The 72089-nt window shown below is 34.3% G+C and overlaps 4 protein-coding genes across 4 annotated transcripts in view; 3 read left to right on the top strand and 1 right to left on the bottom strand.

Moving 5' to 3' along the window:
* Window positions 1-33047: 33047 nt before the first annotated feature.
* On the top strand, window positions 33048-34431 carry K441DRAFT_726122 (uncharacterized protein; the record flags this gene model as incomplete). Its single annotated transcript, XM_067654138.1, has 3 exons — window positions 33048-33517; window positions 33956-34124; window positions 34178-34431. Exons 1-3 carry the CDS (start codon window positions 33203-33205, stop codon window positions 34429-34431), a joined length of 738 nt encoding a protein of 245 aa, XP_067502359.1. The 5' UTR covers window positions 33048-33202.
* A 72-nt stretch (window positions 34432-34503) lies between these two features.
* K441DRAFT_726114 (uncharacterized protein) lies at window positions 34504-35451 on the top strand (the record flags this gene model as incomplete). Its single annotated transcript, XM_067654137.1, has 1 exon — window positions 34504-35451. A coding segment is annotated over one exon (948 nt), but the record flags the coding sequence as incomplete, so codon positions are not given.
* A 342-nt stretch (window positions 35452-35793) lies between these two features.
* On the top strand, window positions 35794-36063 carry K441DRAFT_568507 (uncharacterized protein; the record flags this gene model as incomplete). Its single annotated transcript, XM_067643833.1, has 1 exon — window positions 35794-36063. A coding segment is annotated over one exon (270 nt), but the record flags the coding sequence as incomplete, so codon positions are not given.
* Window positions 36064-71995: 35932 nt separating this feature from the next.
* Window positions 71996-72089, bottom strand: part of K441DRAFT_688138 (Metallo-dependent phosphatase) — a gene marked incomplete at both ends in the record, with an annotated part of 1518 nt that continues 1424 nt past the window's right edge. Inside the window, one exon of the mRNA XM_067652155.1 lies at window positions 71996-72089. This exon is cut by the window's right edge and continues 703 nt beyond it. Within this exon, the coding sequence (XP_067502356.1) occupies window positions 71996-72089 (94 nt within the window).

The raw sequence follows: 72089 nt of genomic DNA, 5'->3' as shown, positions 1-72089 counted from the left end.
ATACAGCTTTAGTCCCTATAAACCTCTCTACCCTTATAATAATCTCTTTAATATATAATAGTACCTCTTTAGTTTAGAGGGTCTTAAGAGGAATAACTTAGGTATAGTGTGTGGCGTTATCTAGGGCTAGTAAGTAGTAGTTATAGCCTTTAATTAATGTCACAGTGCTATAATAAAGTAGACTAAATAACTACGTTGTGGTATAAAGAGGGGAAGAAGGTGGAAAGGGGGTATTGTATATAAATAGTAGGGCTGGCTGCCAAGTCACTAGTGGTGGGCTAGCTAATAGTAGGAAACAGTATAAGACAGTATGAAATAGTATATGTTAGGTCAGTGCCGTAATAGTACTCCTTTCCCCTAGATGGTTTGGTCCCTAAACTAAATAGATAACTTAAAAATAGGCAGTATACGGGGTTGTCTATTTTTTACCACAAAGATATTAGTTCTGCTTACCGCCCTTAACTAAGCCAATGGCGATTTTCTATACCGGGCATGGAAAATCCTAATTAGTTAGTTCAGTAAGTAAGGTCGATAGAACTCTATACCGCCACCCAAATTAATCCGCGTAGCGTTTCTTGGCAAGAATTTAGCTAATTAAATAACTTTAACCGCTGGTTAAAGTTTTATAATATCTTAACTACTATAAATTTTAATATAGTGGTCGGCCGCGACCTTGGCGTAACTTTTCCTTATCTTATACCTAGTCTAGAGGTCCTAGCTTCTTAGGGTGTTGCTTATAAAAGCGCTATATAGCTTATTTATAACCCTTTAGGTCTTCCTTTAGCTGCTAGGTTATATCCTTATAATATTTCTATTTAATCTTATAAGTTAGGCCCTAGGGGTCTTTGTTATATATATTAAGGATTTTTTTTAAACTCCTATTTATCTTTTATGTTACTATTATTATCTCTCTTTACTACTCGTCCTTGTATATTACGGCGCTTTATAGTATTAATATTTGCTTAGCTAGAGATCTCTTTAGTAGCCTAGAGGCGGACCTTAGATATATAAAAGGATTTATTTACTCAGATATGGTCTAGGAGGTCTACTACAACTATTACGGCACTGGCAGAACTTGGCAGAACTTAACTAGCAGAACTTGGCAGAACTTTAAGGTCACGTGACTAGAGGACCGCATAAAAGAACCCTACTTCGACCAGCGCTGCTCTTCTTCTCCTTTCCTTTCTCTAGCTTTAGATCCTCGTTTATAGACTACCAATTATACAGGCTTACGCGTCTCTCTTGTCGTGCTCGTGCCTTGATTAACTAAGTCGCTAATATTATCTAAAGCTCATCTTACCCTTTCTTCCTAAGAAGGAACTCAAATATATCTATAAGGCCACGAAAAGGACAAGGACATAGAACAGGACCCTAAGGATATTACCAGGACCACAAGGACAGGACAGAACCCCTAGAACACGAAAGGAACATAAAAAGAACCCCAAAAACCAAACGCGCACAGACCAAAACCCCTAAAGAAATTACCCAGAATTACCTAACACCTATACCACCATGCCAAGAAACACAGCAGCCAGTAAAGCAGCTATAGGACCCTTAAATACCTCAGATAAAGAAACAATAACTATCTTAACCCCCCAGGCGGAGCTTGCGGCAGCTAATGCCGAAATTAAACGGCTATAAGAACTGCTAGAAACTAGGGACACCCCTACCTCTAACGATAACCTATCGGATAGACTTGCTACGGTTCTTAAGGCCCTAGCCTAAAGCACCGCATTATCACGATCTGCGAAGGTTGCGGACCCCCTATTACTTACAGACGGAACCGACCCTACATTTAACAATTAGAAGCTTTAACTGCAAGATAAGCTCGAAGTTAATGCGGACCACTTCCCCACTACTTAAGCTAAAATGGCCTATATCTTTAGCCATACCGGCAGGGACGCACAGACGCATCTACGTCCGCGATACGCCGCAGACTCTATAGACCCCTTTGTCTCTAAAGAAGAAATAATTAACCACTTGTCTTCTGTTTATAAGGACCCCTTTAAGATATAGAACGCCCGCCTTAATTATAAAAGCCTAAACATAAAAACAATGGAGACCTTTTTAACCTTCTAAACCCGCTTTCTGCACCTAGCTAGCCAAGCCTAAATTCCCTATAAAGACCTACTGCCAGACCTCTTTAACAAACTTACCCTAGACCTACAGCGCGCCGTACTACCAGTTTTTACTACTATATAGACGCTAAAGGTACTTACGGACCACTATCTGGCCATTAACTAAGGCCTCCGTTAAATTAAGGCACGTGCTAAGCGGTATAAAGCCAGGAACTCTTTAAACCAGACTACAAGCACTACAAGAACAGCTAATAGTACCCCTATACGGACCGCAACTCCCGCGGCACTAACCGTTCAGCCTACCGTTAACCCAGCAGCTAGTCGTGCAGCTAGTCCTGCCGCGGGCCCGGTATATACTCGGCCTACTTACAGTAACCCCCATAGACAAGCCCTTAGTAATTAAGGAGCTTACTTTTTATACGGCTAAAAAGACCACTTTGTAAGGAACTACCTAACAGCGGCGAAGACAAATAAGGTCCTGTTAATTCAGGAAGATAGTACAGAGTCAGAAAAAAAGGAACCCTAAAGGAAGACTCCTCTCTAGGGTTAAAAGGAATTAATATGTCACATATTAATCTGGGTTGGCTAGTTAGTAAAAGAAGCTGCACTATCCCTTATACTTTATTCCGCAATAGATATTAAGTTTTAACCTCTACTTTAGCTAACTCTAGAGTAAATGCCTTTGCCTTAATAGATACCTAGTATACTATAAAGCTAGCTAAATTTCTAAATGCACCCCTTAAAGAACTACCCAAACCCATTCCTATTCGCGGGTATAACGGACGGATAGGGCCACCTATTATAACTATCTTACGGATCCACCTCCGCGTTAACGGACGAAGGTAGTATAACATCCCCTTCCTAATTACGGACCTTAGAAGCCATAATATAATCTTAAGAAGAAAATGGCTAGCCTATTTAGGCTTACAGCTTAACATACGGAATAGATAGCTTCTCTAGCCCGAAACTATGCCCCCAACGCCTTCCTTTATAAGAGAAATTAGTATCACAATAAAAAACCTTATACGGCCGTAAATAAACCCCGTTTACCAGGCCGATACAATACATAGGGACTAAGCTTTTAAAAAGGATATACAGCTTAATCCGCAAAGGATCCGTATACTACGCCGCCCCTAGGTTACCTATACTACGCCACCCGCATAAGAGACCTAGGAAGTCAGTAGTGATCTACCTAAGTTCCCTAGGGAGAACTTAGGCCCTATAAAGCCACAAAGGATAGCTAGGAACATTAGACGATATACTAAACTAATAGATTAAAAGGACAACTTATGGAAAATAGAACGTAAGCTAAGGAAGATTATAAACTCTATACCGCAAAATACAGCCTAATAAAAGTCCGTAAAAAAACCTATGGACCTTCCCCCGGTTAATATCTGCTACATTAGCGCCGTAGGATTCTACTAAAACTTAGTCCAACCTAATACCGTTACCTTTACTACTAGCTTATATAAAATTGATTAAATAATTAAGGAAAAGGAAAGTAAGCTTAGCGGATAGGAAAGCGAGCTTATAGATAAGGAGCTGGTTGAACAGAAACTGCCTTATTAACACTAGAAATTCAAGGATGTATTCTCCAAGGCAGTATCCAATATACTTCCGCCTCACCGACTATATAACTATAAGATTAAGATTAAGCCAGACAAGGAGGACACCCTTAGCTATAGCCCCCTCCGTTAGCAGTCTACTACCAAATTATAGGCTATAAAGCAGTACCTCATCGATAACCTAGATAAGGGCTTTATTAAGCCTAGCTAAGCCCCTTTTAACTCACCTATTCTCTTTGCCAAGAAGCTAAATAAAGGACTTTGTTTCTATATTAACTACCGCAAACTCAATAATATAACCCGCAAGGACCGCTATCTACTGCCCTTACTTAACAAGACTCTAGCCCAAATAAGTAGAGCTAAAATCTTTACAAAGCTTAATATCTATTAGGCTTTTTACCGGATTAGAATAGACCCTAGATTAGAGAATCTTACTATATTTCGGACCCGTTACGGAACATATAAATATAAAATACTTCCTTTTAGGCTAACTAACGGACTGGCTACATATCAGCGGTATATAAATGACATACTATTTAACTACCTTAACGACTTCTGCACAGCCTACCTAGATAATATTATAATCTACTCTAAGAATAAATTGGAGCATTAGGAGCATGTCCATAAAGTCCTACAACGGCTCCAGAAAGCTGGCCTCTAGGCCGACATTAAAAAGTTAGAATTTAGTGTCAAGCATATAAAGTACAGGCAAAACTCCTTAGTACGATACCGGGTATATAACGATACCATTGGTATTACGATCTACACGCCCTGATCAAGCCTTTTTTGGTGTAATTAACGATAATCTAACTTTTGACGATATCGTTAGGTGCCTCTACCAAAATCGGTATAACCAGTTTTAATTCGTCGGATTTGGCCTCACCTTACCGCGAGTTCAGCCATCAGCTTTCATCACACAACGATTAAAATCTATCAAATTGAACCTTAGATCTTACTCTCCATACTTAATTCTACCTTATTAATTATGGGTAGGTCTCAAAATTCTGAGAGGCTACGCCGTTATAGATTCTCTGACTTTAAACGCCAAAAAATACGCGCCTACCACCAAAAACACCCCAGTCTACTACAATTGGAGGTTACTCGCTGGGTAAGCAACTTCCTCCGTCAAAAAATTAACCAATCCTTAATATTAGAAATACTAAGCGATAAATTTAAGCAGCTTAATCTAGCCAAATTGCCTCGCGGGTAAGGCCTCAAGAGCGGAAGAGGCCTGGTAGTTATTGTAACTCTATTAAGGCACAATCATCAAATTTAAGACCAACGGCTTCAAAACAGCAGGCAAGTGGCAATCACCTCTTTTTTTGGTAGAGCCAGTCGCCCAATTACGGCTTCGCGCATGTAGATACACAATACATACTATAATTTTGATTTTTGGTGTATCTTACATACAAAACCTGAATACAACGATACCATTGGTATTACGATACGCTCGGCTGCAGAAGCCATATCGTACTAAGGAGTTTTGCCTGTACCTAGGTTTTATTATCAGTACGGACGGAATTAAGGCCAACCCAGAAAAAACGGCCGCAATTAACTAGTGGACACCCCCACGGACCGTAAAAGGGGTATAATCATTTTTAGGTTTCTGTAACTTCTACCGACGCTTTATTAAGAATTACAGTAGGATTGCCTAGCCTCTTAACCGCCTTACTAGAAAAGACCAGCCCTTCTACTTTAACGCTATATATATGCAGGCCTTTACTAAGCTTAAAAAACGACTGGTATCGGCTCCCCTACTTGCCCATTTTAACCCAGAACGGCCCTTAATATTAGAAACTAATGCCTTAGACGGCGCAATAGCCGGTATTTTTTCCCAGAAGCAACCAGACGGAGAATGGCACCCTATTATATACTATTTAAAGACTATAATAGATACTGAACTAAACTACCACATCCATAATAAAGAAATACTGGCTATTATCTCTAGCTTCTAGCACTGGCGTGCACAGCTAGAAGGGACCCCTAAGTCTATTAAGGTAGTTTCGGATCACAAGGCCCTAGAATACTTTATAACAACTAAGGCCCTTACGGCCCAGCAGGCATACTAGGCAAATATCCTATCTTAGTTTTACTTCTTAATTATATATAAACCAGGCGCTATAAACCGTGCGGATGCTCTTATAAGGCGCGAACAAGACCTAGGTAACCAGACGGCTGTAAAGATCTCATTACGGACCTAGATACTACTACAACCAGAGCACCTTAACCCCCAGATATAGGCAGAACTAGGTATAGACTCCTTAGGCGCCAAGATGTATCCTATTGACCCTTTAGGACTTAACTTAATCGACGAATTACTACAGATAAACCGTACGGCCCCTTCTCTACAGGAGTACCGTAAAAAGGCAAAGAACGTTACTAGCCTATGGTCCCTTAAAAACGGATTACTTAAGCATTAGGAACGGCTAGTAGTAGCAGAGGAACAGAACTTACGGACTCGGCTTATTACCAAAGCACATGCCTAGGTTTTTACGGCCCACCCTAGAAAGAATAAGACCCGCAAAATTATTGGTAACCGATATTACTAGCCCGGAATGGTTACGGACATTAACCACTATATACAGAACTGCAACGACTGCCGTAGGTCTATAATTCCGCGAGATAAGACCCCAGGACTATTAAAGCCACTCCCAATACCAGAACGCCCCTAACAGTATATCTCTATAGACTTTCATAAGCTGCCTATAGACCGCGACGGATATAATATGGTTATAATCCTAGTTAACCGCTTTAGCAAGCGCCCGTTCTCAATCCCCTATTATAAAAATATCGACGCCAAAGAGGCGGCCCGACTATATATCTATTACGTCTACCAAATTTACGGACTACTAGATACTATTATATCGGACCGCAGACCGTAGTTTATATCGGCTTTCTAGAACAAGTTTACCCAAATCCTAGGAATTAGGCTAAAGCTTTCTACGGCGTACCACCCCCAGACAGATGGTTAGACAGAGATTATAAATTAATACTTAAACCAGAGACTCCGGCCCTTCGTTAACTACTTCTAAGATAACTGGGGCGAACTACTACCTTTAATAGACTACGCCTAGGCGACCCTACCCCATAACTCTACGGGATTTGCACCTATCCAACTAAAAATAAGGTATCTACCCTAAACAAGCTTTAACTAGAATAGGCCAGAAGGACCACAGACCGTACGTAAGAAACTATCTTATAAGGAAGCCCAGCAGTACACCAAGCGCTTAGAGGAAGCCTAGATGGTAGCCTATACAAACCTAGAAAAGGCCCAAAAATTAATAAAATAGCAGGCAAACAAGCATAGGCGCGAGCCCGACTTTACTATAGGTAATATAGTTTAGGTTACAACAAAGAACTAGAAGATGGAACGACCTAGCCATAAGCTTAATTATTAGATAGCAGGACCGTATAAGGTCCTTAAGAAAATAGGCAATTTATACAAAGTAGAGCTCCCAGATTTAATTAAGGTTTACCCTATCTTCTTACCGGATAAGCTACAGAAGGCTATAAATAACCTATTACCTAGACAAAAGAACGAACCCCCCCTACCGATTTAAGTCAGTGGCGATAATAAATAGGAAATTAAAGAAATACTGGCCTATAAGCTAGTAAGGAAAACGCTAAAGTACCGCGTTAGTTGGAAAGGCTATAACCCAGATCCTACCTAGTACCCTATATAGAACTTTGTTAGTAGCCCCCATAAGCTTTAAGAATTCTATAGCCGTTACCCTAATAAACCGGGACCGCCAAAGTACCTAGACGAATGGATGGAATACTGGCATAATAAAGATAATAAGCTACCGGAAAAGTATAAAGATAGAAACGCCCTATAGGCATAATACAGACATACAAAGCCTAAGGGCAGGCTTTTGCGGAGGGGGGGGTAATATTACGGCACTAGCAGAACTTAGCAGAACTTGACTAGCAGAACTTAGTAGAACTTTAAGGTCACGTGACTAGAGGACCGTATAAAAGAACCCTACTTCGACCGGCGCTGCTCTTCTTCTCCTTTCCTTTCTCTAGCTTTAGATCCTCGTTTATAGACTACCAATTATACAGGCTTACGCATCTCTCTTATCGTGCTCGTGCCTCGATTGACTAAGTCGCTAACAACAACTACTTTTTAGTATACTGCGAGTATAGGGTACGGGCCGTCCTATTTATTGTCCCATTTCTTCTTAGGTCTATTTATCTTTATATTTTCTAAGCTAACTATAACTATATTGCCTTTGTAGAATAATACGCTCTCGTCTCTATAGGTATTAGTATTATTTTTATAGCATTACTATAAAATCTAAGCTAGGGCCTTAAGCTATATTAATATCCGCTTAAAGTAGTTAGCTATAGAGTCTGCGTAAAAGAACTCCTTTTTTGCTTATACTAATAGTGTTAGTAAATAGGGGCTAGTAGGCTTAATTCCAAGGTAAGGGTTAAAGCTATAGTTTATAAAAAACGGGGAGATGCCTGTGTTCTTATTAACTTAGTTATTTATAGCAAACTTAATAAGCGGTAAGTAGTTAACCTAGTTATTCTATATAAAGCTAACAAAAGCACAGAGGTATTTATTTATAGTAGTGTTAATAATTTTAGTTTAGCCGTCTGTTTTTAGGTGCTAGGCTAAGCTTAGTTATAAGGTTGTCTTAAGGCGTTTACTTAATTATTGCCAGAAGTCGCTAATAAATTGTATACCGCGATTAGAGATAATTATGCTTAGTGCACTGTAGAGCTTATATATATTATTAATAAAGCTATTAACTAGCTCCTTTATTAAAAGTCCTGTTACTAGAATAAGGTGTTATATTTTAATTAGGTAGTCTATAATAATAAGGATATATTTATATACCTTACCGTGGCGTTAGTATACTAGTAGCGTTATAATATAGTTAATTAAGATATTGGTTTATAGGCAGGTAGGTAATTTTAGTAGCTTTAAGAAACCAGGCGGGGTAAAATAGAGGGTCTTAGTGCGAAAGTATAGGGTATAGTTTTTAACAAAGGTAGCCATAAACTGGGAGATTCCTAGCTATTAGTATATTTAGTTTAAGAGGTTAAAAGTCTTAACCTAGCTAGGGTAACTAGCAGGGCCGCTACTATAAGAGTAATGAGTAACTTCTAGGTGGAGGTCTAGGGCGTTAGGGACGAAGAGATATTGGCGGAAGTAGATCTGTTTATTAACGATACTGTATTCTAACTTATTATAACAAAGTAATTTCCTAATCTTCTTTAGCTAATAGCGAGCTTTCTAATTATATAGGGCCGCTACTATATCTCTTACGAATTTGTTTTTCTAGTATTTTAGCCAGATTAACTTATCTAGTAACTTATTAGCTATTTTAGGGTCTAGAGCGGCTATAAACTCCATATTATTAGAATTACGGGACTTATATAGTAATTCTTCTAAGATTATAGGGTTAACTTTCTGGGGCAGTATAACGACTTGGGCTTAGTAGTGGAGGCGTTTATTATTAGTGTCCTTAGGCCTTATTCCTAGTAGCCGGCTTAGGGCGTTAGGGAGCATGGCTTTACTACTAGGTCTATATATAATTATAAAGTTAAACTATAAGAGGAACTCTGCCTACCGGACTTAGCGCTAATTTAGCTGCTTAGTAGTTATAAACGTTTATAGGTTTTTATAGTTGGTAATGATTTTAAACAGCTCCTTAGTCCCTTATAGCTTAGGACGCTATTTCTTTAAAGCCTTAATAATAGTTAAGAGTTCTTTATTATAGATCTTATAGTTATACTTTAGTACAGAGTGCTTTGCGGAGAAGAATGCGACTAGTCTTAATTTTCTGTTATTATTATATTAGGAAAGGACTCCGCTAAAAGCCTAATTTAATACGTCTGTCTCTACTACTGTTTTCTTTATATAGTTATAGTATGCTAGTACTAGTGCTAAAGTAAAGGCTCCCTTAAGGGCCTTAAACGATTTGGCTTGTTTTAGTCCCTATAGCTATCCAATATCCTTCTTTAAGAGTTTTGTTATAGGTGTAGCGATGGCAGAGTAGCCTTAGATAAATTATTAGTAGAAGTTCGCGAAGCTAAGAAATTGTTATAGTTCTTTAATTAATATTGGGTCTTTCTATTCCTGTAAGGCCTGTACCTTTTTAGGGTTTATAGTTATACTATTAGTTAAGATAATTAAGCTAAGGTATTTTATTTTAGTGGAGTAGAACTTAGACTTATTAATATTAATTTAAAGTCTAGCATTACCGAGTTTTTAGATAACTTTATTTATATGCTTAGTATGCTTAGTATATGTTTTAGAAAAGATAAGGATATTATTAAGGTAGGTAATGTAGTAGTTATTTAGGGTGTTATATAGAATATAGTTAATATAGTTCTGGAATGTAGCGGGTACATTATAGAGGCTAAATAGTATAACTAGTATCTTATAGAGTCTAAACCGGGTAATAAATGCTATAAGCTATTTATAGCCCTTTATAATCCGGATCTAGTTAAACGTAGTAATTATATTAAGTTTAGTAAAGTACTTAGTACTATAAAGTGCGTTAAGTGTCTTGCGGATTAATAGTAGTAGGTACCAATTCTTAATAGTAACTATGTTTAGGCCTTAGTAGTTATAGTAGATTTATACACCACTACTAGGCTTAGTAGTAAGGAGGAGTAGTGTAGTAGCTAGTAAGGTTAATTTGCGAATAAAACCCTTATCTAGTATCTTATTAATTTACTTTTTTATACACCTAAGTTTAGCAGGTAAGAGTGGTTTATTTTTATAATATAGGGCCTGGTTTCTAGAGATAATCTTAATTTTATAGTCCTATGGTTAGTAAGGGGGCAGCTTATCTATATTTTTAGAAAGAAAGTGCTTAATATATTTATGAAACTCCTTTAATAGGCGTTATAAAATATCTTTGCGGGTTAATCCTAGTTTGCTTTTTAGGAATTTTTTAATATTAGTATTAACTATCTTCCAACGTAGAAGCTTGGGTTTAGTTTTTAGATTTGTTTTAAAGAAGTTGTAGAAATAGGGGGGGAGTACTTTATAAGCTTCCTTTATTATATAGTCGCCTTCTACTAGCTAGTAAAAAGACTTTTTTAATAGGTTTAGTACTTCTATTAGGCCTATAGGCAGCTCTTTAAGCAGCTATTAGTGTTTATCTTGTTTAACTAGTTCTACTAGCTCCGCTATATAGATTCTTATTACCTTTATATCTTTTTGTTTATAGAACTAGGTGAAATTAATAGTATAAGTGTATTTAATATTATCTAGGTTGGGGCGTATCTAGTTCTTTAGTGCTATAGCTAGGCTAGTATAGCTTAGTTAGCCTAGGGGGGCGGAAATAAGGTAGTGGCCCTATATAGTACGCGCGGAAGATAGGTATAAGGTTAGGCGTTACGGTGGCGCGGTTTTTATTATCCAGGTCTTAGTAGTTTTATAGCTAACCTTACTATAACGCAAGCTATAGTATGCGTATATGGTATATGGCTTAGTTTTAGGTGTTAGGCTAGGTAGCTAGGGTTTAGATAGTGCCTAGATTAGGGTTAGATTTTTAGTAGTAGCGGCGCAAAGCGGACCTTCTTCCTAGGTCTTAGTAGGGCTAGCTGGCCCGTTATTTTGGTCTTAAGTACTAGGGTAGTCTAGTCTTTTACTGTCTTATTTCTTTATAGCTATATAGGCTCCCCTTTATTAGGAACGTCTTCTACTATTAGGGCTTTATATATAGCCCTAGGCACTAGGCTTAGTAGTGCTAAGTATCTATATAGGGCGTCCTTACTACCGTCGGTTATCCCCTATAGGAGGTAGTGCCTAGAGTAGTAGTCTAAGTTAAAGCGGATTTTAAGTTTCCTAAAGCTAGGATGGGGCTTATACTTTTAAAGCTAAGGCATGCCTAGGATAATTAGGGTAGTAGGTAAGAGTTTAGTAATAAAAAAGAGTATAGCTTTAGTATGGAGGCTAATTAATATTTAGGCGGTAAAGTAGTCTATAACAAGCGAAGTTAGGATACTATCTATAAGGCGTAGTAGCCTAGGTGCTAGCAGCTTCTTAGTTATAACGTTATACTTTCTTATAATAGACTCTATATTAGTAAATATTATTATAGTACTACCGGAGTCTATTAGGCTTACTATATTAATATAAACTTAGGGGTATAGGTTACGTAATAAGGAGAGTTGGGTTTAAATAAGGATTAATTTCTTATTACTATTTGCTAATCTAAGATTAAGTGGCAGCTTACTAATAGAAAGGACTAATTAATCTAGTAATAGTGACCTAATTTTCTCGTCTTCCTCCTTATATGGTTTAGATCTTTAAACGCGACTTAGTTTAAGGGTTTGCCTTTTAATAACTAGGGTATAAAGCTATCTTAGTAGGGCGGTCTAGTGTTTGTTTAGCTGGCGGTATTAGTCTTAGTCTTAGTTGGGGTATAGGAAGATAATACCTTACTAATAACGTACCCGTGTTTATATTCGCTAGCGCGGAGTTATTAATACTAGGCGTTATTAACGGGTTAGGCTCCTATATAGGGTATAGTTTAGAGTAACTAAGCCGTAGGGTTAAAGGGGGGGAGTCGTCTGCCGCGGCTATAGTAGGCTCTGTGGTCGCTGCGTCTATAATAGACTCTATAATCGCCGCGTCCGCGGTTATTAGTTCGTATTATTTAATAGGGTGGTATTAGGACTAGGTTTACTATCTTAGCGGGGTTATAGGCGTCTTTTTAGTGGCTAGGTAGGCTATAGGCAAGGTATAGTCTATTATTAATATAGCGCTTACGCTCCGTGTTTAAGATTTTATTAAGGTTTATAGGTTCTCTAGTTATTATTAGGGTTAGGGTTAATATAGGGGCAGAGGCTTAGGTAGGTAGGCGGTAGTTAGCGTTCTTCTTAAGGTTAGCTTAGTGTGTATAGTTCGCGAGGTTCTTAGCGAATATATCTATTTACTTACTCTATCCTATATAGTTGCTATTATTAATTTTGTAGGTAAGTCTAAGTACTAGCTCTTCTATCTTTAGAGAGATAAACTTTTAGAGTAGGTCTACGTTCTGTTTATCTGTCTTCTTAGTGCAAACTATTAGCTTATTAAGCTCTCCCTTTTAAGACTAGTAATTACGCTCGCCCTAGGGGAAATGGTTAAGCTTGTTCTTTATAACCTAGGTTATATTAAGGACCTTATAGTAGGCAGTAAGGTCTTTAAGTATATCTTCCTTAGTGGGCCATTTCTATATAGATGTGTTGTTTGGGTTCTTATGTATAAGCTCTAGACCCTACTTAATAAACTTATAGGCCTTATCCTTTAGTATATCCGAGATATAGAGGATCTAAAACTAAACTGTATTAAAGTAGTTCTAGTTTTAGTTAAAGACTCCCTTAATCTTAATATGCTAGGTCTTAAAATTAGCTTATTATTCTAGCAGGGTGCCTTTTCCGCTAAATATTGGCGGGTCTTTAGATCTCCGTTTTTTTTGCTAGGTTACTACCGTTATTATAGGGGTTAATTATTTTAGAACGGCGATAGTCTCTGCCTAGGAGTTAATAGTTCCTATCTAGGAAGCGATAAGGGCACTAAGGTTTTTGTTGGCTTTCTTATTAGCGGTGTTTATATTATATATACACTGTAGTCCTACTTTAATATTATTAAGGAACTTATTAGTATAGTTAATAAGGGTAAGGTAAGCTTTACTAGGCTTAAAGGTTTTAGGGTATAGTGGGGAGCGGTAGATTATCTACGTGATATTGGGGTATATCTCTGTAAAGAGGTCTATAAAAACGTTACGGGGGTTCTAGGTTTTGGCTATTTTGGCGTTATTAATGTCGCCTATTTAGATACTAGGTAAAAACTAAGGATTGTTTTAGAACTGTGCTGGGGACGTGTTAGTTTTAGTAGAGGTGTGTATAGGTCGCGATTGCTCTAGGGCGGAGGTTAATTGGCTAGGGTATAAGGAATTAGTACTCGCGATGGGGCGTAAATTGAAGATACTATAAACTGTTATAGTGCTATAATAAAGTAGACTAAATAACTACGTTATAGTATAAAGAGGGGAAGAAGGTGGAAAGGGGGTATTGTATATAAATAGTAGGGCTAGCCGCTAAGTTACTAGTGGTGGACTAGCTAATAGTAGGAAATAGTACGAGATAGTATGAAACAGTATACGTTAGGTTAGTGCCGTGACAATTAATGTACTAATTTGTCCTATAGTATTAAAATATAGCCCTTAACTAGGTGTCTTATTACGCTTAGTTGTCTTCTTATTTAGTATTTTTTATATCTTCCTAGCTAGATAAGCTTCGTATATACTTTTACTAACTAGTACTACCCTTTTCTTAAGCTTTATGCCTAGTAAGGAGTGCTATAGCTTAAATAGGTCGCTGTAATTTGTGTATTTAGTTTAATAATGCTATAGTTTAGTATCTATTTTATTAAGGCTTGGTTATAAATTATATACTTTTACTGTTATATTAAGTGCTTTATAATGCTCTTATAGTACGTAGAGGTTATTCCTTATAGTGGCCTTAAATATTATACCTAATTTATACTTACTAGTAGCTTAATTGTCTAAGTTAAATGTAATTAAGTAGCCTTCCTAAGTAAGAGTCCTTACTAAGATTAGCTTAATTGTCTTTAATAAAGGTATAAGCCAGACGTCTTTTAGCCTTAGGCTACCGATTTAAACTTAGCTATAGCCTATAGCAGGGATAATAATTTTATTTATAGTACAAACCTATTAAGGTATATTTTATCTCTTTAAGTATACTAGGTCTAATTAGTTACTAATAAAGTACTTAGTTGCTCTTAAGTTGAGAGCCTAAGCTAGTAATATTGTTATAAGTATAGTACGTTTAGGGTTAGGGTTAAGGTAGATTAAATTACTATTGAATTTTTCCTTAGCTATTACTATATTCCCTACTTCCTCTACCTTAGAGGCACCTTAATCTCTCTTCTTAGCGTTATTAAATTGGAATAATCTAAGTAGGGGAGAGTTTTTCTAGTAATAACCTTTTTAATAGTATACTTAATACTTATCTCTTTCTGGTCGTCTTAGCTCTTTACTAACTTAAGATAATAAGCTATAACGTAAGGAATGATTAAATCTACTAGTATAACCTCTGCCCCTTATTCGACCTTAGTTTCCCTTTTCCCCCTAGGTTTGTCTTTCCTCTTATATATAAGTGTAGCAGTTTATAATTATATAGGGAGAGCAGTCTATTACTCCTAAAGAAGGGTAATATAACTCTTAAGGTCTTATTAATCTTATAGGCACTAGGTCTTTGCATTCTACTATATAATATTACTTAGAAGAGCTAAGAGAAGCTGCTCTTTAATATCGTCGTTAGTAAGTGCTTAAGATATTAAGGCTAGATTAATTTTAAATTGATTTAGTATATGGATAAACTTAATAATTTGCATTTTTATAGGGTTAAATATAGTGCTGTAGAACTTCCTGTAAAGTCTAGAGATATAGACCTTATTATTAGCCTTATTAAACTTCTTTATTCCTTCCTATATTCCCTAAATATTATACTCCTTTATTATCGTACGTATTTCTTCCTAATAGTCGTCTTTTATGGAGTTAAAGATAATTTCATTTGCTTTCCCCCTTCTTCTTCTCCTATTAGCTAAATTGACTTAAGCTAGGTCCTCTATACTAGTAATAAAATCCTATCCTTTTGCCATAATTAGGGCTACCTTGTAGGTGCGCTCCTAATCTGCGAAGTTGTCTCTATTAAAGATGACGATTTTACCGGCCTTGTGATTGTATATAGGCGCCGTTAAGGTTAAGGTAGATAAGGTTATTTTAGGGGTCGATTTTCGAGTTAGGAGAGGCGTTGCTACCTAGGCTTATAACCTGTTGCAATTATAAGGTTATAAGGTCACAGCGGAGCTGTCTTAAGGGGTTAATTGATGATAGAGATGACGCAGACGATGAATATTAATTGATTTGTAATGCAGTAGATGCGGCTGATGTCTATATAGATTGCATGCGGACTTCGTCCTCGCAATGTGTTCAGAGCTTAGTCAGCACCTCTCGTTTAATTCTGACAGGCGTATGCGTAAATTCCCGCAATCCTTGGCATGATTCTCCCCGTTTTCCCTTACCAGAAATACGGAGATTTTAACACCTACAATTAATTAACTTTATTGTTAGCAATTACTTAATTTACACGTAGGGCTTAAGTCTATATACAAAATAGAGCTTATATACTAACTTTTAGTATTTTTATAGTTATAGATATCGTTTCTACGCGTCCTCGCCTACGTTAAGGCCTTCCTTTTTTAAAATAGGTATAGATTATTAGATACCTCTAGCTTAGGTAGCGGCCTAATATAATTAATAAGGAGCTTAGTATTAGGCTGCGAACTGTATATAATATAGATAATAATACTATAAGATATAGAAGTGCTATATATAATAAAGCCTTAGAGGAAATATTATAGTAGGCTTATTAATAAGCTGGGTATATAGGTAGAAACATTATAATAAGATCTAACTACGAAGTAGGTGCCTAATAGATTAACTCTAATTATATTCTAAGATTTACTATAAAGAGAGAGACCTATCTAAGGTAGGGACTGTGGTCCTTTAAATACATAATACTGCGGCTAAGAAATGTACTAAGTACGTCAGTGCGTTAATACGTCGGTATGTCCTATATATTTCCACGTTCCCACGATCTTATATACTAAGTTACGTCCCGTAATTTAGATTGTCTATTAATGAAGATTTAGAGCTAGAGAAAGGAAAAGAAAGATAATAGCAACGCAGCTTAGAGTAAGGTTTTAATACTATTCTCTAGTTATGTAACTATAGCTATCCGCTATTTTCTACTAGTACTATAATATATATAATTGTAAAACGGAAACGGAATAGGTATTTAGATAAGCGAGCTTATTAATAGCTTAGCTGCTTTATATTTATAAAGTACTATAGATTCTTATAGTTACTAAGAACCTTAATTAGGAAGTCGGCTCTTTTTAGTTTAGGCCGCTATTATTTAAAGTAGTATATAATCGCTAGCAGTTCTTTATTATATATCTTATAATTATATTTAGCGGGAACTATTTGTTTTAAAAAGTAAGTTACTAAGTATAGCTCTCCTTACTTATTATATTAAGATATAATACTAGCCGTTATGTAGTTAGAAGAGTTTGCTTTTATTACTATATAGAATTCTAGGTTAAAGTAATAAAGAATCAGTGCCGTTATAAAGGCTTACTTAAGGCGGGCGAATGCTATTAAGATAGGCGTTAAGTACGTCAGGAAAACGGGAGAGTAGTTAGGGCTACCTAGGGGCTAGCCCGGGGTCATTTTAGCTAGATCCGCTAATCTGCTTATATATACTTCTTTACGCTAGCCCGGGGCCACTTTAGCAACCTTATATCTTAATATTATAATATTTCCTATAACTGTAATAGTTGTAATATTTCCCACGACTGCAATAGTTATAATATTTCCCACGACTGCAATAGTTGTAATATTTCCCACGACTACAATATTTATAATATTTCCCGCGACTGCAATGGTCGCAATATTTCCTACGACTGTAATAGTTATAATATTTCCTATAATATTTATAATATTTCCCGCGACTATAAAGGTTGCAATAGTTATAATATTTCCCACGACTATAATAAGTGTAATATTTCCTATAACTATAATAGTTATAATATTTACCGCAACTATAATAGTTGTAATATTTTCTATAACTGCAATAATCGCAATATTTTTTATAACTGTAATAACTATAATATTTTAGAAAGTAAAATATTATCTATATACCTTAAAGGAAGTAACTACGCATCTAAGTTATTATCTTTAGGCAATCCTAGCCTTATTTTAATATTACTATTTCCCTTTTACTATATAGACTCTAAAAATTACGTTAAATCTACTAATATCTAGTAGCTTTTCCCTTATTCTAAGAGTATACTAAAGAAAATCTTCTTCTTTAATACCTAGTAAGTTTCGCAGTTTATCTAGTGTTATTATATACAATATATTAAGTATATACGGTTTATTATCTAAGTTATAGTACTAAGTAACCCTAAAGCGAGAAGCCTTATAGTTTTAGATAGGCGGGCTATCTGTTACGGACGCTTTAAGTATAATATTACGACTACTTAGGGAAGAGTCGGAAGAAGCTAGTTAGTTAATTTAAGTACGGTCTAGGATAAAGCCGATAGAGCTATATGATGAGGAATAGTAACCGAGGTTATATAATATAATCTATATAATCTATAGGATCTATATAATCCGTAACAGAGTAGATAAAGTATACGTATATCGCGTACAAGGAGGATTTTATAGGAGTACGGTTGTGTATTTAAGGACCCTTAGTCCCTACCTAGATAGTTCCTTCCTTATAGTAATTCTTAGAATATAATTAGAGTTAATCTATTAGGCAACCACTCCACCAGTTATTATTACGTTATTAACTTTAACTTACTTTACCTACACACCTAGCCTAATAACGAGCCTATTGTAGTTCCTGCTACAAGGTTCCGTTATACAATTACTACCTAGTTACGGTAATAAGTACAGAAAGTTAAATAATATACCACCAAAAGCAGCCACTATAACGCCATTAACGGCGGCAACTACTTTAAGGTTAGGAGGTAATACCAGTATAGCAGATACTAACTTATAATAACCTATAACGGTCGGACAGCTATAAGAGATAGTTAACTAGTTAACAACAAATAATACGGCGCTAAAAGAAAGGGTTAATAGGATAGGAGCAGTAAAGATCAAATTACTATTAATTAAGAGGTACTTAGGAGAAAGATTAAAGCTTAAGGGATTTCTTACGTAAATGCACTTTAAAGTTACATAAGAAGGGGTAAAGCTACCCATACCTATAGATCGAATAGCCTATATAGGACTATTCCTATTAGGAAAAGCACTTAAGTAGTTTAAACCTTATCTTACGGAGATATAGGCGAATAGAATAATAACCACTAACTAAGAAGTGCGGTTTATGTTCTTAAGTTAGGAAGGTTTTGCAGAGCGACTTATATAGATATTTAGAGACCTAGAAGAAACAACTATAGTGAAAAGGAAACTCTAAAGTATTACGTAATAAACCTTAGCAATTAAGTATACAATATAGTTCCAGATATTAGCTATGTAAGTTAAGTGGAATAATAGGGCGCTTATGGCATAGTATAAGCAAGGACTTAAGGCTAAAGTCTAGGACGCGATTATCCTAATAGAAGATGCGGACACTTTAAGAGAGTTAATAGATTAAGCGATTAAGATTAATAATTAGATCTACCAGAGGGAACAGGCTAAAAGAGGTTAAGATAGAGTTCTATAGTTATATAAGGTATAAAGTACGCAACAACCAAAGCTAAGTTAGAAATTATAGTATGGCGTAGAGCTAATAGACCTAAGTAGTACTAAAGAAACCTATAAGAGATGGAGTAAGAAACTATAAAAACCTAAAGGTTAAGGATCTAGTAATTATAGGACTAAGGAGTAGAGGCTAAACTAGGGATCTTAGTAGCAGAAGACATTTAGGCGGACTCTATAGCAAAGTTAATAGTTTAAAGATGGAGTTTATATAAATTGTAGAAAATAGGATTATTTTGCGAGGGATTATAAAGATAGTTAGAGTTATTATGTAATAAAGGGAACTTAACTAGCAGAAGATATATATATATAGAGGGATAATAGTGTACTACGAGGAACAAAAGAATGTTTAATTAGAAGTTTTGCGTTTTGTTACAATAACGTATACTAAATTTATAAAGACGCTAAGTATAGTGTAAGCTATTGGCTATAGGAGCTAAAACCTATAGAGTATAGAGGAACTAATAAACTAGTTTGCAGATCGGATATTAAGGACAATAAATTTAATAAAGGTGAAATATTTTATAATAATAAGGCAATGAAAGCAGCTTACTAGAAGCATGCGGACCTTAGAGATGTTATAATAGAGGTAAAGGATAATTCCACTACAGAATAGGGAACATTAGTAGGGATTAAGACCCCACTAGATATAATGTTTATTGCTTTATAAGATGTAAGAGAAATAGGATAGTAAACCACTTCGGCACTTAATAAAGGTAAGAAGCCAAAGGCTTAAGATTCTTATAGTAAGATAAGAGATAACTAAGATTCTTAAGATAAGATAAGGCAAGCTTAAGGACCTATAATGGATAGTAACTAATAGAGCAGGGTAGTAGCTTAGTTTAAAAATATACAAATAAGCTCGGGATAGAGTTTCCTATAGGTATAAGATTCTCAAGACAAGATAAGTAAGATTTAAGACTCTTAAGATGAGATAAGAACACTAAGTAAGCCTAGTTAGACTAAGGCAGGAGCAAAGCTTAAGTTAGAAGCGAGTTTAGGATTAAGAATCCTATGGAACTAAGACTTTAAAATATAAATAAGGACTATTAATAAGATTAGAGAATCTGTAGCATAAATAGTAACTAGACTGGGAAACAGATATATAGACTTAGAAGACTTACTAGGGGAATATAGTGTTTAGCCTAAAGATTAAAAAGTTAATACCAAGATTAAGAAGTAAGAAGACTTTAAGGATCTACTTGTAAGACACGAAAGGAAAGAAACCATAGAGGAATTTAGAACAAAAATTACCTTATAGCAAGAGTAGAAACTAAATAAGAGATTTAGTATATTAGGACGTATAAAGGATAGAGTACTAGTATAAAGAATTACTAATAGGCCTAGGGTAGGCACACTAAGAGCTAAGTGGCTTATTAAACTGAAAAATAAAGAGGATCTAGGGATTCTAATTAGGTTTAAAGAATAACATATAAAGGGCTGTCATAATATAGTAATAAGAAGATACTTCCTTATAAATAAACCGTATTTACTCTAGTAGCTATACTAAAGGTAGTATAGGCAAAGGCATAATAATAAGTAGGAAGATTTCTATATGTAGTTAGATAAGAAAGTTATCTAAGACTACCCGATTACGGAAAAAGCGATAAGTTACATTAAGGGAGCCTTAATTATAATATTAAAAGATCTAAAGGAGCGTTTAGAGGACTGGAGAAGTAAGAGACATATCTTAGTACCTATAAATAAAGTTGTAATGTTTAGGTTAATATAACAGAGGTTTAAACTTAAGGACGAAAATAAGCCAAGAGTTAACCTAAAGCACTAAGCATATTACATATTGGTATAGATTGCATGCGTGGATAATATATATAATATATACAGAGCACTAAAGGATAAGCATTAAAAATACCCTATAAGAATATATTGGTTGGCAGAAGAATAAAAGTATTAAAATACTAAGTATATACATAGCTGGCATCTAGTAGAAGTTTAGAAGTTAGGAGACTTAATACTTTAGCCAGGAAGATTCCTTATGGAAGAATGCCTAGATGGATAATAGTGGTAGGAATACCTAGAGAATATGTGTTTATAGTATATTAAAGAAAAAAAGCGAACTAAGTATTAGCTAAAGGTAGACTAAGTATAAATAGGATTAAGTAGCTAATAGTTAGGAAAAGTAGAGGCCTATAGGACTAAAGGGAGCTAGTGGTAGAGCCTTAGACCCTTAAAGGAATTTAAGGATAGCACCTAAATTTACGAGTTAAATAGCAAGATTAGCTGTTTAAAGCATTAATAGATAGTGGAGCAATAAGGAACTATATCTTACTAGTAGTAGTTAAAAGAATAGGATTACTATATAGGAAAAAGGAGCATCCTTACCTATTAGTGATAATTTTAGGAGATCCGATAACCTATAGAGGAGGGATTATTAATCTTAAAACAGGACCTATTTAGTTAACTACTAAAGGGAAATAAATTAAGATGTCTTTTAATATATTACTATTAGGAAATAATAAGGTAGTATTAGGAATGCCTTAGTTACAGAAATATAATTTAAAAATTAATTGGGTTATAGGTTAGGTCAATATTAGGGATACTTAACGCCACAAGATGTAATAGTAAGCTAAGTTAGTATAGTACTAAGTAGGAGCGACCTATAAAGAAATAGAGAGAGGACTAAGTTATATACTAAAGAGATACTATAAATATGGCAAGAAACTATAATTACCAAAAAGTAAAAAGCTGTTAGAGTATATAGCATGGGACTATAAGATAGAGTTAGAACTAGGAATAAGTCTAAGGTTCTTTCTAATCTATAAGCTTACTAAAGAAGAAGGTAGAGTATTAAAAGAGTTTATCTAAGAAAACTTATAAAAGGAATATATTAGACCATCGCAGTTATTAGCGGGTTATCCAGTACTATTTATACCAAAGAAAAATGGCAAACTAAGACTGTATATTAGCTATAGATAGTTAAACAGCATTACTAGAAAGGATAGGTATCTTTTACCCTTAATTAGTAAAATCTAAGATAGGATAGGCAACGCGTAAATCTTTATAAAGATAGATCTAAGGTAGGCGTACTATTAGATTAGAATTAAGAAAGGCGATAAATAGAAGGCAGCCTTTAGGTTAAAGGAAGGACTATATAAACTATTAGTTATATAATTTAGGCTTATAAACGCACTAGCAATGTTCTAGAAGCGTATTAATAATATATTAGGAGAATACTTAGATAAATTTATTATAGTATANCTTAATAATANTATTATCTACTTAATAANTAAGGAANANNACNGNGAANACGTTAAATNNGTNTTAAAGAGACTATAAGAAGAATAGATGCTAGTAGCAATTAAGAAATGCGAGTTCTTTACCAAGAAGACCAATTTTGTTAGATTTATTATTAAACTAGGCCAACTTAGCATAGATCCAAAAAAGATTAAGGCCATAGTAAATTGGTAGAAACTAGAGAATGTTATATAGTTAAGATTGTTTTTAGGGTTTTATAATTACTATAGAAGGTTTATAGCATAATGGTTAAAGGATATTAAACCATTTATATAACTTATAAAGAAAGAAGAACTATAGGTATAGGGAAAGGAACAGCGAGAACTCTTTAAGAAAGTCAAAAAATTGTTTACCTAGGAGCCAGTTCTTAAGATCTATTAACTAGGACTAGAGACGGTTGTAGAAATAAATGCATTAGACTATATACTAGGGGTATACTTTATATAGAGATATTAAGATAGATAGCATCTAGTAGCGTACTATAGTCGGAAGATAATACTACTAGAGTTAAACTATAACATCTATAATAAGGAGTTATTAGGTATAGTTACAGTACTTAAGAAATAGAGAGCATTCTTATAAGGCATAGAGAAACTATTTGTGGTTAAGATGGATTATAAGAACCTTAGAGGATTCCTAATAATAAAGGAACTTAATTAAAGACAGGTTAGATAGGCAGAAATGCTTATAAAATACCATTTTGAGATTTAGTATACTAAGGGTATAGATAATATATAAGCAGACGCTCTAAGCTAGAAAGTTAAACTATAGAACAATAAAAAGCCATTAGGGGCTTTACTGCGAAAAGACATAGATAGATTAATTAGGTACAATTATCCAAAAATCGCAGCAACTTAAGAAAATGATAAACTAGAAAGAGTCTATAAGACACTAGAAAGCTTTTAGGTATAAAGAATTCTAGAAGTATAGCTAGAAGATCTACAGACGGATATATACAAAAATTAAGAAGCTAAGTATATCCTAAAAAGTATAGTAAAGCAATTTATAGAAGATTTTTATAAAGGAATAACCTAAGGATATAATGGAGCCATAGGCTTAGTATTAAGACTCTAAGAGGAGTATATTATTAATGGAATCTAGGGCTTAGCACGAAAAATTATAAAGGAATATTTAGATTGCTAAAGGAATAAATTAACGAGGCATAAGCTATACGGAGGGCTATAACCTATTAAAATACCAGAGAGACTATAGGAGGTTATATTATAGGACTTTATTATTAAGTTACTAAAGTTAAGAGATCCTATTACCGGATAAGATTATAACGCGATCTTAGTNATAGTAGANAAGCTTATAAAGTNGGGATACTTNATAGCATNCANAGAAGNNATATNAGCNNAAGATNTCGCTAGAATCTATATTAAAGAAGTATTTATAAGATATAGAGTACTAAGTAAAATTATATTAGACAGAGACCTAAGATTTATAGCAGCATTTTAGGAGGTATTCTTAGCGAAGTAAGGAGTTAGAGCAGTAACTTCTACTAGATATTATCCGCAGATAGACGGTTAAACAGAAAGATTTAATTAAACACTAGAGTAGTATCTAAGACACTATATTAATTACGCGCAGAATAATTAGGTATTGTTATAACTAGTTATATAGTTTATATATAATGCAATACCTTAAGAGGGAATAGGTATATTACTATTTAAGGCGAATTATGGATATAAGCTAAGAATATTATTATTACCATAGTAAGTAAAGAAGATAAGTAGCATAGCTAAAGAAAGAATAAAGATATTAATAAATCTTTATATAGACCTTTTAGAATTAGTAAAAACAGTATAAAAGAGAATAAAAAGGTACTATAATGCTAAGAGATCTAAGGGACTAGATCTTAAGGAGGTGTTACGGCACTGGCAGAACTTGGCAGAACTTGGTTGGCAGAACTTGGCAGAACTTAGTTGGCAGAACTTGGCAGAACTTCGCGGTTATGTGACTAGAAGACCGTATAAAAAGAACCCTACTTTAACTAGCGCTGCTCTTCTTCTCCTTTCCTTTCTCTAGCTTTAGATCCTCGTTTATAGACTACCAATCGTACAGGCTTGCGCGTCCCTCTTGCCGTGCTCGTGCCTTAATTGACTAAGTTGCTAACATTATCTAAAGCTTAACTACCCTTTCTTTCTGAGAAGGAACTTAAATATATTTATGGACCACGAACCAGAATAAAATACAGAATTAGACCTAAAGAATATTACCAGAACCAGAAGAACAGAAAAGAATAATAAGACCTATAGAATACGTACAGACTAGAACCTCTGCAGAATCCTACTGGAGGTTACCCTAATAACCGTACTATGATGCTAAGAAATATAGTAGCCGGCAAAGCAGCCGCAGGACCCTTAAATACCTCCGATGGTAAAATAGCAACTGACTTGAACTTCTAAGTGGAGCTCGCAGCAGCTAATGCCGAAATTGAATGACTTTGAGAGCTGCTTGAAGCCAGAGAACCCCCTACGCCTAGTGAGGAATTATTAGACACCTAGAGACTTGCTATGGTCCTTAAGGCCCTAGCCTAATGTACAGCATTAGCATCGTCGCGGTCCGCAAAGGTCGCGGACCCCTTGTTGCTTATAGACGGAACCGACCCTATATTTGACAATTGGAAGCTTTAATTATAGGATAAGCTTAAAGTTAATGCGGACCACTTCCCTACCACTTGGGCTAAAATGGCCTACGTCTTCGGCCGTACCGGTGGGGACGTATAGACGCACCTACGTCCGCGGTACGCATAGGACTTGGCAGAGCCCTTCCTCTCTAAAGAAGAGATGATCGTCCACCTGTCTTCTATTTATAAGGACCCCTTTAAAGTATAGAACGCCTGACTTGATTATAAAAGCCTAAATATAAAAACGACAGAGACCTTCTCGGCCTTTTAGACCCGCTTTCTGCACCTAGCCGGCTAGGCTCGAATTCCCTAGGAAGATCTAATGCTAGACCTATTTGACAAGCTTACCCTAGACCTGCAGTGAGCCGTACTGCTAGTTTTTACTACCGTATAGACGCTAAAGGAACTTACGGACTAGTGCTTGGCTATCGACTAAGGCCTCCGCCGAATTAAGGCACGCGCCGAACGGTATAAAGCTAGAAACCCTTTAAATTAGACTATAAGCAATATAAGAACGGCCCGCAATGCCCCGGCACGATTGGCAACCCCCGTAGCACCACCTGTACAGCCCACCGCCAATTTAGCAGCTAGCCGTGCGGCTAGCCCTGCCATGGGTCCGGCGAATACTCGGCCTATGTACAGCAACCCCCGTATATAGGCCCTTAGTGATTAAGGAGCTTGCTTCTCTTACGGACAGAAAGGTTACCGTGTAAAGGATTGCCTAATAAACGTGAAAGCGGACGAGGTTCTATTAATCCAGGAGGATAGCGCGGAGTTGGAAAAAGAGGAACCCTAGAGGAAGACTTCTCTCTAGGGTTAAAAGGGATTAATATGTTAGATGTTGATCTGGGTTGGCTAGTTAGTGGAAGAAGCTACACTATCCCTTGTACTTTATTCCGTAATAGATACCAAGTTTTAACCTCTACTTTAGCTAACTCTAGAGTAAATGCCTTCGCCTTAATAGATATTTAGTGTGCCGTAAAGCTGGCTGACTTTCTAAATGTACCTATTAAAGAACTACCCAAACTAATTCCTATCCGCGGGTATAATGGGCGGATAGGACTACCCATTATGACTATCTTGCGGATTTACCTCCGTGTTGACGGACGAAGGCAGTATAACGCCCCCTTCCTTATTACGGACCTAGGTAGCCACGATATAATCTTAGGGCGAAAATGGCTAGCCTATTTAGGCTTATAGCTCGACGTACGGAGTAGACGGCTTACCTGGCCTGAAACCCTACCCTCGACCCCTTCCTTTATAAAAGAAATTAGTATTATAATGGAAAACCTTGTACGGCCCTAGATTAATACTATTTACCAGGCCGATGCTGTGTGTAGGGACTAGGCCTTTGAGAAAGATATACAGCTTAATTTGCAACGGATCTGTATACTACGTTGCCCCCAGACTACCTATATCACGCCACCCGCATTAAAGACCTAGGAAGTTAGTAGTGACCTAGAAAAGCTCCCTATGGAGAGCTTAGGCCCTATATAGCCACGAAGAATAGTAAGGGACGTCGGACGTTATACTAAACTAATAGATTGGAGGGATAACCTGCGGAAGATGGAATAGGAGCTAAGAAAGATTACAAACCCTAAACCGCAAAATACGGTCCGGAAAACGGCTGTAAGGAAACCAGCGGACCTCCCACTAGTTGATGTCTGCTGTATTAGTGCCGTAGGATTCTACCGGAACTTGGTTTAGCCTAATACCGTTGCCTTTACGACGAGCTTATACGAAATTGATTGAATAATTGAGGAAAAGGAAAACAAGCTTAGCGGATAAGAAAGCGAGCTTATGGATGAGGAACTAGTAGAACAAAAGCTGCCCTATTGACACTAGAAATTTAAGGACGTATTCTCCAAAGTAGCATCTAATATACTTCCACCTCACTAACCGTATAACTATAAGATTGAGATTGAGCAGGGCAAAGAAAATACCCTTAGCTTTAGCCCCCTCTATAAGCAGTCTATTACTGAATTGCAGGCCATAAAGCAGTATCTTATCGATAACCTAAATAAGGGCTTTATTGAGCCTAGCCAAGCCCCTTTTGCCTCGCCTATTCTCTTTATTAAAAAGCTAAATAGAGGACTCTGCTTCTGTATTGACTACTATAAGCTGAATAACATGACCCGCAAGGATCGCTATCCGCTGCCCCTACTTGATAAGACTCTGGCCTAAATGAGTAGAGCTAAGGTCTTTACAAAGCTTGATATCTGCTAGGCCTTCTACCGAATTAGGATAGACCCTAGGTCTAAAAATCTTACTATGTTTTGGACCCGTTACAGAACGTATAAGTGTAAAGTACTCCCTTTTAGACTAACTAACGGACTAGCTACGTACTAGCGGTATATAAATGATGTACTTTTTGACTACCTTGACGATTTCTATACGGCCTATTTAGATAATATTATAATCTACTCCAAGAACGAGCTAGAACACAAGGAGCACGTCTATAAAGTCCTATAACGGCTCCGCAAGGCTAGCCTCTAGGTTGACATTAAGAAGTTAGAGTTTAGTGTTAAGCGTATAAAGTACCTAGGTTTTATTATTAGTANNNANGGAATTAAAACCNACCNAGAGAAAATGGCCGNAATTAACTAGTGGGCACCCCCACGGACCGTAAAGGGGGTACAATCCTTTTTAGGGTTTTGTAACTTCTACTAACGCTTTATTAAGAACTATAGCAGGATTGCCCGGCCTCTTAACCGTTTTACTAGAAAAGACCAGCCCTTCCACTTTAACGCCATATATAGGCAGGCCTTTAATGAGCTTAAGAAACGGCTGGTATTGGCTCCCCTACTTGCCCATTTTGACCCGGAACGGCCCTTGATACTAGAAACTGATGCCTTAGACGGCTGCGAAGATCTCACTACGGACCCAGACGCTACTACAACTAGAACACCTTGACCCCCGGATACGGGCAGAACTAAGCATAGACTCCTCAGGCGCCGAGATATGTCCTATTAACTCCTCCAAACTTAACCTTATTGATGAACTACTACAGGCTAACTGAACGACCCCCTCTCTACAGGAATACCGTAAAAAGGCAAAGAATATTGCTAGCCCATAGTCCCTCAAAAACGGACTACTTAAGCACCAGGAACGGCTAGTAGTAGCCGAGGAATAGAACTTACGGACCCAGCTTATTGCCGAAGCTCATGCCCAGGTCTCTACAGCCCACCCTAGAAAAAATAAAACCCGTAAGATTATTAGTAACCGCTACTACTGGCCCGGAATAATTATAGATATTAACCGTTACGTACGGAACTGCGACAGCTGCCATAGATCTATAATTCCACGAGATAAGACCCTAGGACTATTGAAACCTCTCCTGATACCTAACCGCCCCTAGCAGTATATCTCTATAGACTTCTATAAGCTACTAATAGACCGCGACGGATATGATATGGTTATAATTCTAGTTGACCGCTTTAGCAAGCGCCCGTTTTTAATTCCCTGTTATAAGAATATTGATGCTAAGGAGGCGGCCTAACTGTATATCTACTACGTCTACCGTATTTACGGACCACTAGATACTATTATATCCAATTATAGCCCGCAATTTATATCGGCCTTCTGGAACGAGTTTACCCAGATCCTAGGTATTAGGCTAAAGCTCTCTATAGCATACCACCCCCAGACAGACGGCTAGACGGAGATTATAAATTAATATTTAGATTAGAGACTCCGGCCTTTTGTTAACTACTTCTAGGATAACTAGGGCAAACTACTACCCCTAATGGACTACGCCCAGGCGACCCTACCCTATAACTCTACGGGATTTACACCTATCTAACTAGAAATAGGGTATTTACCCTAAATAAGCTTTAACTGGGATAGACTAGAAGGACCACGGACCGTACACAAGAAACTGTCTTATAAGGAAGCCCAGCAGTACGCCAAGCGCTTAGAGGAAGCTTAGACGGTAGCCCGTATAAATCTAGAAAAGGCCCAGAAATTAATGAAATAGCAGGTAAATAAGTATAGGCGCGAACCTAACTTTACCGTAGGCAATATGGTCTGGGTTATAACAAAGAACTAAAAGACGGAACGGCCTAGCCGTAAGCTAGACTATTAGATAGCGGGACCGTATAAGGTCCTTAAGAAGATAGGTAACTTATACAAAGTAAAGCTCCCGGATTTAATTAAGGTTCACCCCATTTTCTCGCCGGATAAGCTACGGAAAGCTGCAAATAACCTATTGCCTAGATAAAAGAACGAACCTCCCCTACCGATTCAAGTCAATGGCGACAACGAATGGGAAATTAAAGAAGTACTAGCCTATAAACTAGTAAGGAAAACGCTAAAGTACCGCGTTAGTTNGAAAGGCTATAACCNAGATCCTACCTAGTACCCNNNATNGAACTTTATTNGNANTCCCNATAAGCTTTAAGAATTCNATAACCGCTACCCTAATAAACNAGGACCCCTAAAGTACCTAGANAAGTNGATNNAGTNCTNGNATAGCGAAGACNACAAGCTACCANAAGAACATAAAGATAAGAACGCCCTATAAGCATAATACGGACTATAAAGCCTAAGGGCAGGCTTTTGCGGAGGGGGGGGTAATGTTACGGCACTGGCAGAACTTGGCAGAACTTGGTTAGCAGAACTTGGCAGAACTTGGTTAGCAGAACTTGGCAGAACTTCGCGGTCACGTGACTAGAAGACCGTATAAAAAGAACCCTACTTTAACCAGCGCTGCTCTTCTTCTCCTTTCCTTTCTCTAGCTTTAGATCCTCGTTTATAGACTACTAATCGTACAGGCTTGCGCGTCCCTCTTACCGTGCTCGTGCCTTAATTAACTGAGTCGCTAACAGGAGGGAGATAAAGTGTAGCTACTATACAAAAATTTTAAGAATTAACAACTAAGTAAGAAGTTAGACTATATTAGACTAGGACCTTTTAAAATTATATAAAGGATTTTACTAGTTATATTTAAGTTAGACCTATTAGCCAAGATAAAGATCTACCCTATATAGCATATCGTAATACTAGAGCTAGTATATAGGAATATTAAGCTACTAGTTTATAAAACAGACACGTATAGAGAATAAAAAGAAGACGAATAGTAAGTTTTAAAGATTGTTAGTTATAAGGACATTAATAANGAAATATAGTATAAGGTTAAGTGGATAGGCTATACTAAGACTACCTAGGAGCTACTAGAAAATTTAAAAAACGCTATAGGAAAGGTATAGGAGTATTAGAGGAGATTAAGTTAGGTAGTATTAATAAAAAAGGATCGCTAAAGAATAAGTTACCTAAGGGGGACCTAAAAAGAGTAGTTACCAAACTACTTAGATCTATTTCCTTCTCTATTAGGAAAGAATCCGTTCTTTTATTACTAAGTTCCTATAGACCCTATTTTATAAGTTTCTACTTTTTAGAACGGACCTTCTTATAAACCTTCTTAAGACGGATTAACTAAGTGGATACCGCAAGACGAGATTTAAGGGCCCATTATTAAGCATCGGCAGCTTCTCGTTTAGTATTATAAAAACGGTATAGTTCCGCTAGAGTAATAGATAGTTTATTATCTAGCTATGTAGCAGTAGATTAAATATAAGATCCTAAAACAAATTAATTAGGGAACTAGACAACTATTAAGAGTAATAGGTCGCGTATATTTAGTATTAGAGATAGAGCAAATATTATAGGACGAATAAATATTTACTTTAGTGCACTCTAAATAAGAGGACGGTTATCGTAAAGATAGGTTCGCCAACGCAATATAAACTAACCCCTCTTTTAAATAGCGAGAATATAAAGACGGTATAATCTTACTAAGAGACAATATCGCAGCAACAGTACGAATACGACGAGCAGTTAAAGATAAAGAAATTGCTTTAGGTATAATAAGTAATAATATTAACCAAATTAATTAGACGGATATTACACCTCTAGTAAATAACTTAGAGATATTTAGAATCTTTAAGGACAAAGATAAAGAGGAGGGAGATGGTATTACGGACGCTTTAAGTATAATATTACGACTACTTAAGGAAGAGTTAGAAGAAGCTAGTTGGTTAATTTAAGTATGGTCTAGAATGGAGCCAATAGAGCTATGTAATAAGGAATAGTAACTAAGGTTATATAATGTAATCTATATAATCTATAGGATCTATATAATCCGTAATAGAGTAGATAGAGCACATATATATTACGTATAAGAAGGATTTTATAGGAGTACGGTTGTATATTTAAGGACCCTTAGTCCCTACCTAGATAGTTCCTTTTTTATAGTAATTCTTAGAATACAATTAGAGTTAATCTATTGGGCAACCACTCCACTAGTTATTATTACGTTGTTGACTTTAACTTACTTTACCTATACACCTAGCCTAATAACGAGCCCATCGTAGTTCCTACTACAAGGTTCCGTTATACTATCTATAGTTATTAGCGGCGAAGAGACTAGGGTTAAGCGTAAAGTGCCCTAGTTAAGTTATTAATATAATACTTAGAAATGCGCTTTTGCTTACTATTTAATCTAAAACTAAATCTTTACTTCTTACTAGTGTTACCTTATCTATATAAGCAGAAGAGGAAGAACTAGTAGGCTTTAAGTTATTATTACTAGAGATAGGAAAGCCATCTATTACTAAGAACTTAAACTTATACTAGGTTATATATAGCTTAAGCTTATTTAAATTATTGGTGTTGTTTATATATAGATTATATACTATATACATATTTTTAACTTATAGACTATAAGCAATAGCCTATCTCAGAAGCTCTATCCCTAGAGAAGAAGAAGCCTAGGCGTAAGCTTAATATTATAGAGGCCTATAGGATAAAAGGTCTTTAGAAGAGCGGCTATTAACGTTATTCTGCTGCCGTGTAGGAAAAAATCAAGTCTAAATGACGTAGGAGAGTTTTAGGGGGAGTTTTTAACTTAACACCACGCCAAGACTGGTGATATGGCTTTAATCTGTAAGCAGGCTTAAAGCTAGGGGGGTGTGTCTACCTAGATCAGGCCTGCTTTTTTTTATATTTTTTTTTATATCCGTTGTATTATACTACGTACAATACTGCGNNTGNAGCCTCTAGGCTATNGCGNTATAGTCCTATATACATNAATCCCTTAGGGCAGCTTAATATGTACTAGTAACTATGTCCTAGTAGTTTATAAGCCCCTAAACTAGGGGTTTATAGTTCCTTAGTAAAATACTAAGTTACAAGCAACTACTAGGTAATGAGAAAACGGTAGAAAACTATAAGAAATAAGAAATCCTAACGCCTATCCCTATCCTTTTGTAATTTGATTCTGTCCTTTTGCTTACTAATATCTCTTTACTAGAAGCCTAGTAGGAGTTACCTCCTTCTATAGATCCTGCTGTTATTAGCCACTTTCTAGTAGCTATCCCTGTCCTACTTAGAAATAGGAAAAGCGCCTCTCTTCCTTTTAGTGTACAAAATAGCTTCTTTAGAGAGAGAGAAGAGCTTAGTTTCTTTTGCATTTCTCTTCTTTCTTCTCTATATAGGTTGCAGTCTAGTAGTAGGTGCCTAGGGGTTTGTAGTGCTCTACATTCCCTAAAGCATCTACCGTCTTCATTCTCCCCCCCTAATCAGGCCTGCTTATTCTGCCCTAATGCCTACCACCCTATGACTCTCTACCCTGCTATATATCACCCCTTGCTCCAGTCGTGAACACTCCTGTATCAGTTGTATAACCTTTCCCCCTTATTGTTTACACCTTCCTTACGTATAAATAGAGGCCATATAGCCATACAAAATAGACAGAGTTCTCATTCTTGACCGTCCGTTCGACAGTCATTGAGAATTGGGAGGTCTCAAGGTGCGATTGCAGCAGCGTAACCAGCGCCCAGTGCGCCCTTATTGCCGACCACGATAGCGTCGTCCGTCCGGACTCGCCCTTGGAGTCGACGTCGGCCTTGTCCGTCTCGAGCAGCAGCTTGAGCTTCGAAAAAAAACCCAATAACGAATCAAAAACTGCCAAGTGTTGTGCAGATGCACCATCCACGGCTTCAGCCTTCCAATTCTTCAGGCGGTTGGTTGCCTGAAGACTGCATGGAACTTCTCAGCCTTGCTGCGGTTCTTTCAAAAGAGCACACATACCATATTATCCCACAATACATGCAATCTTCGCAAATCGACCAAGGTTCGCATGTAGAAAGCTCTCCTCGTATATCACTTCTCAGAGTCTGACAAACCTCGCGGGATCTCTTCTGTTCCTTTCCTCAAGGGTTAATTTGAATATGTGTTGAGCCTCACGAGATCCTTTGCCTCTGAAGTGTTTACCACCGACCCGTTTTACACTTTTTAACTCCATCCCTTCTGTTCCAATCTCGATTACCTGCACAGTTTCGGTCTTAGGCTTACGAATAATTCGATATGGCTGCACAATCCAATGGTTTATACGCGGAATGCATTCTGCCTCTTGACGAAAAGGCGATCCGAGTCTTGTACTTGGAGCTAGGAGATGAAAGTGATGAGATTCGGGCACACTTACAGCTTCTAAGTTTGGATACTGACCTACCTCCTCAATATGAGTGCGTGTCATATGTCTGGGGAGATCCTTCGTTTACCAAACGAGCCATCATCAACGAGCAATACATCCAAATCACTAAGAATCTCTATGATGCTCTCTATCACATCAGGTCCAAGATTAAGACGATGGTTATTTGGGCAGATGCTATCTGCAGTGATGTCAGCGGTTAGGTTAGGTTTCAAAAATAAGGCCAAAACCAATCCAAAATACAATTTTGAGGCTTGAACCGGTTACAGAACCGGTTAAACCAGATTAACCAGATAACACGTCTTAAAAATGTTTATTTACGTGTTTTAGCGTGTTTTAGCGTGTTTTTTTTGCCTTGGCAGAGGCTAGCCCTATTTAGATTGTGGCGCTTATCCCTATAGGGTAAGGCTTAATCGGGGCTTATGCAGAGGCTCGTGCAGAGGCTCGTTTTATATTGTGGCCGGAGCTATCTGGTTTTATTGGATAACCGGTTTATCAAAATACCTAATAACCGATCCAAATTGAGCCAATGAAATCGACGAACCGGTTACTCTCAAGATTTTGGTTAAACCGAACCAATCCAAAGAGTAACCTAACCATTGACATCACTGGCTATCTGCATAAACCAGTCGGATGTGGACGAAAAATCACGACAAGTTGCCATGATGGCAGAAATCTATCGTCAATGCTCGAAAGTACACATATGGCTCGGACTGCCTGAACCTGGAAGTCTCATTGGGGATCCATTCGAATTCTTGGATCATTTTGTAAGAGGGAAACATTTCTATGATTTTCCCGGTTTCGATTGCGATGAATCGACTGGACGTTGGACCTGGAAGGAGAGAATGAAGCTTGTGACAACATTCTTAATGATTTTCTCCAGGTTGTCAAAAGTCCATGGTGGACGAGAGCCTGGACCGTTCAAGAATGCCTATTACCGAAAGAAACTGTGGTCATGTTTAGAACTTGGACAGTAACATGGGATTACATTCTCAGAGCCGGTCATATGAAGAATAGCCATGGAGATGGTCCAACAAAGTGTTGTGTGGAAGCTAACACTGTCTTTAATCCTCATCAGTTGGATACAATTAATGGTTGGCTGTGACATCCTTCCTGGTTAGAAAGATTTAGGGACGTAATTCATGGAAATAGCCCACCACCACCATGGTTCTACGAAGTCCTACTGACTTTCTCAAGCCGGCAATGTTTGGATCCTCGCGACAAGATATATTCCTTGCTCCCATTGGCCAGACACCCAATTTATCGTGACCTAAAGCCGAATTACCGCGACCCCGTTCCAACAGTATTCGCCGAGGTATTCACTCGCATGGTTCAAGAAGTCAATGGCAGCTTCGATTGTTTTATGGGAGGAGGATTTGGATCTTCAATGCCGGGTCTTCCATCGTGGGTTCGGGATTTCTCTCAAGCAAGAGCTGCAGGAGTTATCGCTGGCGAAGAACGAAGAATCTGGTATATTGGGCTCTATCAAGCATCTCTCGCATTACCCTTTCCGGTTCAATGGAGCGAAAACAGAGAATTGCATTACAGAGGCACATACGCGGACACAATTAAAGCTGTTGGGCTACATATGTCTACGCCATATATGTCCATATCAAAGCCGGACATTGCTGAAGTGTTCCGCCAATGGCTTGACCTTTGCAAAGAGGTAATGGGCATTTGCGAATCCACAGTATTCCGCAACACATTTTCTCGTATAATTTGCGGAGATGTATGCAAAACTGTTGAAGGAGATCAAGAGTTCAGGAGAGCCATCGAAACAGACTTTCCTGAAAAGGATACTTGGGATCGTCTCATAAATGGTTATCTATATGCTGCAGATATGCGAGCTTATGGCTGGGGCCTGAACTTTGCCATGTGGGGCAGATGTTTTTTCACCACTTACTCTGGCAAAGTGGGATTGTGTCATCCAAATACTCTTCCGGGAGATGAAGTTTGGGTCATGAGAGGTGTTCAAGTGCCATTCGTCGTACGATCTCTTGAGCCCGCCGGTCCAAGATGTGCTGGTAAATATTCCCTTCTCGGTGATTGTTTTCTGAACGGCATCATGGATGGTGAATTAGGGGAAAAGGAGAAGTTAATGGAGCAACCGATAGTTATGATTTAAGCAAACGGCTCTAGACACAGACTAGGCTGATTCCAGTTTATCAGTGCAAAGTATAGTATACTGAACCAATAAACTTGCGCTTTTGCGATATGAAAAAAGTCTACAGCTTGCTAATTAGTAGAGCCACTGTCGTCGTCAGGATCTGGGATATGGACAGTGGTGGGTGCCTGAAAACGCTCAAGGGCTACAGCAATTCTGTTTGGTGGCCTTCTCACATGACTCGGCCAGGCTCGCATCCGCGACGTCCGACAGGACGGTTAGGATATGGGGTGCAGGTAGTGGCGAGTGCCTGAAAAGGCTTGATGCTGGAAAGGCGCTCTTTAAATATATTACTGGATAACAGGCTCATACCATAACACCGAAATTGGTACTATTGCTATCGATGCATCATCAGCTTCAGATATGTCACTTAGTGTAATAGATCCCCAAAATCCATATCAAGGCGTAGCTTTAAGTTTAGACGGCGCCTGGATAACATGTAATTTAGAGAACCTTATATGGTTACCGTCAGAGTATCGGCCGTTACATTCGGCCGTATTAGGGAATAAGATCAGCAAAGGCGTTAGAACTGGAAAGGAATGGATATGTTATGTTAAAGGCAAGGATTATTAAGAAGCTTAGGAGCGTCTATATAGAGGTATCTAATTTACATCTATTAAAAACCTTTATATCTTGCGGCTTATAGGTGTTTTATTTTACTTAAGTACTTATTTTATCTCCTTTTTTCTTATACCTTTATTTTATAAAGGGGTCCTAGGGTTAGGTTAGCTTTATATTGCGGTAATTTGCTACTAGGTAAGGGCGAAGGTTCTAAAGACGTCTAGATTTATATAAGATAATTAGTAATAGGAACGCCTTAGAAGCGTAGAGATTTGTAATACTTAGGTTAATAAAAACGGATAAGTAGTTTTATCCACCTAAATTAGGTTATCTTATTACTAACTTAGCTACCTCCTATTAACTTAGTTATTGACTTAGTTACCTACCCTGTCTTAACTTAGTTACCTACCCCTTATTTCTATTACCACCCCCCTACCCCCTTTTTGTTTTTATTAGTTATATAAGGTAATATTATATAGCTACGGTTCGTAGATAGTATAATAATTATTATTCTTTTTTAAATAAGGGAGGGCGAGGAGCTTAAGGCTCCTTGCTACGCTAGCTCCGTGGTAATATATAACGGCAACTTGCCGTATATAGCGGCAACTTACTATATATAATGGCAATATGCCTTATATAGTAACCACTTACCTTTATTCCTAATACTGGCAACTCTTCTTTTATAGTTGCTATCTATATATATACACCGCTCAACTAGCGTAATAAATATTAATCCTCCTTACTTACTATTGCTATTATAATATAAGTCTCGCTATTCTAAAATTTACCTTTTAGCACGTGGTGCTTTCTTACTTAGAAGTTATAGGTAGGTATCTTATTTAGAGGGCCGCTAAAGCGCTAGTAGTAAGTAAACTAATAGCGATTTTCTATCCCGGGGATAGAAAATCCTAATTAGCTAGGTTAAGTTAGGGTCTGTAGAATATTATACTCCTTCCTTTAAAAAAGTCTTAGTAAGAGAATCTAACTAATTAGATAACTTTAACCGCCGGTTAAAGTTCCTAAACATCTTAAGACCTTATATAACTAAGAAATTTCTAAAAACTCCCTTTTAACTTAACCTTTAACTTATATACGTAGAGTATTTATATTAATAAACGTCTCTAGTGCCTTATTTAGGTTCGCCTTCGTTATTATATCTACTAGGTTATTTTAGCTATTAATTTATTAAATCTTAAAAAGTTCTTAACGCTTATAGGATTACTAAAGTGCCATAATATTAATTATAAGGCGCTTCTTCTTTATAGTACTAAGCTTAACTAAATACTCGTAGAGGGAGTATAAGTCGGTGTATATAATCATAGAGATAATAGGAATTTTGAGTTAATCTATAATTATCTTTAGGGTAGTTCTAATTGTAATTGCTATATTAACTCCGCTAACTATTCTATATATCTCTAATACTAAAACACTTTAAGTAACGTATTTACTCTTAGTTAAGCTCTAATAGATAAGATTGCTATAGATTATAAAGTTATTCTCTTTAGTAAATTCGTTTATAATAATAATCTTATATCCTAACTAGGAGCTAAAATCTTTATTATTTATAAATAATCTATTAATAAATATAAAGAGCTTAGCGGTAGGGAGATTAATAGGCATATAGAGTAGTCCCTAATTAAGATAGTTTATTTGCTAGGAAAGACGTTTATTTAGGGCAAGAACGTTATCCTTAGTTAGTTCCTAGTATTAGGTAGTAATAAAGAGATTAAATAAAGCCTTAAGTTAATAAATAGAAGTAATATAAGCTCCGCGAGCGCGTTACTCTATATATCCTTACTTTAGGGAATTAATATTAATAACGTTAATCTTCTTACCTTAACCCTTCTGGGGTAAAGCAATAAAATCCTTATTTAGGGAGAGGATGCATCTATTAAAAAGTAATAGTGTTATTAAATTAAGCTTTTCCTTTAGCTTTACTATAAGATTTGCCTTTACTAGCTTATCCTCTTTAAGAGCTAAGAATTAGTCGTCTTCTAAGATAATTATATTATTAGTTTATATACTAATAATTCCGAATAGGGTTCCTGTAGTTATAATAAGGAAGTAAGAATTAAATATAGAAGTAGTTATTAAAGGCTTCTTTTTATAGTGCTTACTATAGGTAGCCCACTAGTAAGTTCCTGCCTTTGTAATTCTATATAATAGCTTAAGTATAACTATAATTATATCTTTAGGATACTGGTGGCGAATTTGCTTTAAAAGGTATACTAATATTAAGCGCTAAAGGTGCGTCTTTAATTAGGTGTAGCCTTAAGTAATATCTTATAAATAAACCGCTATTTTATTCTTTATTAAGGAGGGAGCTAATATAATAATAACTTATTAACTAGCTTATTAAATTATAGGAGATTATATAAGAATTATTTCTTTACTATTATTATTATAACCTTAGATAATAAGCCTTAATTTCTTAAATAGGGCGTTAGTAGCTTTACCCTTAATCTTATTAACTATCCTTAACTTAAAGATACGAACTTTATTTAACTTAGTAGGGTTATACTTCTTAAATTTAAAGACTCCTTTTATAATAAGACCGTCGATCTCCTACTTATTAAATGCTTAGAAAGGGGCTCCTAGGGTTATAATATAACCTTCCTTTTAGAGCTATTTTACGAGCTTAAAGTTAGCCTTCTCNTTAGCTATTATAAAGGCTATTAATAACTTAACTCCATTCTTAATGGCGGCAATAAATTATTCTTTAAAATTAATAAGATATTAGCGATTTTATAATCCTTTTAGGCAACCTCTACCGCGTTATAGTTATAACGCATCTACTATAATTATATTAGGATTATAGTCGCCTTCTAGAGTATATTAATTATAGTTCTCCTTTAAGGTATCTTCTAAGGTATCCTATAACGGCTTGGAATTATTATCTTTATAGTAAGGCTTAATAACAGTTAAATGGAATTAAATAGGTCTATAAGGCATCTAAATAGTATAAGTTTAACTATTAATTATAATAAGTTAGTGTAGGCCTAACTATTCTCCCTTTTTACGCTATACGCGTACTTTAGACTAGAGTAGCAGATTAAGCGTAGTTAAGGTATTTAGGCCATTTCTTATTTCTAGTGCGTTATTAACCTAGCATATAGCGTAAAGACGTTATACCTCCTTTATTGCCTTACGAATAGCCTTAGCTTATTATATAATGGAGGGAGATAGTAGAGAATTATTAGTTATTTAAGGGTAGGCGCTAAAGACTAGTAATATAGGTATAAGTCTATCTAGGCTAGCGGAATTATTAATAGCTTTAACAGCTATTTATAAGGTACGTTCTTTGCTAATATCCTTTAGTTTTAAAGAGATAATCTTATATATGCGGCGTAATAGCGTATAATATTACTCTACTTTTCTAATACTATTATGTGCCTTAACGGGGACTTCCTTAACCTTAATTACTATTACCTTTATTTATTATTGGAACTCTATAGATAAGAAGTTCTTTCCTATATTATAGATAATTTAATTAAGGGGTTCTAAATAGACATTAATCTAATATAACTAAAGAGTATCCTATACGTTTCTAGCTAATATATCTTTTAAGAAACGTGCGGCTTAAAAGGAGGTTAAGAAGTTAATAACTTAGAGTACTGGCTTGCCGCTAAAATATATAACGTTAATAATAATACAAAAGTTAAAGTTATAGTTATTCTTAAGGGTAAACTTAAATCAGCTAGGGGACTTCTAGTTTATTTAGTAGTAATAGTAGTACTTTATAAGATGCTTAATTGCCTTAACCTTAACTTTATAGCCTACTTACTAAAGAACCCTAAGCAATTAATAAATGGATAAGTAGCTAAAATAATGGTGTAGTTAACGTAACTCTAACTTAGTTAAATGGCTCTAAGTAATACTCTTTTTTAGTTAATAAAGGAGCAACTAGGGGTAACTCTACTTACGCATAATAGGCACCCAATTATCTCCCTAAATAAGTATATTCTTAAGGTTATTAAGCCTAATACCTAACTTATTTATATCTTTAATGTAAAATAGAAACGGAGTATTTATAGAAATAATATAGAAAGTAATATATCCTAAAGGGGTTTGGACCCTAATTATACTAAGAAAGATTATAGTACCTTTACTAAAGTAAATTATATATTAGCCTACCGTTAATTAGTTAATCTAAATAGAGCTATTAAGCTACTAAAGAGCTTAAACTTAAGGTTCTCCTACTATAGATACTCCTACGGCTTCTATATCCGGTATAATACTATAGAAGATATACGCTAAGTATCTATTATTAAAGGAAAACGCGGAACTCTCCTTTAGCTTATTAAAGATATCTAATTTTATAATAGAATAGAGCGTAGATTAGTTATTAAGAATAGCGATGGTTTATATACTATTTACCTTACTATACTCTATAAAGTATTAGTTAGAAGAGTAGTCCTTAATTTCTATATCTATAAGGAGCTATTTAACCTTATTAACCTTACCCTTAAGGTCTTTTACGCCTTTATATTAAACTAGGAAGCTTTAGAAGTAGGCTATAATAACCTTATAATTTTTAACATTTTTTATACTCTAACGGAACTTATTATATACCTCTTTTTGCTTATTAAGGGAGTATCTAGTTAACTAGCAATTTAGCTTCTTACAAATATAGCACTTTTTTTAGTAATTACTTTAAAATAAACCTCTATAAGGACCTCTATAATTACCTTATAATTAATATTAATTATACCNTCTTCNNTATTCNCTACNNCGGCNACNATATATTTAATNAGTNTAGTTATAATTATNTTAGTTAGGAATACTTAGTTAGGTAGGGTTTTTAGTATAAAACTATTAAGATTCTTATATTTATATTATAGTACCTATAGTAGAGCGTAGCTTAGTATATACTCCTTTAAATATATTTATAGGTTTATATAGCGCTAAGTTATATTTAGGAACGCTATAGTATGCTAAGATAACCTAGTCCCTTAGGCTGTTCTTATTTTAGTAAGTTTTGGTAAGGCTATATTGGATTTTCTAGAGTTTATTAAAGAGTAGTTAAAGGCACTCTAAATAAGTCTTTATTAGATTAAAAGCAATAACTCTTTAGAATATAGTCTCTCGCTATTTAGATATATAAAGTTAGCAATTCTTATTAGTCTTAAAGTAGACTCTAGTAAGCTAAAGCATTATATTAAAGCTATAGTTTTTACCCATAATATAGTCGTAATAAAATATTACTGCCCGTCCCTTTAATATAATAGAGAAAGCGTAATAGTACTAATAGCGTTAAATTTTAACCTTATTATAATAGTTATAGAAGACCTATAGTTTTACTCTAAGTATATTATATAATTCTCCTCTAAACTTCTTTTCTTTATCTAAATATACCTTTATTAGGTTTATAACTTCTTATAATAGAGGCTTACTAGTTAGCTAGAGTAGAGGAGCTAAACGTAGCAGAGGTAGAGGAAGAGTACCTCTAGGTAGAAGAGTATCTTTAGGTAAAAGAGTAGCGTTCTAGGGGTTTTATTCTAAATTAAAGTTGCCTTTTAAAGAATATAGGTTAGTTTTAGGTTTTTATAGTTAATATATAATCTTAGCTTCCGTCTATACTAGTTCTTCTATACTAGTAATAACGGCCTAAATATTACTAGTAATTAGGTTACCGTTCTTAGTAACGTATACCCTATTTCTATAAAGGAAGTCTTAAAAATCCTAAATAATATTAATATTGCTAAGTACCTAGGTATTAGCAGTCCACCCTATAAAATCCTCCCTAAAATATTCCTATAGCTGTAAATTGGCGTAGTGTTTACTTTAGTAGAATATAATATAGTATAGGAGAAAGCTATTAACTTATTTTGCGGTACAAGTTATTATATTAAAGGTAAATTTATCCTAATTTTTATTAATAAGTTTCGCGTATAAAGCTACCCCTTATAGTAAGGAGTCTTTCTAATTATTTAAAGTAGGCATAGCTATATTTTTAGAGGGGGGGAAGTATTATTAGTATAGGGATTATTGTTTAGTACGCGTTCGTAATATATATTTATTATTTAGTACGCGTTTATAATATATATTTATAATTATAGGGCTTAGGACTAGTTCTAGCCTTAAATCGTAAAGACTTATAAAGCGTGTTGTTCTATATAATAGACGTAAGAATCTATAATCTGGGAAAGGCTTAGGACTAGTTCTAGCCTTTAAATCCTTAAATTTATAAAAGAGTTTTATTTAAGGTTTAGAACCAGTTCTAACCTTAAAAGATAGCTTTCTTTAGCATAAGTAGCACTAGTATAGTGGCTTATCTCTTTTTAGTAGAATACCTAGCTGTTCTATAGTATAACAGTAAAGTTAACTACTAATTAGTATTGGTTATATAAGGTAATATTACATAGCTACGGTTCGTAGATAGTATAATAATTATTATTCCTTTTTAAATAAGGGAGGGCGAGGAGCTTAAGGCTCCTCGCTACGCTAGCTCTGCGGCAACACGTAACGGCAACTTGCCGCATATAGCGGCAACTTGCTATACGTGATGGTAATATGCCTCATATGGTGACCACTTGCCTTTATTCCCAACAGTTTTATTTTTTATACCTTCCTTATATATATAGAGGCTCTTAAAGCTATATTTAATAAATAGAGTTCTTATTTTTTTTTTATAATTGGTGTACGGATATTTAATTAATAGGTATAAGCCCGGGTTACTTACTGTATTAGCCCTATATAACTAATTAATTTAATTAATTTATCTAATTAATATGCCCCTTATTAAATTACTACTTATTACTAAATCCTTTAACCTTTCTATAAGCACCTTTTAAAATAACTTCTTAACCACCTACCCAAGCTATTACTATAATAGTAATATTATTAAGCTAAGCGAATTAGGATAAATATATTAACTTTATTATACTTTAAGCCTAAATAGGAGACGTATAGAAATACGTTAGCCCCTTAACTAAACGGGATAAGTTGCCTTAACTAATTAAACCAATCTTTCTTAAGCCTTAAGATATAAAGCTAAGAATAACCTCTTATATAGCTTTCTCTAAGGATAAGAAGGGTAAGCTTTAAATTCTTTATAAGAGATATAAGATAGTAAAAAGAAGTATAAGAAGCAGAAGGTAGCTTCAATTTCTCTATAAAGCTATATTATTAATATAGTGGCCAGATATCTAACTACCTATATACTAGGTATTAACTTAGTATATAACGTACTAGTAACTCTTAAGGAAGGGGTTGCCCCTACTAATACTATATATTAGCTCTACCTATCTACTTAATATGCTAAGATTAAAAAGGGCCTAAAGGACTAGAACTTTAAGGCCTAGTTATAGTAGTAAGAGAAGACGTATAATGACTATTAAAAGATTAAACTATCGGACGTATAAGGCGACTAAGTAATTAGAGACTTTCTACTAATAGTAAAGCTAGTATTACTAAATTGGGCCTTAATGTAGAGGGTTAAATTTAATAAATATAACTAGGCCAATAACTATATAATATTTATATATCGGCTAGTCGATATATATTAAAACTATTAATAATTAAAGACTCTCTAGCAGAAGGATAAAGTTTAGCTTAGTGTTAATATAATAGGCTTTTAGGGCAAGCCAATTAATAAGGCTCCTAAGGACGAGGCTCCTAAAGATAAGGCCCTAACTACTACCCCTTCCAGAATGGTATAGAAGGAAAATACCCTAACGTACTACTGTGGAGCTGTTTACTAATTTTAAGGTTGTCCTTATATTAATAAATTAGTTTAATTAAAGGACTAGAAATTAAACAAAGCTACGGCTAAGAAGGTTAAGGAAAATATTACTAATACCCTAGAATAGTATAGGTAAACACTAAAGAAGGTTAGAAAGTAGTTTTAAAAAAAGGAAACTGCACAAAGCCTAAACGGAAGTTAGAAGGAAGATAATAGTACCTTATATATATATTAAATAGGCGCCTATAAAGCAGGCACTAACTATAAGCTATATAATAGTATAATTCTTAATAACTAAACTACATCGGGAAAATATTCGCAGGATGAGATTTAAGTAGACTTTGTTTTTCGCGTTTCGCGTAATTGACATGCAATTTAACTAACTCGACACGCAATTAACTAACTTAACACGCAATTAACCAACTTAATATACAACTTAACTAACTTAACACGTAATTAACTAACTTGATATATAACTTAACTAACTTAATATGCAATTAACCAACTTAATATATTTAAAAGTTAAATAACACGTAGTTAACCTACTTAATAACTTTAAAAGCTAACTGCATATTCCTTAATATGCAATTAACCAACTTAAAATTTAAATAATATGCAGTTAACCAACTTAACAACTTTAAAAGCCAACTGCATATTCCTTAATATGCAATTAAGGTAATATAATATATTATTTTAAAGTTATATGCCAATTACGCAAATGAATTTTTACTATTTTCTTAGCCTATAATATGCTAGCTTATAATATATATTAGGATTAAAATAATTTTATACAATCTCATACAATCTTATACAATCTCATATAATCTCATATAGTCCCATATAGTCTCATATAGGTTCTATACTAGCTTAGCTGCTTTTACTATTTATCCTAGCTTCTATATAATAACGCAATGCGGGTTCCTTCTTTAAGAAAGTTGTCTGAGTATAGAGTATTATATTAGTCCTAATTAATATAATTATTGATATAGTACAAATCTAAATAAGAAGTAGCGGCTAAAATAATATACGCGCTTTATAAAATAGATAGCATTAAATAAAAGCGACCACCTCTAAGTACTTGCCTAGTATTTACGCTTAAGCGCGGCCACCTTTTTACCTTAACTATGCCGTGTGTTGGATGCGGCAGTCTATAATTCAATAGCTAAAGCAGCTCTATTATAGCTCCAGTATACTATATATATACACCGTACTTATCTAACCTTTTAATATCTAGAATAGTAATAATTAGCTAAAGCTAGCCTATAAGTCTTTTACCTAATAGTGTGCGGCCCTTTCTAATACGGTTATTGTTATCTATATACTCTTAAACCCATATATAATCACGCCTCCACTAGTTAAAATATTGCTAATCTAGTGCGCAACATACTACCTCACTAATTTGGGCCTTAAGGTCAATTATATTTTTTCCGTCTTATTTTTAATAGCGGATAAATAGATGTATTTTAACAAGCAGGCGCTTAACCCATAAAGGATCCTTCTCTTTCCGGTCCATATCAGAGTTCTAGGCACATTCGCCTTATAGTTTTCGCCTACACTCTTAGACAAATACCGTAATGCCGTCTAGAAACCCTAGGATTTTATAACAGTTTGCTATATAAGATATATAAAGCCACGTCTTTAACCTAAGACACCTCTAGACAAGATCCGTTGCCCCATCTATATCTTCTAAAGGCCACTAAAGCTTTATAACTACCAAATACTATATTAGTTAAGTAACCTATACCTTTAAACGCTAGGAAGACTGTAGTACAGAATTACTATTTATAAAAGCTATTTCGTCTTCTATTACTAGTACTGCTACCCATCTTAAATTATAAGAGCAGATTTAAGATAGCAAATCCCGTTTATTTATTAAGTTATAAAACGCCTTAATAATATAATAGTGTCCAGCTTCACCATTTACGCCAGTATAGTACCCATCTATATATCTGTATAGGTGGATATTTTCCTTAAAATATACAAAGGCATAGAATTTTGGTATATTAAAATGGCCCGTATTAAAATCCTTTGCCTTTAGACGGAAACTTTAAAACACACCTTTAAGCATATCAATTTAATATAGGGCGTGGTGCATATATTATAGTATCTCCTCATTATAGGTGCGATACTAAGCCATAATAACAAAGTTGTATACAGCTCTTATAAAATGCATAGCATATAGTTCCCTAGATAATAGTAGTGGGGCTAGCACAGCAACAAGTTAACGAATCATAGCTTTTTATTTATTACCTATCCATTAAGTAACTTTACTAAATAATAGATTATTAAACCGTTTTAGCCCTATAAAAGCCAAGACTTATCTAAAACGCTAATTAAGCTAAGCCTCCGTAGATATATTTATTATAGTTATCTTTATCCCTCTTCTCTTTCTTTTTAGCTAGATAATATCGCCTACTAGTTTCTATACCCATTTAATAAGTCATATAACAATACCCTTTAGAAGCTAATATAGAATATCTACTATTATACCCTTATAGATATTAAATAGGCAATAGTGCTACACAAAACATTCTACTGGGTGTACCCAGTTATCTAAAAATAGAAGAATATTCTCTAGTTACTAGCGTTTAATCTATCTTCTTATCTCCTCATAGGTGCGTAGCGGGTATTGTTTCTTAGTTAAGTTCTTACGCTTTAAAGGGGGGACCTAGCATATAGTGCAGTGCTATTAGCTTTTAACACCTATAAGCAGCACTTATTCTTTATAGTCTACTATTATTCCACATATAATTGGATAACATTGTTATACAAAATTATCCGCATATTAAAGGTCTATGCCACTTTCTACAAGATGCTTAATTACTATTATATTTTAGTTTATAGAATATAGCATTAGAATACTAAAGCAGAACTTACGTTTAAGTATAGTTCTCATCGCCTTATAATATGCTTTACTTTTTATATTATTATCCTTTTCTTTAATAACTAGCATAAAACCAACAAGAATATTTACGGGGGATGTCTATTGACGTTAAACTTATTAGTTAAGATTACTAATAGTAAAATATACCAGCCAGGCCGATTTATTGCTATAGTATATTATTAGCTAGGTCTTATTAACTGCTATAAGTATAGGAACTACTATAGCACTGCTAAGAACCTTGCCTTATATCTCCTACCACCAGTCACTACTATATAGCTTATTATAGACTTAGTAGTTGTCGGCATTATAGAGTCTCTTTAGTGTATATGCTAGTGCATCTTTAAAGAGTCAATAGCCAATTAGAAAGGCAATTATATTTATAATATCCTAGTAAAGAATATAGTATTTCCTCTGCTTAGAGCCTTTAATATTTAATTCCACCTTACACTCTAATTAGAGCCATTATTCGTCTTATATACCAAATAAAATAGCGGTAATTAGTTCCTCCTATTAATTTATAGATTAAAAGCTAAGTAGGCTATAAAGTAGGCTAAGGTAGGTGTCTTTAAGCAGTATATCAACGTCTCCCTTTATATAGCGAATGCGGTACAGCTATATTAAAAAGGCGTAATTAAACTCTGAATAAAAAGGATTATATAGTATACTTTAGCTATTATCATATTATTATATAGTAATATCTAAAATTGTCTAGTTAACTTACTATACATTATTATCGGTCTTATACGAAATTAGTTCACCCGCCTTTATATTCTTAGTTACTTTAAATATCTCTACTTTAAGTAATAATAATAATAATAGGACGCTTTTCTAATATGGTATACCGCATAGAGGCACCGGGTGGGCATTCTGCTTATATTCTACCGCCACTAGAGTATACTTATTAGTATCCGTGTTTATACCATCTAGTTATAATTACGCGTTATCTAACTAGTTAGAGTAGTAGAATTAATTGCAAATTATAAGTAGTTGGGCCGCAATAAACGTGCAAGTGTTGTATCTCTCTTTGCGTATTTTTTTATAGACGTATTAGTAGCTAGGCAGCCGCCTTTTATAGCACTATAGGTATTAGTAAAGGCCGCCGTAACTCTTAGGGGTATAAGAATACTATAGACAGCTCCGCTGCATTATTACTAATTATATATTAAATAATATGGTATTGTTTTTAGGCGTAAAGAGTGCGTATTATAGTACTAACGGTTAATTGCTAGTATTTAATTTAAGTGGCTTAGCTTTATAGCTGCTAAAAGTATACCTTTTATTTTCTTATTAGAACTAGTTATACTAAAGCGTAAGTATAACTAGCTTAACACCGAGTTTAAGGACTTAAGAGTCCAAGGCAACTAAACTAAACGCTAAAGCGCAAGTATAACCAGCTTAATACTAAGCTTAATACCAAGTTTAAGGACTTAAAAGAGTTTAAAGTAGCCAAACTATAAACTAAAGACTTAATAATACCTAAAAAACCTTTATCCGTCTAAATAACAATATATAGTATTTTTAGGCGATAGCTACAGGACCATAGCTACGGCGAAGATATTATTTACCACTGATGTTATAGAGCCTAATGATGTTAGCTATCCGGACCTGCGATTCCGTTATTTCTATATAAGCTGTAATAAGAAAAAAGGGAGGATTAAGGGTAGTGCTAGTTGAGTTAAGATAACTAAATAAGTTAGCACTTAGAACTATAATATCCAGTCTTAGGTATATAGAGTTCTAACTAATATCTAACTTAAGCTGCCGCCCGGAAGTCTTATATTTATTATTAGGGTAACGCTAAAGGGTTAGGCTGGATAATAGGTATCGGCAATAATATAGATAATTTAAAGCCCGCGAAGTAACTAAATAGAAAGCCTATGTCTTATAGGCTAACTACTTATCTTTAATAGCTTTTAAAAGTTCATTTCTAGAATTCCTTTTAACACCTCCGGTTTCCTGTTAAACAGATATATTAGTATAAGCCTACACACTACTAGGGTGCGGAGAGCTAAAATATAGTTAGAGCTCTTTAAATAATTTAGTAGAAAAGAACAGGTTATTTGGGTTAGTCTATAGATCGGCTAGCTTAACCTTAATATCCTACCCCAGCTTATAAAGATTAGGGCCATCTCCACCTAGTATACCACCGTTAATCTATATATTAGCATCTCCCTTATTTATAGCGGCTAAAGAAGCTTTAGGTATCTGGTCTCTGGAAGGCATTATAATACGGCTTTTAAGAGAGCCCGCTCTACACTAGGGCACTAGACGCTATATTATAGGTAGAGCTTATAATAGTTATATAAGGCGGGATATATTTCTAAGCAGTATGCGTTTAAAGAAATTAAGGCCAAGGCAAGCTTAATATAGCCGTGTTTTTAAAGAGAAATTAAGGCTGAGCCAAGCTTAACGTAGTTATGTTTTTAAAGATAAAGAGGCTGCGGTATTAGTTTAGGCGGCTATAGAAGTTTAAAAAATCAAGCGGATAATAGCAGGAAATAAAAGAAAAAGGCGCATAAATAAGAGTACGGTGTTATAGGGCTAGAGTAACAATAGCTGTGTTATAGATAGCTTAATATACAATTCGGACTACGGGACCTATATACAAATAAGTCTAGTAAATATCTTTAATATAAGGCGTAGTAGCCATAAGTAGGATTTAGGATACTAGTTTTAGGTTGCCTATACAGTAAATATAACAGCTTACCTAAAAAAAAGTTGCTTTGTTAGTAATATAGCTTAAAAATAGGTTATACTTTAGATAAAAGGGTATCCTAAAGCCTTATCTTACGCTTATAGGATAAAATACCATATTATATTTCACTTTGTTTTATACAATCTTAGACTTTTCATAATATCTTAGATTATCCCCCTACCTCTCTCTACTATACACTTTACCTTATTTTACGCTTATGGGATAAAATACTATATTATATTTCACTTTTTTTCATACAATCTTAGACCTTTTATAATGTCTTAGATCATCCCCCTATCTCTCTCTACTATGCATTTTATCTTACCTTATACTTACGGAATAAAATGCTATATTATATTTTACTTTTTTATATAATCTTAGACATTTTTTAATATCTTAAATTATTCTAAACTTGTTTCCCTACCTCTCCAAAGCTGCTTCACTAATTAGTTATAACACAAAGAATAGAATCATTAGCTCTCTTATTATTATTCACTTAATTAGTAGCGTAAATCTTATATCTTATCTCGCCATACACCTTTTATTCCGTTTCTTACTCTAAGTCTTGCATTTTATTCTACTGCCTATATTAAAGCTTACATCTTATTCTACTTCTCGCATTAAGACTTATATTCCGTTCTATTTCTTATATTGCTCTCAAATCACTCTTATTAGCATCCGCTATTATCTTAAGTTAATATTATTGGCATACCTTCTTATTATAACTGTCAGGATTGTCTTATTATATTATTACTAATTATCTAATATATTATCCGCTCTACTATCTTTATAAATTACTCCATACTATTCTATATTAAGCTTTTACCCGCTTATAAATATATAGGGTCCCTAACTATAATAGCGGCGCCATATCCAGAATCTAGTTAGTACTTAACTACTATAACTAATAAGAACTTATCGCAAATAAGTGGTCTAAAGCTATAGTAAGGACTTATAATTAATAAAAAAACATATAGCGAAATCCTTTAATACTATACTAGCGAAATCAATAAAGCGTCTAGCGGTAGGTTACTAATATCCGGACCTATATAAAATGAAGTTAAGCGTACAGTCTTTAACCTTCTTAACACTAAGTATAGGCACATGTTTAAGAAATCCGATCTACCATCAGAGTTTAAAGCTTTCACTATCGCCGCCAAAAAATCTATATAGTAATATGTAACGACCAACAGATATAAAGGCGTGGAGGTTACGATAACTAATACTATTTAAAAGCATAGCGCCTTATCTTTTAGAGAGTAGTCTATTAACTTATTTAGATTAAGGGCAACCTCCAAGGCTACCTAGGTGCTCGGTAATCTGTCTATTAAAGCCCCACAACAACTAAATACTATACCTACACCATTCTATAAAATAAGCTTTGCTATATACAGTTACCTAAACAAAACGCCATTTACTAGGGCCCCCATTCTATATAGATTCGCATTAAAAACTAAGCATAAGTATCTATTATCCAATTCTCTAAAGAAAATTAATATATATTACTGTAGATATAACAAGCTACAGGCCATAATAAGTAAAAACTTCTCGGCAAATAAATACAGGGATAGCTAAACTATAGTAGATCTAACTACTAGTATACTAATTTTTAACTATATAAACCTAGCATTTACAGTGCTTTCTATAAAGAAGGCCAGACTTAATATAATTATAATTGGAGTTAAAGATCCCAATTAGATTATAAAGCGTAAGAGACTTTACAATTTATAAGATTGTATAATATTATATAGAGTTATCTAATATACGTTTATAGGCACAAGATTTAATAAGGGTAATTCCAAGTTTAACTCTAACCCTAATATTATATAACTAGTGCTAACTAGAAGAAGAACAGACACACCTACCCTGGGTTAAAGTAGTTATAAATAGTTAACCCTAGAGTCTACGCCACCTATACCTAAGTAGTTAAATCTAAAGCCTACGTTAACCCTAAAGTCTACACCACCTATACCTACTAATACATCATCAGCCGTACGGCCGGCTATAATTAAAACTGCTTATAGCTAGACCCGTAGTAGTAAAGACTAGCCCCTACTAGATAAATTAGAGCTCTTAAAAGGCGTAGATCTAGATAAAGTATAAACATTTAAGATAATACCATAGGATAAAATAAAAGGATAGTATAATAAATAGCCAAAGTCTAATCGCGAAATATTTATTAATATATTATTTAAGGATATAAATAATAACCCTAACCTAATTTATATTAGGGAAATTAATCTTAACCGCATATAGGAGCGCCGCCACTTTAATGCCTTAATTAACCCTATTTTAACTAATAAGGAACTAGAAAATAAGTATAAGGATAAAATTAAGGAGGTTAATTAGGAAGTTAATTACCTAAAGGACGTGCGAGAAGCATATATTAACCCAATATTATAGGTAAAGGCGCTACAGTTCCTCTCGTTTCCGTTAACTATTTACAACACTCTTTAAAACGTAACCTTCCACTTATATAGCATAAAAAAGGGTAAAGCTATATAGATATATTAGCTGCTTAGTATTACCTATACTCTTCTTAATTATATAACCCTAGGTAGGACCTTTCTTGCAGATATAATAGGTTTAGGTAAGATATTTTAAATACTTTTAATCTAGTATACCGGCGTGTTAATAACCAAGATTAACCTTAACTAGCTTAATTGGAAAAATCAAAAAGGTAAAGATAAAAGTCTCTACCTTGCCCCTAGTATAGATAAACACCCGTAGCTACCTAACGCCCAATACCTAAGTTAAATAGATAGCATGCTACAGTGCTATTGTGTTAAGGGAAGTATCGCTAAAAAATTTCTTAACCGGCCAATAGGACCAACTATATATATTACTAGACAAAATCTACTACCCTAAGCGGTTAAAGACGTCAAATTATAGTTTAAAACCTTAGAACTAAATAATTTTATTCCTAAAGGCAAACTATAAGTCCGCATACGCTATACGGCTTTTATTAGGTCCAGCACAAAGAAGTATAATTTTATAGATAAAGATAGGGATATTCTTAAACCTATAAAATATAAAGGAGAAGGCGAAGTGGTCTAGTAGAAAATAGACCCAAAATTGGCTTTGTATCTTATAATTACAACCTTATAAACTTAGGCAACAACCTGGACCGCTTAGAAACAATATAAAACCATTTTTAATCTCTATAAAGACGGTAGTCCTTATTATATTATTAGTAGGATTTTTACTAACAAGTTCTATATAGACAGGTTAAAGACAGGTTATTTAATAAAAATCGCTAAACAAGTATATAATAATCAAGCAGTATTTCCTTACTTTTAATGCCTGGGCCGGTCTTACAAGGACAGCAATAGTAAAATAACCTACTATACCTCTCGACCTTTAGTAGTGTTTACTTCCAGTACGCTAACTAGTAAAGGTTTTATAAGTCTAATTCCCACCTTAGAAATTTTTAGGGCCCCTAATTAGACGGATTCCCTAAATGCAAAATTAATTAATAATTATAATGTTAAAGCGTTAATTAAATATAAAAAGCTGGGAGTAGCCAATTACTCTTCTCTTCTAAATAAGGTTATTATGGGCTTTAAAAAATACTCCTCTTTAATTATAAAGGTCTTAATTATGCGCAAGATAGGGGAAAACCAATAGTTTAATAGGAGGGTAATTAATGAGCTACTACTAGTCGTCTACTAAGACTGCTATATAACAAACAATTTAATATTTAAACCGTATATTAAGAAGCTCTGGCGTAGAGCATCCCTAAAAGCTTTCGAATAGCTAAATAAAGCTTTTAGACACTAGAAAGCTAAAGGAAGAAAAAGAGAAAAACCCATCTTTAATATAGATTAATTTCTAGAGGGAGCTAGTCGCTTATTAAAAATTTTTACCATCTTTCTAGGCCTAGCTAAGGTAGGAGATAAGTGCCAGAATATATAATAGAAGGATAAAACAAAAGTTAGAACAAAGCCAAGGTAGATAGTTAATAAGTTCCGCAGTAAAAAATGGGATAAACCTTTAGACAAGAATCTACTTTAGAAGAATTAGAGCACAATTACTAACTCCAGGAAACTAAATAGAATTATAAAATACGTTAATAAAGTACTTAAAAGGAATCCTAATAAGAGACTACTGTTTAGCAGTTACAAACCAGCGGCATATACGCTATTACGCCTTATAAGTTAGCTATTAAACTAGTAGTAAACTATTACTAATAATATAATATAGTATTTCTATAAAAGGCTCAGCCAGTCTAAATATTTAACTATTTACTAAATAGAGTTTAGGACATCCCTAAAAGACCAGGAGGACATCTATAAAGCGTTTTATATTCTAATAGGCGGTCCTTACTAAAATAACATAGTCTAGTTTCTTATTATTAACCAAAGAGTTAGAGAAAAGGGTCTAAATTTAGTCTCTACATATAGAGTCTATCTACTTAAACCGGCGACAATAGTAGATATAAAGGTGTAAGTGTTTAGCCAAGCTACTAGATCTAGATAGCCAGCGCCAGTAGTTACTACGTTAATAATATATAGTACGGATAAGTAGAACCCAATTAATATGGTTATATTAGCGAGGCGTATAATAATTAAAAGGATAATAATTAATAAGTTCCACAAAGTGTTTAAAGCCCAACCTACTTAGTAGGCTAATAATAATATAATAGAAATAGCGTAGCTAGTGCAGTTAAAGCAGCGACCCCCTGCAATAAGAGTATATCTTAGTATAATATACACATATATAGACAATATGCAACTATTTAATATTTTATAATATATTATCTTAGTATTAACCACCTTATAACTAACTAAACCTTAAAAAGTTTAAATTTTATCTAGATTAATATTACTTTAGCTACTAACTACCTTAACACCTATTAAGTAATCTAGCCTATAACCCTACCAACTCTTGTTCCTAATATACATTAACAATTCCTATTAAGGTATATCCTCTCTACTAACAGACTATATATATATACCATCTTTATTATTCTAAAAGCCTAATCAGTATATAAGAGGATTATCCTATAACCAAAGCTCCCTCTATATTTTAAATTATTATAAAAAGCAAGACGGCATTAGAATAAACAAACTAACTTTTATAACTACCGCTTTTATCTACCGATTGCACAGTTATAGCGCATATACGTAGTTGTCTGCTATAAGGAGGAACCGTTAATAGTGGTTTTTAAAATCTCACTATCCTATATAAAACTTTCACTACTGCCTATAACGTCTTAACGACTACTAGCTCCTACCCGCACGCTATATAACGTCTATATAAAATCCCTAACAGTAAAAAAAAGTATACCCTAATTATTCTATTTAATCTACCTCCTACCTTTTTCTATTAGTGTAAGATATTAAATTAACCTATAACATAATATTAACTAGAATAATTAGCAAACCTAGCTCCGCTAGATAAATATACTTAATTATAAGGACCGAAACCCTATTACTATTAAGCTTATCATACTATAAAATAAAAGGGCTATTATTAATATTGGTACGTTTTAAAGGCACTTTATTAACCGGCACTAATAGATATAAGTTAATAGACTACCTACTACTTCATATTTAACAGTTCTAAGAACGATAGGGCAAAATATACTATTATTCATCGTGCTCTTACCAACTACAATATTTAATTTATTATAGGCCAGAAATTTGACCTTAAAGATAAGCGAAAGGCAGACTTTTAGGATATATTAGACATATTACGGACGAAACCTTTATATAACCTACCCGCATTAAAACACCTCAATAGTAGTACTATACTGTTGGATTTCGCTATTAGGCATTAGTAACTAAGCAACCTTAAATCTTTCCCTCATTGCCCAGCCCTAAGCCTCATCACGTCGCTAAGACTTATTATATCGTTAAGTTTCATTACATTGCCGCTAAGCCTTATCACGTTGCCAAGCCTCATTGCATCGTTAAGTCTTATTACGTCGCTAAGCCTTATTACGTCGCTAAGCCTCATTATATTATTAAGTCTCATCACATTACTAAGTCTTATTGCATCGCCGTCAAGCCTTATTACGTCATTGAGCCCTATTACATCGCCGCCAAGCCTCCTAGCCAGATTGAGCAATTGGACGTCGCGCATTCAACTCCTAGGCGTAGTAGGTTTGATTCCTACTCGTCACGCATTAAAAATATCAAAAATATCAAAAAAGAAGGTCGTTTCCTATTAAATTAGGCGTTAGTAAGGCTCCAAATTAAGCTCGTATTTTTGTACGTGTCCCGCAACGCCTAAAGTCATACATTTAACGAAATCTTAGCACTATATACTAAGCATATTAGCTCTTCTACGTTAAGTTTTAATCACGTTAGGCTAGCTCTAAATCATAGTAAGAGGCAGAACGTACCATACCACTACGCTATAAGGACTTTAGAATATAATCTTATAAATTTAACTAAATTATAACCCCTTCCTAAACCTTACGATCAAACCAGATCCTTAGGGAGAGATCCCTACATTAAATCTTAGGGAACGTTCGGTTGCGACTTTAGATTAAATCTAAAGGCCGCAGAATATATCTAAGCTAAAGCTTAAATCTAATTCTAACGCGATTATTTAGTCAATCTAGCGACTTTTTAATCTAAAAGCTCCTTTAGATCAGCAAGCGCGTCAAATTTATAAGCTATACCGTATATAGAATCTAAATTTATAAATATAGGGTATCTCTATTACTATAGTAGCTACTATAATAACGGGGGCGCTATATTTTAGTAAGCAGTTAATCTACTATATCTCTACTACTGCAGTGGCGAGGCACCTTAAGTTCAATACTACGCCAAGCATTACAACTTTCCTATAGTGACTAAGCAACCCCAAACTAAAGCAATTGTAGAACTTACCATACCACTACGCTATAAAGGCCCTTAGTTATAGTTTTATAAATTTAATTAAAATATAAACACCTTCCTAAATCTAATAATTAAATATTTCCATATATAACACTATACCAAGGATCACGATATAGATTACTTAGATATAGCTTTACTATAATGCAACGGCTCTACGCCAATTAATTAATCTACAAGAGATTCGGGCAGTAAAATTACTGCTAAGAGTTACTACCCGGATCCTGGCCGATAAATACCCACAACTATAATCTTAGTAAATGGTAAAAAGTATATAGTAGTACCGAGACAATAGCAGGACAATATAAGATAATAATAGGACAATATAATACAATAGTAGGACAATAATAGGACAATATGATATAATAGCAGGATAATAATAGGACAATATAACATAATAGCAGGATAATGGCAGGATAATGTCAGGACAATATAACATAATGGTAGGGCAATAATAGGACAATATAATATAATGGCAGGACAATGTAATATAATGGCAGGACAATGTAATATAATGGCAGAACAATGTGACATAATAGCAGGACAATATAACATAATGGCAGGACAATATGATATAATAGCAGGACAATATAATATAATGGTAGGACAATATAGGACAATATAGGATAATATAATACAATAGCAGGACAATAGCAGGACAATATAAGATAATATAAAAAAATAAAATATAAGATATAAAAAAAGGGAGCCCTAACACTTCCTCTTCTTTCCACTCCCACGGCCCTAGCGCCTAATACAGTGTAATATCATCTATCCGTATAAGCAATAGTATTAAAACGGTTAGAAGTACTAGGAAATTTTATAAAGTATATATTACTTTAAGCAATATACCCAAATAACTAGTCTAGCGCATAGTTTATATAACATATAATAATAATAGGGGGATCTCCCATTATTATATTGCTAAGCAACGCCTTTAAAGCCACATTTTTCTAGTGCCCGGAGGTCTTTAGATTATTACAAAACGCTTTATAAGAACTCGTTTCAATACAGTGGCTTAAGATTTATTAAGCCCCATAGTAGTTATATCTAACCAGTCTTTAAGAATATAAACATTCTCAAATAAGGAAGCATCCTTAATAGCCACAATTAAACTAAGATCCGTATAAGGCTTATTCATAACATATTATAGTGCTTTAACATTCTATTAAACTTAAACAAGGTATTCTAATAACGGGAATCTATTAATAATTAGATATCTTCTTATTTAGAAAACATTACACACTTACGGCTCTCTTATTAGCTTTTATAATGCCAACATAGTATAGCAACTAACTTCGTAAAATCTAGTTCATTCCTTAACTATTATCCATAATACAGATGAGTTAATCTTAATATCTTTAGGTCTTAAAGAATAAGTCAACCTCTAGGGGATTCTATTCTAATGCGGCCAATGGTCTCGCCGCCACTGTTATAAGTATATATTTTATTTAAAAATTGTCAGTCTTAGGAGTTAAAGCAACTAGAGACCCAGCGACTAGTCTTTTTAACTAATCCCAACGGATTATCTTCCCTACTCTCCTAAGTAAGAACGCTACGTAAATTACCAGCCCTTAAGGTAAAAATATTACTGAGCTAGTATAGACCTTACAGATATTAGGGAATGACTGCTTTAGAATTATAGCATGCTTACCTATTTATATATACCGACTCCATTACTATATCTAAATTCTGGCAAACTAAAAAGGGTTTGCTCTAATTTAACCTACTACCTCTCTTAACAGTTTAATTATGTCTTCTCTTAAAAGATTATATTAAGAGCTTAGATACTCCTCCGTCAAGCCATATAGACCTAAGATCTTATTGACTTATAGTGGAATATCTCCGTTTTCGCTAATAATATTCTAGCCCTTATTAGGGATATTAAGTATTTCAGTAGAGGTTAGGACCTCCAATCGTGCTAACTAGGCTCCACTAGTCATAGGCTAACTGGGCATCTTAAAGTATTAGTAAATATAGTTACTAGTATATATTAAGCTGCCTAGAAAGGATTCATATATATAAAACTATAGCACTATAGCCTAGAGGCTATATGCGCATTATTATATATAGTATAATATAATAAATATATAAAAAATATATATAAAAAAAGTATTAACAAATCCGGGTGCTAAATCAAGCTTATAGACAGAAACATAAAAGGGATAGAAGGTTATAAGTCTAGGTAGTATAGCGGGTAAAGAAGCGTTCGCTAATACGCTTATTCATTTCTTATAAGACATTTAACCGATTATTTTATATAATAACCAAACAATATACCTATCTACACAATTTTATACATCGGTCTTGGCGTATAATTAAGACGTCTTTCCTACTACACCTCCCCTAACGCTTCTAAAATTATAGTACTAATAATAGACCTAAGCCATAACACCAAAGACACTCTTAAGCAAGATCTAGGGCTTATAAACAAACAATACAATATAATCTACTATAATATTAAAATCAAAATATTAACACGCGGGCTCCTTAGATAGCCACTACGCTCCCTTATAAGTAAGGCATAAATATGGCAAATATTAAACGAAATCTCTAACAAATTCCCATCCGTGTTTCTAGGTTTACCTAAAAACCTATATACTAAATATATTAAACAGCTTGCCTAACGCTGCAGCTATAACATAACGCGTTAAATAAATAAAACGGCTCCTACTAGATAAATTATAACAGGTAACCCAGTACTCCCACACTCCGCTATCGCGCATTATCTACCGGCCAGCATACTAAAGGTAATAAGGTAGGAGGAAACACTAAGGTTATATAGAATAATAACAATATTAATCCGGCGGGCAGCTGATAAAGAGCTAATAATTATCCTAACCCGAAAGCTAGCGACTAGCAAGAATAATGCTCTAGACATACACGTTAATAATCTAAGCTTTAATATATTTATAAACATGCTAGGCTAGAATATTAACTTTAACCCTAAAAGCGAAACGCTTTACTACTATATTAGCAATAAGATAGCTAGAGGACGAATTTAGCTTATAAATAAAGAGAAATAGCGCAGTGCGGTTGAGAATATATTTCTATAAGAAATAGATAGGTTTTTATTTATAATAAAATAAAGAAGAATAAGTAGGTTACTGCTTAAAGTTAAGCCAGCATTACTAACTCGTATTTATAGTCTGCGCTACTAGCTAAAAACAATGCAATTACTTACCCTCTATTTCCGCACCCTTGCCTTTACTAGATAACTTGCACTCTATATATACAAAAATAGGTAGAACTGGTAAACGGGTTAATACTAAGGCGATACTTAACCCACAGCTGTCCTAAAAAACCTCTTCTAGTCAAAAAAGAGCCCTTACTCTATACCTTAACCCGCAACAGAAAAGGCAAAGGCAACTATAACCGCAGTATAGATTATACGCCTTAAAGCCACTGCTTTATCTGGAATACTTACTAGTTTAATAGATTACTATATATAAAGGTAGACGGCTTAATAGAGCCCCTTAGTATACTATTAGGCGAGGAAGTTTTAAAACAATATAACCTAAGATATTCTTATAACTTATCTAGCATTCTTAAAACGCCTAAGGGGATTAAATAACAAAGCCTAAGGTTTATACCCATTCTTTTTAGTAAACTTATTAGGGTAATATATATTAACACCGTCCCTGGCTCACTCTTAGTATCCAACACCCAATCCTTATATCTATACTTACGCTTTCCTTACTATTCTACTAAATTTAATTACTATTGCGATATATATATAGGGGATAGGTTAGGCTTACTATAGGCTAGTGGGGTTAACAACGCGGAAGAATAACGTTAGATATTTGCGGTAGAAATACTAGGTATTATATAAGGGTATAAAATATAGCGATATAACTATATAGAAGTGTAATTACTATCCTATATACTACCTGTGCCTACCCTAGTATTATCTACACTAGTAAGCTGCACGGATAAGGTGGATAAGCTTCACTTTAAGCGCAAGACGGGTATTAAACCTAGTATAGGTGGACCGGAATAAGGTACAGGATCTAAAAGCCAGCGCCCTAGGTAGGTAAAGTGGTTTAATAAAGTACCTCCCTATTAAATTCAGATATAAGCCTTACTAGCCTACTGCTTTTGTTGCCGGAATTAACGTTTAACCTTTTATATACGCATACCGTATCTACTAAGGGATATACTAATAGAATAAAATAGTTTCGCGTATAATAGCAAATAGTATTAGACAATCTTTAACTATATAACAATGTTTTCTTAACTACTAACTTAACGCGAGTTAATAGGTCGCGATCGCGGCTTAACCGCAACCAGTTAAAACTAGCAGCTAATTACAATAAATGCACCCCTATTTAAGTCATTTGCAAACACCATAGTAATAATACTCCTATTAATACTGCCATTAGTCCAATATATACTATACCAGTATATATTCTTTTAAGTTATTAATCTATATACGCCCTAAATATTATAGAAACAGCTATAAGGTAACCCATTCTAGCTATAAGCTATACCTTCTACTAACTAGGCAAATACAGGAGTATTACCATAGCAGGTAAACATAAAAACGCGTTATTAAACACTTAAACTAGTAGCAAGAACCCTACTTTAAGTCAATATAAAATAAGGAAACAAGGATAACTAGTATAATTAACCTTACGTCTCTACCTAGCCTACTACTAGGAGTTGCCCACGTCCTAGCTAATAGAAGGAAGAACGCGCTAATAGAGAACAAGCACGTGGAACCTAGCTAGGATAAGTATATAGAACCCAGCTAGAACGAGCACGTGGAACCCAGCTAGAACGAGCAATATTATAACTCTAGTCTAGTTATATCTAGGTACAAAAAGAAGTAGGCACGCAATAGACCCTATTAATATTAAATATAATATATTAAGCTGGCTAATAATATATAGAATATACATAGCCGCCTCCGGCTTAAAAGGGTAATATCTAATAATAAGAATAGCGACTCTAGTCTAGTTATATCTAAGTATAGAAAAAAACAGGCATATAATAAACTTTATTAACGTCGTATATAATATATTAAGCTGGCTAACAATATATAAAATATATATAGCCGCCTCTAGCTAAAAAGGGTAATCTCTAATAATAAGGATAGTAACTACGAGTCTACACCTGCTTTTTCTACAAAACGATAGCGACCAAATATTAATAAATTTACTAAATCTGTTAATAATCTAGCAGTAAAACTAGCTTAGTTAAAGACGCGAAGTCCTAATCTTTTAGTTAAGGTAAGTTATACCTTTATATATAACCGGAGTCTAACTATAATACTTAATAGTCTCCTCTACTATTTAGCACTCGGCGAGCCCTAGTAAATAAAACACTCTCTTTACTATCTAACCGCCCACCGCTATAAAAAGCAGCATCTTTATAATATACCTCCGGCTCTTAACAATTGCGTATTAGTTTAAAATACTCTCCTATACACCCAATCCATACCTTACCGCGTAAACAATTATATACTAGTTTAAAATACTCTCCCACACGCCTAATCCAAACCTTATCGCGTAAACAACCAATATTTAGCTTTATATTCTCCCTAGTAAGCCATATTTACCTAAACCCTAATATAGCTTCGTCCACAAAACAAGTAACCTCCCTTTAATATAGAGTATACTAATCTAGTGTTTAATTTAAAGGGGACCTAAATAGCACTAGGGAAAGTAAGAACGAGTTAGACCATAATAATTTTAACCTAACTGCCGCAATACGGGCAAGAGAAGAGTACCTCTAGACATTATAACAGCGACGTATAAAAGAAAACCCACCTAAGAGATATAAGCCCATATTTGCGCTTTATAGGTCCATTTTACTAGCAAGGCTAGTAACTAACTCTAGGACTTATAATAGGCATCTTATTAACTTATAGTTTAACCGCTTTCTAGGCCTTATTAAGGATATAATAAAAAAGGCATAGTTAAAAGCTATTTTAAAGCAGCTAAAAGCAGTATAAAAAAAAGCTAATCGTATTCCTAACCCGGTGTCCGCTCATAAGGTATTTATATACTGGAAATATTATATTAAATTGTCTATTAACAATCTTAATATTATATATAGCTATTTAACGCAATAGGGAACTTTAGGAATTACGCAATTATAAAGGCTCATATAATTATAAGGGAGGTATATAGGCTAGGGTTTAATAACACGCCCAAACTAATCATAGAACTACTAACTGATTATAATTTTATTACGCTGGATTACACAAAGGTATTTTACCCATGCTATTTAGTAAAATGCTAATAAAAGTTAATAGCTAAGTAATAACCACTTCCGTTCTAACGCGATAGTTACTAGCATAGCTAGTATATTTTACAGTAAAGGAAGAAACGGCCTTGCCTAATTACCCTACTCTTATAATATATTCAAAAAGCTTACTAGTAATACTATTGCTTTTATTTTAATAGTAATATATTATGCAATTAGGGAATATAAAACTAGGTCTAAGGGAACAGACAACTTTTATGGCACTATTATTAGCGGTTAGTATATATCCGGTGTTTTACTACCTATTATTATTCTCTAACCCGTTGTAGAAGCCTACGCTAACCTCTTAGGCAGCTAGAACTAGATATCTAGAAAACAGCAATCTAGAATCTAGCTACGGCTTTAGCCCGTAGTTATTAAATATGCTACAGGCCTAATACCGAATTAATTAACTATAGAAATTATTAAGGACCCATACAAAGATAACCTTAACGACCTTATAGCGGATTTAAGCAATAATATAAGAGAGAGGTTCCTTATAAGCCTTAGCGACAACAAAACTAATGCAATTATTAACTTAGGCTATTTATTAGTAAGCTAGGCTATACTATCTAATCTACTAAGTCTATCTTAAAGGGAGAGCTCTAGAGTAGGCTAGACTAGTTTACTAAGTTTATCCTAAATAGAGAGCTCTAAAGTAGGCCAGACTAGTCCGCCAAGTCTATCTTAAAGGGAGAGCCCTAAAGTAAGCTAGAAAATCTAGGGCCCTACTACTACTACAATATTTACTAATTTAACTTTTGGAACTAGCTAAGTTTATTAGATTTAGCAGAATATATATCCTCCGCCCTAGTATACCACTTTATCCTAAATATAGAAACCGGTAAGTTTAGGCCGGAAAGGTTTAAATCTAATAAGTTATTTATATAATTTAAGCAGTACTACAGCCTTATAGAGGACAGCTATAGCTAATATAGTAACGGAAAAGCAATATCAAATTTAATTAAGAATAAGGAGCAGTATATAAAGTTTATAATATATACTCTGGACTCTAGTATAGAGGAGCCGGTAGAGTTTTTAGTAGGAGATTAGGTATAAGACTTTCCATACTCTCCTACAGGATGACTGCGGCTTCTTTATTATATATACTAGCTCTTAATCTACCTTTCTTTCGGCCTATATCTGCTACTTTTAGTAGCTACTTTTTAGCTATATATATATGCTATACTAGTAAAGCTAAATACTTATAGTATATTATTATTATAGGGAGAGCAGGAAAGGTCTTATGCTTTTAGAATATATTATAAAATAGTTGGGATATTATATTAAATTGTCTAAAATAATATAATGGATTATATAAAGAAGTATATATAATTTACCTTGCTAGCCTTATAAATAGCTTTAAAGTAGCCTTTGTTTATTATCTAAAATATATTATTAGTATAAAAGAGGTGGATGGCTTTAAATATAATTATAGTTGCAGGTTACGTGTAGGTTGCGCGTAGGTTGCGCGTAGGTTGCGCGCAGGCTACGCGTAGGCTGCGTGTTAAAAAAACACGACATAGGCTAGTCGGTCGAGTTGCCAAATGCCCTTAACTGCGCGCCAATTGCGTCAACCACCAACCATTGAGGCCATTAGTAGGGTACCATATTTTGCCAATGTACTATATATATCATTAATAACTAATTAAGGTTTATTAACGAGCTTTAACTAAGTAAGGACTTTATATATATTGGGATAGGTATAGACCTAATTAAGGGTATAAGGACGGCGGCAATTACTATCTAAACGCTATTAAGTCTTAGAAAGATCTTCTTAGCTAATATAGTATATATACTAGCTCACTAGACAAATTTAGCCTGCCTAAGAAAGTTTAATAAGAAGAATATATAGTGGGACAATAAAAGGAACCTTCTGTGTAAAAATAATTATAAAACCGTATATTGCGAGCGCCATTATAATTAATTAACCCTTAAGTACAATAAGCTGTAATTAAGGACCCTAAGTAAGGCCTTATTTGCGGTTTAATTATAAAACCCCCTTTCTAGTTAGGAAGTAGTAGGCGGACTTTAATATAAGAGACTAAGCTATATAGGACCTAGTGTAATTAAGCATCTACCCTAGGAAGTAGGAGGTGTAAAACTTTAGGGCTTAGTAACAATCGACTATAAGACCTATATTACTAACAAGACTTATAAAATTGTATTAAGAAAAACACCTACTAGTAAGGCAACTAGCCCTTTTACCAAGTACATATTAACTTATTTTTAGAGATTGTGGTATATAATGATTATATTTAGGTAATAAATTTCTATAATAAAATTTTACGTTTAAATAAGGCCGAGACCTTCGCCTATAAGTATTAGGAAATTATTCGCGTGCTAAGACCCTAGAGCTCTTAGAGCCTCCTAGAGCCTCCTAGCAGTCCTAATAGAAACCTAATAGGAACTTAGTAGGAACCGAGCGGGACTGCTAGGAGGCCACTATATAATTCTTATACTTAAGTTTCTAATAGGGCTATATTAGGATCCTAATCAGACAATTAGTGCGGTTAGGTCCCCGCTATATCCCTAATAGTATAGTTAGGAGGCTATATACTTTTTCTAATAAAGTTATTAACAATATAAGTAATTATATAATACTTAAATGGGGTAGAACATTAGTATAGCCTAAAAATTGTAAAAATTTAAATCAATAGGAAACCGTTTTTAGGTGGCGAGTTTAATACCTAGAGGACCTAAAAAGGAATATTACTAGAGCGGTTAGCCTTATATATAAAGTCTTAGAACGGTTCTACCAAATACTCTAGGGGGGTAATTATTATTAAGTCTTAATATATATGGATTAAGGCTTAATTACTAGAAGAGCTCTAGCTAGAAATTACTAAAGCTATAGCGTATTTAATTGATCTGACACTGAACGCCTAGCTTAGCTAGATAATACCTTTTAAAAAGCTTTAGTTAACACTAGGGCTCTTACTATTAAAGCCGAATATAGCTATAGAGCTTACTTGCTTAAATATAATATCCTGCGTATATATAAGCTTAAGGTAAGGGTTTATATTAGATACTTAGTAGGGTACTAATTAACGAATATCTTTAGGGTCTATATATTTAGTGAAAAAAAGGTAATTTAAATAAGAGACGCAACGTTTAATAAGCAATTACTCTATAATAATAGTTAGCCAAATCTTATAAATCTACTCTAGAAACGCGCGGATTATATTTTAAAGATAATCAATGTGTTAAATATTAATAGGACGCTTTAGGAAGAGCTTAATAAGATGTTAAATAAGACGTTAGATAAGGAGGACAAGGCGGATATTAGTGGAAGTTAATAGGTAGATACTAATAAAAGTTAAGATTAAGTGGCGGATTAAGACAATAATATAATTAGCTTATAAGCCTTAAAGGACGACTCTATACCTAGCCCCTTTACCCTAGCTAAGACGCTAGAACTTTAGTTAAATACTACTAATAAAGAGCTATTAAGTTCCTTAGTTAATTGGAGACCCTAATTTAAACTTATTCCAAAAAAGCCTATTTAAGATAGAAGATTTACAGCAATATAGGCGATATTAATATTATAAAAGGTAGAAGAACTAAGAAGCTCTTTATATATTAAGTAGCTTATCTAATAGATATTAAGCAATTAAATACCCTTCCTACCTTCTATAGAGCCTTTACTACTAGAAGTAGATATTACTAAAAGTAATTACACTATAATAAGCTTCTATTACTACCTTATAGCTAGAAGGAGCTTTAAGCTTACCTATATAAAGATAGCTTTACTAAAGCCGCTAATAAGGAATATAATAACCTTAAGCAGTAAGGGATATTTAAGGCCGTTAAATGGACAGTGTCGCTTAATATCTTACCTATTACCTAGGTATTTACTTATAAGTTTAATACTAATAGATATCTAGTTAAATTTAAAGCCCGTTTTTATATATAAGGTAACTTATAATAACTTAGTAAAAAGGACATATATATAGTAACTCTTATGGCTAAGGTATTTAGGGCTATAGTAGTAATTATCGCTGCATATAATCTAGAGACTTAAAATTGCAATATAGTTAATGATTTTACTAATAGCCTTATTAATAAGACAGTCTATATTAAGTTTCTAAGTAGCTTTTAATAGAAGGGTAGATATCTGCTCCTTTAAAGAGCTTTATACGGCCTTAGATAATTACTACTATTTTAGTTTAATAAGTTCTTAACTACCCTAACGACCCTAGGTCTAAAGGCAGTTAATAGAGAATTATGCCTAACGTAGTCAATCACTTAGTTAGCCGCATCACCCAGTTAGCTGCCCTTAAAACTCACTAAAATTTAGAAAATTTGTACTTTAATATCTTAATAACCACTTAATAATAAATTCTAATTATTTGGATTTAGGCTTTTATATATACTTTATAGCTTTTATTAAAGTTATATAGTAAATAGTTTAGTAGCTTTTAAGATATTAAAATTTGGGGGCTAAAATACTATATCTTACTATATCTTAAAAACTACTAAATTATTTACTATATAACTTTAATAAAAGCTCTAAAGTATATATAAAAGCCTAAATCCAAATAATTAGAATTTGTTATTAAGTGGTTATTAAGATATTAAAGTATAAATTTTCTAAATTTCAGTGAGTTTTGAGGGCGGCTAACTAAGTGATTAATTACGTTATTTTATAACAACTGGCTAATTTTGTTCTTCTATATTAATAATATTATAGCAGCTTACCGCATAGAAGACCTATTAAAGCTTTAACTCTTTAAGAAAGAGCTAATAAAGAAGTATAAGATTAAGAACCTAGGAGAACTAATCTAGTTCTTAGGAATTAGAATTCTCTATAATCGATCTTAATAGAAGCTTTAGCTTTATTAGGATTCCTATATTAATAAAATCGCCAGCACCTTCTATTTAAAAGATATTTATCTAGTATATACGCTAATAAGTATAAATAATCTCTTGCCTAATCTAGAGTAGGCCTTAGAGCAGTAGGTTAATATATATTAAAAAAAGGTAGGTTACTACTTTGCGCTACCTATATTTATAATAGTGCTAGAACATATTACCTACTAAATTCTGCCATACTTTTGCCATATTTTACCAACCCTAACTTCTACTAACTAATTAGGATTTTCCATCCCTAAGATGGAAAATCGCTATTAGCTCGCTTATTATTAGCGCCCTAGCAACCCCTTTATATTTGCGTTAACCCCTAAGGGCCCTCCTCCTCCTCTTCTTCTTCTTCTCTTTAGCTTAGTATCTTTATATAGTAACAATCTATAAGCTTTGTTTTAGAGGCATTTATATAAGCTCGTTATATTATACTAAGCTCTCCCTATACTACCTAGGAAGGCCTTAAAAATATCCTACCCTAAAAGGACCTTTATCCATAATAATACGCTAACGCGTTATAGACACTAAAAGTTACTTACTTACTTTATAGGTTAGACTGCGCTTAACCTATACACCTAAAAGAAACCTAGACTTAAAACTAAATTATATAATTCTAGGTAAACTTTAAATAAACTTTAAATAGGATTTTAAAATAAGATTTAATGTCACGGCACTAACCTAACGCGTTGTTATGGCTCGTATACGCGTATGCATGAGCACAGACCTGACCCCTAAGCGACACGTATATATACCGCCTCACCTCCTATATAGATCCTTACACGACATCGTTTGTCAATCATATATAGTCACCTTATACATCGTACCTTGACAGTTGGCACGTACTATAACATCTAAATATTATTATAATATATTCTAATTATAATAGGGTTCCTGTAAGAGATACCTTAAACTAGGTAAGCTTATAAATTACCCTTTTTTTAAATAAAAAAAGACTAGAAATAAGGTAGTAAACAAGGTATATTATAAGGCATATTGCTAAGGTATATAGTAGGGAGTAGGTAAGCCGAGCATAAGTTATAAGGAGAGTTGATAGAAGAGGACAATATAGTAATAAGGGTAGGCAATAACCTAGTACGGAGAAAGACGAACCAATAAGGAGGATAGGAAAGCTGCAAGTCCGAGTAAGGGTTAAAATAACCCTTATATATATACTTTTAAATATTAGTAATATATCTAACTAGTTATAAAATAGTATAGAGCTTATTAAAGTTATTATTAAGTACAGTGAAGTTTTTTATATGCCTTAGTTAGGAGACTTAGATTAGGGCTATCGGGTATATTATAAATATGCTTTTTTATAAAACTATAATAGCTAATATATCTCAATCGTGTTTAGAAGTATTTTTAAACTACTAGTATTTTATATGCCTGTATTAAAAAGGCTTACAGCTTTACTTTTAGACCAGCTAGTATTACTAAAAGCTATTTACTGCTAAAATTTAGGCAGTAAAGAGTTTATTTATTTATTTAAAATATATTTAAAACATATTACTAATAATTATAGTCTCCTTTAATAGCCTTATAAAGCTCTATAACACTACTATCTCTATTATTATAAATAAATAAATATATTTAAATCTTATTCTAGGGCCCCACCCCTCTCCTTCCACTACTCGCCGCCACTGCCGTCACTTTATTTCTCCTACTAGCCGTAATAACTCTCCTTAATGCTCCGGTAATAAGAATATAACTATTACGGCACTGTTACAGACCCTAGGTAGGGGCTCGGCCAAGCCTTGGCGCTATATATATAGATATATCCTTTCCTTAACCTTCTTCTAATCCTTGTCTTAGAATTCCAGTTTACTAGCTACTAATAGATTCTTATTTTATTAACTAAGCCTTTATATTACTCTAAGACTAATATTTTAATTCTACCCTGCAATAGATGCGCTAAGGCTTATTTAGGAGAGTAAGTAGTAACGCGTTTACTATAGCCTAGAAGAACTGGCCGATCAGACCTATATTAATACGCCTACAACTAACTAATTAAAGGCCGAGGCAAGACTAGCTAGTAGAGGATAGAAAGACACGCCTATCCCTTATATAGATAATAACGCTCTATAAAATGCGGCCCGTGCGCACTAATTAAAGAGGTATATAAATAGGCGGTAAGTCGTTCTGCCGCATCACTAAACCAAAACTCTTAAAAGTTTTTAATCTTCTTGCGCACGGGCCACAAAATATAGCGCTCTATCCGTGCAAGGGATAGAAGGACAATCCTTTTTAACTAATACTAAGCTACGCACGCTGCGAAAAATGACCTTAATTAAGACTGGGCTATAAGCCATAATAAATAACCCTAATTAATACTAAGCTATGTAAGCTTTAATAAACATTAAGGAAAGACCGACGCTAGTACTATACTACCATAAACCACAAATAAGACAATGATAGCGCTAAGACGCCTACTATCTTAATCTAACGACAATCGTGCCAATACGCCTATAACCCACCAACTAAATAATAGACTAAGCTCTAAATATTTGACCTACTATTACTACCTAACAATGGCACCGTACTGCTAAAGACTGATAAGAACAGCGCTAATATACCTACTATTATAATGCCTACGGACTGGCTAACGGGATAATATTTACTTATCTTCCTACTCTCTATTTACCTACCTTCTTACTTTCTATTTACCTACCTTTCTACTTTTTATTTACCTAACTAACCTAACTAACCCTAGGAAGCTCCTATAGGAGAGAGTAACTTATAGCTTAGGGCAAGCCTTTTTAAAAGGCGGAAAAGAGAGCTAGGAGATAATAAAGAACGAAAGGCTCTAGTAATATATATTACTGGCCTAGGCCGGGCTATATATACATATTAACCTCCTAATGTTAGGACTAGCACTATACGGCCTAAAAAAATTTTACTAACTATTTACTACTTTGCCTATAGCTACCTAACTAACTTTTATTACTCTGCCTATAGCTATTTAATTAACCCTTACTACTCCGCTTGTAGTAATAATTTAAAACGGATTTAATGCTTAGAAGGATAATAACGTAGGCTTTTTAACGGGGAGGATAACTATAAAGCCTAAGGGCAGGCTTTACTAAAGGGGGGAATAATATTACGGCACTATTATACACCCTAGTTAGGGGCTCGGCTAAGTCTTAGCGCCATATATATAGACGTGCCTTTTCCTTAACCTTCTTCTAGTCCTTATTTTGGAATTATAGTTTACTAGCTACTAATAGATTTTTATTCTATTAACTAAGCCTTTATAATAACTACTCTAGCCTAGAAAAAGTACGCCCTTTAAACTTATATATAACCTTAAGCTATTTTAAATATACTTAAAACACATTTTAAACTTAAAGCTAGTAAATCTAAAGAGCCTCTTAAGTTGCTAGTAGTACTAGCTAGACTAGCCTATAATAATAAAATGGGTTTAAAACATATTTTAAAGACTAAGGTATAGCCTAGAAAACAGCTAGAATATAATAACGTAGTCATTTATACTTTTTATCTTAAGTTTATAAAAAACAAAGGCTTAGTAAGTATTTTATTTATATTTTATTTATATTTCTAGCTATATTAATATAACTACAACCTTATAAATCGCCTCGCTAAAGAGTTTAGACTATTATCTTCTTATATAGTTTACTAAACTACTAGATTAATTAGTATATACTCTTATTATATATTAACTCCATTCCTAATACATTTTAAAATACTTTAAGTTAGCTATCTACATAACTATAAAGCATTTCTTTACTGTAATTTAGTATAGACCTAAGATAGATAATAAAGATAATAAAGATAATAAGACGGTTTAGGAATAAGATTAGAATATAGTCAGAATAGGATTGGCATATACTTGAAATATATTTAGAACGTGTTTATAATACTCTATATAGGCAATATTCATTAATTAGCCTTATATATTATCTATAATAATTTAATAATTTAATATAGCAGACTGAATATACTAAACCACTAACTATTAAAATTTTTATAAAAAGTTAAAGCTTTTAAAATATATATAATTTTAACTAATAGAATCTAAACTCTAAGTTTATCAAGACTCCATTTGATCTAGAGCCTCTGGTTGGCTCGTCCACTTGTACGCCTATCTTGACAGCGCATGGGATAGAGCGATTTTAAGATAATACATGAGCCATATCTCACTTGTATGCGATACCTGTAACCGACTATAGAGGCTCGCATCACCTTGTGACTCGCCACCTCGTTTCTTGACATCGTATGTCTCACTACCTATTTTCATTACCTATTGCCGACTGTAAGCGCTGTCTACCGAGGCAATTATACATCATCGTCATCTCCTTGCCCCCTACCTCGTGTATATATAGAGACTTTAGAGCTACATTTACAATCAAGTCGTTCACTCAATTCTCCCACACTGCAAAGCTTACAATACCTCTTACTAAATTTATCAATATTAAGCCTTCATTGGTTATACTGTATTTCGGTTATCGTTAGAGCTTCAAAACCGATCCAGATCGGCCAATCGGATTGGATAATAAACTGGATCTACTTGAGATTTTGGTTTGTCTAAACCAGACCAAAATAGATTCAATCCAATTGCATCACTGGTCTCAATACTCTGTCCAAAATCTAGCTGTCGCTACGTAGTTGTAGATCGCAAACCTGGGTATGACTAACGCAACAGAACATCCACCGCTTTCCAAGCATACACATTACCGTTAGTGGCTATCGTGGCCATGGTCCTAATACTTCTTCTGCTCGTCACATGTCCGTTTCTTGAAAAGTGTTGCCGAGTCCAGCACCGTCCCATTCGCGCTCGCAACAAACTCGTGCGTC

This window comes from Cenococcum geophilum (genome assembly GCF_001692895.1).
Source record: "Cenococcum geophilum 1.58 unplaced genomic scaffold K441scaffold_30, whole genome shotgun sequence".
Classification (NCBI taxonomy): domain Eukaryota; kingdom Fungi; phylum Ascomycota; class Dothideomycetes; order Gloniales; family Gloniaceae; genus Cenococcum; species Cenococcum geophilum.
Note: the sequence above shows the minus strand (reverse complement) of the source record. Positions and strands in the feature narration are given on the sequence as shown.